Genomic DNA, 72,089 nt, shown 5'->3' with positions numbered 1-72,089 from the left:
TGAGGTGAAATCTGTTGCGACAATCCTCTCCTAAATCTCAGTATCTTCTTTTCCTCTGTGCAAATGTACTCCTCTCCATATCGCCCTAACTCCTCAAAACGGGCCTGATACTGTGTCACTGTCATGTCCGGAGACTGAATCAACTCAAGAAACTCTTTAGCTTTAGCAACACGCACTGTCTGTGGTACATACTGTGCCAGAAAGTAGTCTCAAACTCTGCCCAGGGCATACCCTCTCTGCCCCGACTAACTGTCATCACCTCTCACCATGTAAAAGCATCCCCCTCCAGAAACTCCGCAGCTAGTAAAGCCCTCCCCTCCTCAGGAATCCGTAAGGAAGTCATCTTTCTGCGTAACTGGCGAACCCACTCCTCTGCTGCCACTGGATCTATCACTCCCCTATATACCGGAGGATTCGTCTTCCGTAACTCGGCTAGCTCTTTGATCGACGTATCAATCGCCAAAGGAGCTACCTGTGCCTCCACAATCTGTCCTACACCCTCCTGTAACTCACCCAAAGCCAGAACCTGTGCTGGAACCTCAACAGGAGCTTGTAATGCAACTGGGACTGGCGCAGTCATCTGTGTCACAAGTCCTGTAACAGTCTCCCCAAGAGCTCGTACCAACTCAGTAACATCCCAAACCTCCTGTCGTAAAGTAGTAACTACAGCCCCTACCCCCTGTGGTGCTAGATATCCCTCATGATCCTCCCTAATATCGTCTACTGGATCTATATTCACTCGCCGACTGCCCCCACTTCTCCCACGTCTTCCACCCCTACCACGTCTCGCACCCCTACCTCTCCGTCCTCGCCCCCGCTCTAATGGAGCCACCTCAGGCATACCCACCTCATCTACCCCCCTGAGGCTCATCCGCCTCATGTTCTCCTCTACCCCGTCCATGCCCTCACACCCGAGTACTACATGTGTCAACCATATCTGGAAAATATAACACACGTATACATAAATCTAAAGCAGGAAACACCAAAATTTAAAAACTCACCAGGTCAGCCGGGCAGCGCATGATGTGTAGCCAACAAGATAACCTAGGTAACCTAACCACTGTAAGTTTCTAAACCTACAGCTCCGATACCAAACTGTCACGCCCCTCTCTCCTAAGATATACCGAAGTATACCTATACCACAGGAACGTGACCGGCAGGGGACACCCCATCCCCCGAACCAGATCCCAACCAGATCCCAAATCTACAACTAAACCCAACATACATGATAATAATAATAATAAGAACTACCATAATATCCACAAAGTACATCCACCTATGTACATATACAACAGCAGAACAATAAAATATATCTACCCGATACCAAACCGTATAGTATATACAAATACAATACAAAAAGTTCCCACACCCACTAAAGAGTCAGCCCAAGGCTACACACCAGCTCACGCATCCCGCTACTGACCGCCATCACCTACATCCAACTCACCTGAAAGAGGATAAAGAAGAGGGGTGAGCCACAAAGCTCAGTAGGGCGTAGAGAGGAAACGCCAATATCCATAATTAATAAATCCAGAAATATAATGCATAATATGCAATACAGTAAATATACATCCATCAGTAAGTCAACAAAATAGCACAATAGCCGATAAAGCTAAACAACACTGGAACCACCCACACTGGTCTCCAGAAATCCATACACCAATCCAATCAAGTGAAATGGTAGCCGATAAGGCTATCCACACTGTAACCACCACACCAACTCCCATAATCCAGCAACTATAAATCACCCCTGGACCCACCCTAATCCCAGTAGGGTGTCTCAATCCAGGTCCACACCGAAACTGGATGAGGATCGGGTATCCCGATAGCATAGCCTACACCAGAGGGCGTCCCCTGTGATGCACCCCATCTCAGACGGTCCACGGTATATATCCGGTCTGTATATGTACATATATCATCCATCAGAAATCCATATCTGATCATTTGGGCTCCTATATGGGCCCACAATCCACATCCACATCCACATCCATATCCACATCCACATCCAACACCTCCAATCACCTCACTCTCAGAAAACATACGAACAGTGATATATATAACAGGGAATATAAATCAACATGCAAACAGGTCGTATTTCCACCCCCGGAAACCGACAAAACCATAATATCACCAGAGTCCGTAAACCGGAACTCTAAAGTCACATGCAAGAGTAAGGAAACCCCTATCTGGAAATCAGAGTGCTAAAACCAAGCACGCGTCCTTGACAAACCCCTAACTCCAAAAGTTAACCCGCTCCGAATCTCAATCGTGACCACCGTCTACACCGAAAAACACGATATATGAAAATACTGTAAAAATACGGTCGATCAACTATGGTCAACAACCTACCCTCCTTAGCTGGTGACATAGGTTGCCTGGAGCGCCTATGTTAAAGGGTATGCGAGGTCGGGGGATCGATTCTTGGTACCAACAACCTACGCTGCTGAGTGCATTGGGGAGAGGGGTTGGGGGTAGCGGCCCATGGGCCCGGCTTGGGTGACCCTGCTGAGTGCATGGGGGTCTGGGCCGTTACAAGAAGGCAACTTCAAAATGAGGTAAGTTACTTGTGCTATGTGTCTCAATATGAGCTCAAAAATGTTAAGGATGCAATGCATGAAGAGTTAAATCAATTTGCACGCAATGATGTTTGGACTTTAGTTCCTAACCCTGAAAATGTCAATATCATTGGGAGAAAATGGATCTTCAAGAATAAAACTGATGAACATGGTTTGATTACTAGAAATAAAGTCATATTAGTTGCACAAGGATATACACAAGTTGAAGGGGTTGACTTTGATGAAACATGTGCACATGTTGCTCGTTTAGAATCCATTCACATTCTTTATCTATAGCAAGCTTACTTCATTTTAAGTTGTTTCAGATGGATGTGAAAAGTGCATTCTTGAATGGATTATTAAACGAAGAAATATATGTTAAGCAAACTCAAGGTTTTGAAGATTCAATCCATCCATCACATGTGTATAAACTTGACCGTGCCTTGTATGGTTTGAAACAAGCCCCTAGGGCTTGGTATGAAAGACTCATAAATTTTCTCTTGAGTACAAGATTTTCAAGAGGAACAGTTGACAAAACACTCTTTGTAAAGAAAGATCACAAACATATTTTGGTTGCTCAAATATATGTCGATGATATTGTGTTTGGATCCACTTCTATTTCTTTGTCACAAGAGTTTGGTGAATTAATGAAATCTAAATTTGAGGTGAGTATGATGGGTGAATTAACCTATTTTCTAGGATTTCAGGTGAAGCAATCCCAAGAAGGGATATTCATTTCTCAAACCAAGTATGCAACTAACTTGGTGAAGAAATCCAATGTAGCCTTGAGCAAGCCTGTTCCAACTCCTATGAGCCCGAGCGCTAAGCTAAGCAAGGATACAATTGGAAAGTCTATGGATTAGACTTTGTATAGAAGTATCATAGGAAGCTTACTTTACTTGGCTGTAAGTAGGCCTGACATTGCATTTAGTGTTTGTTTGTGTGCTAGGTACTAAGTCAATCCCAAGGAATCTCACCTTACGACAATGAAAAGGATCTTGAAGTACATCAATGGTACACTAGATTTCGAAATTTTCTATTTAAAGGACACTAATGCGACTTTGGCAGGTTACTCGGATGTTGACTGGGTAGGTCGTAACGATGATAGAAAGAGCACTTCAGGTGGATGTTTCTAGTTAGGTACAAACTTGGTAGCTTGGCATAGCAAAAAGCAGAATGCTATCTCCCTCTCCACAACTGAAGTAGAATATATAGCTACTGGAAGTTGCTGTACTCAATTGCTTTGGATGAAACAAATGCTCGTTGACTACGGATTAGAACAGGAAAGTATGATCATATTTTGTGATAATATGAGTGCTATTAACATTTCTGAAAATCCTGTTCAACATTCTAGGACTAAACATATTGACATTCGCCATCATTTCATTCGAGACCTTGTTGAAAGCAATACTATGAAACTTGAGTACATTGCTACTAAAAATCAATTGACCGACATTTTTACAAAACCTCTAGACATGCAAAGGTTTTCGTTCCTAAGAAAAGCACTAGGGGTGTTTAAAATAGAATAGTTTTTTTTTTTAGTAAGCTTGAGGTAACAAGTATGTGGGATATGTGATTTAATTCTTAATCGATGATTATAGCATTGATTGTTTGATGTTACCTTTGCATATGTTTATTGTTAAATGGCTAATCCATCCATGAAATTGAAAAGATCATGTTATTAGTCATATATTGTATTTCACAAATCTCTTCTAGTGAAGTTTGATTAACATAATACTTGAGAATTGACTTGATAGGTCTATTGGACAGTTTCTTGGGAAACTTGATACAAGCAACACAAATGGAAAGGGTTACATCGAAGGTAAAAAAAAAAAGAAAAAAAAGAAAGGTATGTATCTTTTGAAATAAAAAGAGCTACCTAAGTTTGATTTTGAAATAAAAAGAGCTACCTAAGTTTGATTGTGAAAGCTGCCATGTAACCTAAGGTTTCACCTCTTGAAATAAAGGGGGTAATCTTATAAGCTGCTTGCATGTACACAAAAGTACCAAAGGATCTAGACTTGACAACCTATGAAAAGTTTAATCAGTATTGTTGAGATTCACACATAGATGCACAAGAACGAATAGCATGCTTTAGGTTTCAAGGAAATGATGACGGAATAGTAAGTCAATTTCATGAACATATCTTATGGTAAGTCTTTCTAATTATTGTTTATTTCTTTTGATTGAGTATCAAAATCTAGAAGTTCCATCCTTGAAACCAATTTCTCTTGATAAACCAATTTCTCTTGATTATCTATTTTATTTGGATACTTTTATGTGTTTTTAATTCTCTGGGATGACCTAGTTGTGTTTTAGGTGGGAAAATTTTTCAAGTAGGTTGGCCAACTGAGAAGTAAGCTACAGTGTAACCTCAAATGCCTACACAACCCTGGCCCAGGGGCATTTCCAAGATATTGTTCATCATGACAAGTCATTAAATGAAACACGCTTTTAATAGAGCGTTTGTGTGGAAATTGAATTCATTAAAGGGTATGTCTCTTCAAGAAACCCTTTCACTTACACCGTTTCCTATTCTCAAGTTACATATCCTACACAGATTCCTACTCTCACTCTATCTCAAGACATTGGCTAAGTTTCTCTCTCCCACTCCTATTTCAACTCAATCTCTCTTGAGTTTAGATACAAAATCATATTTTTCTTCAAGTTCCATGGCCAAGAGAAAAAGGGAGACTCCACAATCTTCTTCAGCAGCAACACTGACGAAACCACTGAAGAAATCTAAGAAGCCTCAGGAGCCACCCATGGAGAGGTTTCTCACCACAGATATTGAAGCCCACTTCGAATCCCGTGCTCTAAGCACTAAAAGAAAATATCTTTTCTCTAAGTTAGATGACCCTGATTTGGTGCATATCTTCAAGTCACGATCATGGACTGTCATTGCCGAGTTAACAGGTATGGCTAGGCTGCTGTTAGTCAGAGAATTTTACGCCAACCTGTCAGATAGGGAACTTGATGATGAGGAATTAGGGGTAATTTCAAGTCTTGTTCGGGGTGTTTCTTTTGAATTTTTCAAAACCAAAATTTCCGAAATTTTGAACATTCATGTAGTCCCTAATGCTGAGTTTAATGTTTTAGATCCACCTACTGACCCACTTTTGGATGACATTCACCAGTATTTATGTGAAGGTGATTTTGTGATAATCAATGATAAGTTGCCTCATAGGTATCTTAGACCAAATCATAGGCTATTGAATATGTTTATCAGTTCAACTTTGCTGCCTACTGAACATCATGGTGAGTTGACTGAGAGATATTGTTGTTTGCTTTATGTCATTCTCACTGGAGAACCATCTGCTATAGAAGTTTTGAGTGCCTCTGTTTCATCCAAGCTAACTGAACTTTCAGAATCCAAACATGTTCTTGCTTGTAATATGGACTATGTCATGGAGCGAGTGGATTTTGGAATTGAGCGTGAATGGATTCACCATGTTGACACACGCCACAAGCTGAAATCCCTACAGAAGGAAATTGCAAGACGTTGACCCTTGTGTAAACAAAACAGGGGGAGAAAACTTTTGATTAATTTGAAACATGGGTTCTTGTTTGATACTCTTGTTTTATACATTGATGGTGGTTGATTGTGTTTGGAAAGTTTTTTTTTAAGTATGGCATATTGCATATGTTTGTATGCTTGTTGTAGGTTGCTCAGTTGACTGTATACTGCATGTTGTTTCATTAAGGGGGAGATTTATACTCTATGAGTACAAATGTTTTTAACTCTGTAGATAATCGTTATCATTCAAGTGATTCTTGTTTGGGATTACACTTGTTTGTTTTGTGCAGGTGTTTTCATCAAACAAGTGTCAAGGAGGAGATTGTTGGGATTAAAAATCCTACACTGTTATGACACTTGTATGATGAGTTGAACTGTTCAGCTGAAGTAGACTAGAGGTAAGCTTTTGGTAAGCTCCAGAGATTACCGCGACCAGATCTGAATCTGCAGTTTGTGTTTTTTTGAACTCTATATCTGTATTGATTTAGAACACACGTTTTTATTCAGATAAAATTGATCTGGATATTATCTAATAGGAGATGTGATATGAACAAAGTATTGAATATTGATATGGACTCCTTGTGGATTAGTTGTTGGAAAAGAACTAATGTCTATCAATTGGATTTATGTATGTTGGTTTTTATCTTAATGATGTGCAACAATTATCTTCAAGATAAACACTTGATCAACGTCTGCAATTATCAGAAGGAGTTCAAGATGTTTATATAAAACACATCGACATGGAGTCTCAAGGATCGAAGCTTTGAGAGAGAGAAATCTAGAGAGGAATATTTTGTGCTTCGAGTCTATTTTGTTTGTTTTGTTTTTCCACTCTCAGATGTTTGATGAGTGATTCATATCTGTATTCAATATGAGACAGTGTGAGTTTTGTGTTTGAGTGCTGCTCTATTGATTTCTCTGATACATAAGAGGAAGAAGAAGAGCAAGACTGTACTATTTCGAAGTAACCTACACAGGCTACCTCAGAAGTTACTTGGATCTTACTTGAGTACAAAGTCTCTTGGAGGAGCCAAGAGCAATTGTGAATTATCATTGGTGTGTTGATTTGGGGTCAAAGCATACGCTGAGTCAAGTCGTATGATCGAGTAGGTAACGATAGATTGTAAGCTTTGCTTCACATAGTGGATTGCTTTGACAGGATGGTCGCTCATAGAATAGAGGTTTTCTCCCAGTCAGGGTTTCCTCGTTAAATTTGTGGTGTTCTTATTTGTTTGTTTTCCCATTGATTTTTCCTATTACGTTGACTAATAAATTGCAATTGATTCTGGCATTGATATAGAAAGCGCCTTCATCATTGCAGACAACGGAACGATCGTCCAAAGCCTTTCCGGCAAGAGGGTACTAAAGAGTTAGTATATGTGAAAGAGATTGTTTCGACACTTGTGATGTTTCAGAAATGCATGCTTGGTTTGGTGGATAAAAGAGAATCATGGGAACGTATGTGGAGGGGACAAGTTGATCAAGGAGAGAGACTTTATGGGTTTTGAGATGATGAATTGTTGGAGAAGCTAGTTTGATGCATTCTCTGGATACTATCTTAACCTCCATTATTATCAATTGCAAAGCTATGTGCTACATCATCAATCTGAACCTAATTTAGTCTATTTACACATGTTGTCATGTAATGGGGAAAAATTGAGAGAGAAAGAGAAGGGGAGGGAACGATTGGTGTGAGCATTAGAATAATCTCCTTCATAGACAACAAATTATAGGGCAATCAAACCAGTACTAGATCTGAATCATTGGATTAATTCAACGGTTCAACTTTTTTCCCCAATTTACACTTCATTTCTCTCTCTTCAACCAAAGAAACACGTCTCCAAAATTATTCTCCCCCCTCCTCTTCTTCCCCTAAGATTCAGGTTCACCGATGATGTATTCCCTTGCTCCTTCTACCCATCACTTTACCACTTGCATGGGCCCAAGGTCCAAGACATTGTTTTTATCAAAAATAACATATCACTTGTTACAAGAACATCTATAAATAGTCCTTCCCCATTTTTGAGAAGGACATGCACAAAGAAGCCTTTTACACTTGGCCTAAGTTCTCTATCACTATTCTCTGCCTAAATACTTAGCTCAAACACCATCATTTGCCGGGCTCCATCCACGATCACTCTTCTTTGATCCTCATTAATGAGCGCTTGAGTGATGACACAATAACTCAAAAAGGGTCAATTCCATTATTTTCAAAAACAACGGAATTACTTCATGAATGGATAAAACACTCTGGTTCAGAGTTTAAACCTCAATTCCATTATTTTAACCAGTGACAAATATGTTCTAATATCTAATTTCAATGAAATTGGACCTCAAAAAGGTCAATTCCATAATCTATGTTATTCCATTGTTTTCAAAAATAATGGAATTACTTCATGAATGGATAAATCACACTTTTTCAGAGTTGAAACTTCAACCCCATTGTTTTAACCAATTATAAATATGTTATAATATCTTATTTTAATGAAATTAGACATCAAAAAGGTTAATTCTGTACTCTATACTGTTATTCCATTATTTTTCAAAAACAATGAAATTTATTCATGAATGCATAAAATACAATGATTTAGAATTGAAAAGCTCAATTTTTTTTGAAAGCACAATCCATAATTCATTGTTTTTCATCTGAAATTCATTGTTTTTGAAAATAAGGTCCATAATCCATTATTTTTAGTCCAGATTTCATTGTTTTTTTAAAAGGCAGTGCAGAATCCATTATGTTTTAAAAGCACCCCCATGATATATTGTTTTTAATCCATAATCAATTGTTTTTAGTACAAATTTCATTGTTTTTAGTCCATATTCCACTATTTTTTGAAGGTATAGGGCATAATCCATTGTTTTCTAAGAGTACAATTCAGAATCTATTGTTTTTCAAAAGGACAGTTTAGACTCCATTATTTTTAAAGTCCATCGTTTTCAAAAACAATGGCAGAAACAATAGAATTAAGAATGACCAGGTAAAAACTATCTATAACGAATATTATTGGAAAGAGTTTGATGCGCTAATTCCGAATATGTATTTTTTTTATAAATCTAATATGAATATTGAGAGTCGAAACCTTTTGAAATTTCATTTAACAAAAAGAAAAGTTAAAAAGACAACGATGTCCTCATCAAAATTAAACGTGTAGCTTTAAAGGAATGATGGTATTTTTGTTCCAAGAAATCATAACACTACTGCATAAATATTTACATGTAGCAGAATGTTTACCTACTCTATAAGACAGAGAATTGATCAATTTGTTAATTAGATAAGCTAAATCCCAGAATTGCGGCCCTAACATGCAAGATCTTATCATATCTATATCGCGTCTTATCTTGATTAATAAATCAAGATTTGACTCTACATATGCATATACATATAGACGATTTATGTATATTGTAGACCATTTGGGAGCTCCGCAATTCATTTAAAATTATAGAGTCAAATGATGTGTGAGATGTGTCTCATCACACCATTTTTTTTTTCATTTTTAAAAATTGTATAACTTTTTTTGAATTGTAGATTTTAAGGAATTGTGGAGCTCCAATTCCATGAAAATAACAAACAGTGTTATTGAGATCTTAGCCGTAGGATCAAGAAGGCGTACTTGATGAGCCAAGCTAAGGGCATGCTCGTAGTATGTTTTCTCCTTTAATTACCTTGAACTAATAATGATTTAGAAAGTGATATTGATTCACAGGACGTTTTGATCGGTGGAACGGGGGACACAGCAACCGTGGTTTAGCGGGCAATGGCAGAGATGATGATGTATCCACATATAATGAAAAAGGTACAGCAGGAATTGGATGAAGTCGTTGGTGTGAACAACTCTGTCGAAGAGTTCCGCTTACCCAAACAACTCTATTTGGATGCTGTAGTGAAGGAAACAAGTCGCTTGCACCCTGCAGTACCACCGCTAGTACCACGTTGTCCAAGCTCGTCCGCCACAGTTGGCGGATTCACCATTCCAAGGGGTACTCAAGTTTTCTTGAACGTATTGGCTATCCAGAGAGACCCCGAATTCATGGTTGCAATCTTTTGACTGGAAGTTACCGCCAGGCGAAGAGCTCGAATTATCAAAACAATCAAGGATTATTGTCAAGAAGGCGAGGCCTTTGATTGTTATTCCAACAGCGCGGCTTCAAAATCCAGAGCAATAAGTTTCCATGGCTTGTTGTCTCGAAATAAGATCAGCATTTGTTGTTTATTTTTTCGCTATTTTGTATGTTGCTACAAATAACTTTTTGGAAAAATTAAATATAAGTCCTTCATGGGAGAGCTTTGTTCCAATAGGAATATTCTTAAAAGTCTTATTCCATAAAGTCCATGTACTTTAAACTAATATTCCAAAAAGGACAAACTCTTATCCTAATTTTTTTAAATGACTAAAATAACCTCAGTTTAATTATTTAAATTTTAAAAATTAATCATAAAATTTACATAAATTCCTCTTTTACTTACGAAAGCTCCTCTTTCACGACTATAACTGCAGAGAATATTTTTCTTTCCGATTTTCTTCATGAAATTGATTTTCTAATATGAATCTTGTATAGTTTCATAATATAAAAGGAAGAAGAGGGAGTCTCATAGAGAGGAGCCACACAAAAGAGAGAGGGCCGCACACCATCAAGAAGGCAAAAAGGGGTAGCTGAGCAACTCAAACAAAAAGCAGTGAGAGAGGAGCAAAGACAACTGCACCAGATTCAAAGAAGTAGAGAAAAGGTGCTGGACGAAAGAGAAGATCAAGGTAATATCTGAATTTGTTTTCATATCTGTTTTTGATGTTTGGTTTCAACGTCTAGCCTTGATACCCTTGTTTGTCCATTGTGGTAGTATTTGGATTGGATTTCATTAGTTCCATATTTGAGAGAGCAATAATCAGCATATATATATATATATATATATATATATATATATATATTTTGACCATCTGTTATGGTTCTATTCTTTTGCTCCTGCTCTGCATCTCTCTAGGGTTATATTTCTGGTTGTATCTTTCTACTTCCATCTCTGCATCTCCATGGTTTCACTTTTGAGAAAGGAATAGCATACATCCTCCTAGTTGATGTTTTCGACTTGATATATTGTGCTGGTGTTGGGTCGTTCCTAATCGGGTCAATATAGTGTGCTAATATACCATGTTATTGCGATTTGTAATGTGCGCATATTTGACCCTCATGTTGTATAATTTATTCCATTCATATTGGCTTGTATAACTTGAACATTTATTATTTGGATTATTTGTTTGTATTGATCATGAATGTGTAAACTTAAAATTGGATGTAGGTCATTTCAATTAAGAAAATCATAAGTTGGTTTTCTTTATTTGGATATAGACGTTGTCTAATTTTGTTCATCATAAGTTGACAATTAGTCTAAATTGATAAGTGACACTTTCCCAATAGTCCATTTATGTCATAAGTTGGTATTTAAAATTAAAATTAGTTTATACCATAAGTTGGTATTTTCATTAAACCTATCAAAAGTTGGTAGTGTATTTTCATTAAACCTATCATAAGTTGATAGTGCTTTTCAAAATCTTCTCCAAAACTATCATAAGTTGATAGTAATAATTCAAACTTTTTTTCAAAAACTATCATAAGTTGATAGTAGTATTCCAAGCTTTCCTCCAAAAAACTATCATAAGTTGATAGTAATATTCCAAACTTTTTTTCAAAAAACTATCATAAGTTGATAGTATCCTTTTAAACTCTTTCCAAAAATAAAAAACTATCATAAATTGATAGCGTTATTCCAAACCTTTTTTTCAAAACTATCATAAGTTGATAGTATTTTTCATACAATCTTTTTTTCAAAACAATTATATCTTGCAAAGAACAAGTTTTCATGAGATAGCCATTAAATTAATTAGAGTAACCATTTTCAGACGAGAGTTGTGGGGTGCCTAACACCTTTCCCAAACTCAATAGATCCCCGTACCCCTTTTCTCTGATTCGTAGGTCTTTACAGTGTCCAATTGCACCTTAAATCAATTGATGGCGACTCTAAACGTTTTTCATCCTCCATCGCCGGTCCGCGTCGTGACGCCGGTTGCGACAAGAACCAATCCCAAATCCATGGCACTCGAACAACATCAAATTGAGAGACAAGAGGCATACGATGCTCGAGCAAGAAAGAACAAAGTACCTGCGGCGCTCGAACATCAAATTGAAGGACATGGCATTCAAAGTATGATATGACAATCAAAGCGAACGAACACGAGTAAGCTAACTCTTTAAACTGCAGCTTAGTTGTGTCGATCTAAATCAATGTTGTCTTTATCACTCAATATCTAGAACAATATCGTGTTCATGCATACATACAATTCATACCATATCTATTTTATGACCAAACCATACCGAGGCAACGGTTATCTCAGACTATTGTCAGACTAAGCCTCAGTAAGACAAATATGATCTCTGACCCAAGCACACCGAGTCAGTCGACATGCAACATTGAGCTGCCTGATCTTTGTAACATACTATGTGCCTCCCCTGTGTCAGAGAATTTACCATACTATGTGCCTCCACCACTTGATCAAATCTTGTTTAACTTTCACTTGAAATTATAGAAAATCTCCTCATAAGATTGGCGATGAATCTTATGCTACCTCTATTTGAAGATCAACGGTCCTGATTATGAATTTGATATTACTTTTTTTTGTTGTTGTGTATGTTCCTTCATGTAAGCAGATGAAAGAATTGTTAATTTGGCAGTAAATACTTTTGATGATAGAATTATTAAGTCTTCTAGGATTTAATGTTAATTTTATTTGTAATAAATTATGCTGCAGCAAATTAATTGAGGAGAAGATGTAATGATTTCGAAAGCTTTCTCCGATAGTTACTATGCTATTGGAGAAGGACCCCTTCGAGTTGAGGAGGTCGTTGGTGTACCAGATCTGGTGCGTGGTGGGTAGCATGAGTAAGGGCAGACGGTTGGAGGTGGTGAACCAAAAAATTTGAGAGGAGAGGGGATGAAGAAGGGGAAGAACAATTTCGGAGATTTTTGTTTGGGTGAAGAGAGAGAAACGAAGAACTGAAAATTGGGAGAAAAGCGTAGACCGTTCGATTGGCAAAAACCTTGTTGAGGTTGAGTTTGAGGGAGTGCTTGAAACCCATGGTTGTAAAGTTTGAAGATTGTCTTGAAATCTTCAGTTTTAAGGGTGACCTAAAAACCCTTGTGAGTTTTGTGTAGCTCTTGTGAAAATCGTATCCTTAGTGAATTGAAATGTCCTAGGTTGATGAACCTAGGTAATAGACGAAGGAGAATGGTCTATACATTATTGATCATTAATTATTATTTTAATGAAGGGTCTATACATTATACATCACGTGGTTGCATTATTGATCATTAATTATTATTTTAAAGAGAAGAAAGGACTACTCCTTTAATATCCGTTTCAATCAAATCTAGTAATTATTCACTTAATTTCAGTAACCAAGCAAGTCACAAACCAAAACTTTGTATTAATTTTCATCCAAAATTCATGTAAAGGATATAACCACATTGAAGAAGATTTGGTATGAGAATCATACAAAAAACCTCCAAGACGAAACATCCTGAAAATTTATAAATGAAATAAAAACAACTTTTTGTCCGCATCAAATTTCAACACCTTCAATCATGTTGATTGTGTTTTAGTGAAACCTGGTTTAGCCAAATAAAAAATATTTATACAATCAATCAATCACAGTTAATAAATGATGTCAAACCACAGAAATGGACCATTTTTGAATCAATCTCAAGAAAAACGTTGCATAATTGAAATAAAAAAAGGTAATAAAAAAAAGCTATGCCACGTGATACCTACCAACAAATTAAAGCTATCACTTACCAATACTTTCCAAGAAAAGATGTCACCTAATACTTATCAAAAAAAGCTATGTCACGTGAGACCTACTAACAAGTTATAGGTATCACGTACCACAAACCAAAAACAACAATGAAACCAAAATCTGTAGATGAAAGGGGTTTTTGTTTCGCGTGAAATGGAGGCTTTATTGTTCGACTGGTCGGTGAAGGGAAATGTAGAAAAAGGGAAGAAAGTGTTGTGGAGGAGGAGCTTGTTGAATTCCGTTTGCGGGTAGACACGACGTTTGCCATGTAATCAATGTAAATCCACTATTTAACAGTCAGCATGCCACATGGGCATGTTGACTGTCTAAAACTGACCAAATCTATTCGATTGTGTAATTTGACACAATTTGAAACTTTAGTGTATCATATTGGCACAAAAAATCTTTCAGTGTTCAAATTGAAACATGAAAAATCTTTCAATGACCAAAAGTGCTATTAACCCGATTTAATACATTGTTTTTAACTCAGGGAACTCTAAGTAAATTTCCCATAATTGTTTTATGATATTTCTAAATTTTTTATCTTCTCTAAATTTCCAAAAAAAAAAACTGATATTACAAAGAGTTTGATGCAACTTTTTCCAGCACAGAGATTCAAGGCAAGTAGCCCACAGAAAAACAAACTTATTCAAAACGCATAAACCTGATATGATATCCAGGCACATAAACACACACAACTTTCAAAATGAGAGATACAACAGTTAAAGAGCATCTCCTCTTATTTCACAAATTACAAATTAACTGCCTCTTAAGAGGTTGATGAACGGACTGGCCAGACCTGGTGTGTGCTCGGAAGTCAGGATCATGTTCTAATATTGCCAATTGATGGTCATCCAACATCATCGATGCTTCAATGCCATCACCAGATTTGGTTTCAATGAGAAGTATTTCATTTCTATAAGATGGTGCGGAAGTCATCCATGAAGGCTCTCCCCACCCAAAATCTGCATCATAAAACGCCATTCTATTTAAAGCTGAAACCTCAAGAGTGAGTCCTGACTTGGAATACAATTCTTTCGCATTTTCATGGAATTTACAAATTCGCTCAAGCCCTTGTTCACCTTGGAAATTCTTCAAATACTTGGAATCAATTCTCTTGATGGAGTTCCTCAGAAGATGGACAAAGTAAGGTAGTTCCTTCTTATTCTCATCACTTTTACCACTCTTAGTAATTTGGTCATCTACCGCGATCGCCAGCCAATAAATATTTCCCAGAGAGAGAGCGGGTAATGGAGGATCTAACCTTTTCCGTATATTAACAAAATTGATGAACACAGATGTGGAAGCAGTACTACTGGCCAGGCATTTCCAGAAAAGTGCACAGATTGCTTCGATACGAGTTGGGTGAGGGACATTTTCACTTCTTGCCTTGGACCTGAGAGAGGATATGGCACTTGCATCAAAGAAAAACCTTTTTATCCTGCTGTTTCTTTTGGCTTCATCAGCTCTCGGTGGCACTACTACTTGCAAGTCCGCTAGACGAGTCGACAAACGTTCATTTGGTGGGAACATGGAAGAACTACCACACACTTGTTCTTGACCACCAAAATCCTTAATGTTGGTACGAGCAATCTCCGCCCATGCTCTGATGAAAGCACCAAAAGTGGTTCCATCCACGATTCTGTACAGGAGACACATCCCTAAAGCAATACCACCGCATACGAATACGTTGGCTTGGATTGCTACTTGCGCCACCTTTTCCACGCCCTCCGGACAAGTAAGTTGGCATGGAAGCAACTTGTATAATAACTCAAATTCTGAAGAGACCTGACCAAGAAAATCATCCATATCACAACTTACTTTGGCTTGTCTAAATAGAGCTCCTTCATCGTTACAATCAATGGTGGTAGAATCACCATCGATCCTCCCCGCCAAAGGGTAAAAGCGAGTTAGGGATTTTGATAACGAATCTTTGAGGGTGACCAAGTGGCCCTCCACGGACATGGACATATGGTCTTTTGAGAAGGGGTAAAAGTACCATACTGGAGAATATACTGTGCCGTCCACTAGCTGGTCGAGAGCACAGAGTTTGTAGGATCTAAGGCGATCGGGTGTTGGTGAAGATGGTTTGATGATTTCTGGTGAAGTGGTGAGAACTTCAAATGCCACCATTGTTTATTCAGCAAGCAAACAAAAGTTTTCAAGCACTGATATTTCTTTAGAAAACAAAAGTTTTAATGTTTCTTTGCAGGCTAGTCTGGCTTGAATGAATGAATGAATCCACCTTCACTTCTAATTTATAGTCGAATTGGAGGCGAAGGGTAGAACTGGTAGTATCATTTAACCACTATCTAAGCACGGCAAATGGGATTCTTTTAGTATAAAATATGATTTAAGATGGTTTAAAAGAAATTTAATTAAGCAATTCATGGAATAATATAAATTCACAAAATAGTATTTAGTAAAAATATTATTAACTTAAATATCTCGAAATTGATCAATATCTATTAAAATGAATTCAACTGCTTTGTCTTTTGCTGTATTGGATTAATCTATAGGTTATAGCACAAAAATCTCCAATCATGGAGTGTCGGGGTTCTGTTAAAATAATTTATTTTTTATTTTTAAAATCATATCCAATATGAAAAATGCATAATAATTTTAAATCGTCGGATATAAACTCAAAACAGTAGAACCCCAGCACCCCATCACGCTTGTCAATCAAGCACATGAAATTTTTGTGTAAGGATTTTATAAAAACCAAACCCACAACATCTGGAGAGCTAGGGGAGGTCCTAACTGTTAAGGCAGAAGCTGATTCCTATATAACTTTAATAAATATCCCATTTTATACTAACAAGTAGTATTGCAATATTGTTGCCGTGTTAATGTTGCACATCAATCTCATCTCTGGACCGTGATAGCTTATTTGCGTTGCACGACGACGGTGAAGGTTTGTTTCACTGTCGAGCATGTTGTCCCATTTCGTTCCTCTACTCAGCTCTCACCTAAGGGTTCGTCTCTTCATTGCTTCTTTGTTGTCTCAGTCTCTTCCGATGATTTTCGAATCGTGGTAAGTCTCTGATTTATCTTTGTTTCCTGTTCTTTTTGCCTTGCCTTCATTTTTTTCCCGTTGATTCACTCCTCTTTCTTTGTTGTGTGCAGGTTCAGTTTTTTTGCTCTAACTGATGATACCTTCAGTTCTCTGTTTTTGTATTCCTCTTTCATATTTAATCGTCACTGACCGTCAGTCAGTGGGTCTTTGTCTTCAAAAAACAAGAAAGCATGAGAAGCCAACCAAAGTCAATGCTCTCACGTTTGGTCAGACAATATTAGACCATCAAAGTGACATTGTTGTGCCATCATTTTGATTTATGGCCGAACAAAAATTGTTTAAACCACACCCACGCTCCAACGGGATAGGGGGCTGGAATTATTCCAGCAATTTCACCCCATCTCCACCATCCAATGCAACAATACATTGATTTGACAACACTACACTTAATGCATTCAATGGTGGAGATGAGGTGGAATTGAGCAAATCCTTTTCCCGCTCCAACCTAAATACAGCATTGCAATTGAACTTGGTGGGTCCCAGGGAATTTTTTTTTGGCATTAGATTAAATAGACCCTTATTTTTGTGGGTCCCACGAAATCCTATATTAGATTTAAGCGAATATAGTAGTCATTTTTCTTATTATTTCAGTGGGTCCCAATTTCCCATGAAATCCCTCCTATTAGATTGAAACGGATATAAAAGTAATTCTATTTCATCCCTCTAGCAAAGTTGTTCATGCCTATATATCCACAATGGGGCTTGTTTCAAGTGTTTCAAAACTCACTCTCTCTATATATCTAGTACTATATGTCTATGGCAAGTTTTGGACACTTCAAAAATCAAGCAAAACTTAGAGCCACCCCAAATTTGAAGTAGCTATTAGTTGATGAATAGTGAAAAGAGAGAAGAGGGAGAGAAATGATGAAAATAAAGGGAAAGAAAAGAAAGATGATGGAAAGGAAGAGAAAGAAGAGAAAGAAAATGAGTATGGAGTGTTGGCTCAACTATGCCACTGTGGGTGAATTGAAACGTAACACTTGTTAAATTGATAATTGCACAAGAATTGAGGCATTTAGATTGTGGGCATAACTGTGGATTAAGTGACCAACCTTTTTTTTTTACCCTTTAGTCTTTACAATGATGATTTTTGATCAATAATGCAACGAGATGATGAGACAAATTATTTGATCAATTTTCTTACCAACAATTGACGGACGCACGCACGCACGCTCGCTCACACATACATACATATGGAGGCTTTCTCATATAAGAGTCTATTATAAGGGTGTAAAATAAGGATTACGTTTTAAATGTGTGGATGAATGAGATGACAAGTGTGGTATACTGTTTTAGTTCCCACATGTTTCAAATCAGTAGTGTGAACATAGACCCCTATTTTACACCCTTATATTAGACCCTTATACGAGAATTCCTATACATATATATATATAAAGAAACTCCATAGAATTATTGGGGTGCCTGGATCTACTGTAATTGTTATTAATTATATCACTTTCGCGGTAGCTTTTGTTACAGTAAACAAAAGGGAGAAAAGATGGCGTAAATATTAAATTAGATAGAGCTAATCAATACAGACAGTACTAGATTTGCTTTGAGATCTATGGATATAAAATAACAATTAAATATTCCTAATGAAATTAAATTAATTAATTTAGTTTGGTTTTTCTATTCCAATTTCACCCGCTCCTAAATTTATTATGTAATATAACAACTCGATCCCGATCTCTTATTAATTAATTTTTGATCAATAATGCAACGAGATGATGAGACAAATTATTTGATCAATTTTCTTACCAACAATTGACGCGCGCACACACATATATAGAGGTTTTTTCATATAAGGGTATATTATAAGAGTGTAAAATAAAGGTTACGTTTTAATGGTGTGGATGAATGAGATGACAAGTTGGATCCACTGCTTTAGGTTCTACATGTTTCAAATCAATGGTATGAACATAAACCCTTATTTTACATCATTATATTTGACTCTTATATAAGAATTCTTTTATATATATATATATATATATATATATATATATATATATATAAAGAAACTATATAGAATTATTGGGGTGCTGGATCTACTGTAATTGTTATTAATTATATCACTTTCGCCATAGCTTTTGTTATAATTGTTATTAATTATATCACTTTCGCTGTAGCTTTTGTTATAGTAAACAAAAGGCAGAAGAAAGATAGCGTAAATATTAAATTAGATAGAGCTAATCAATACATACAGTACTAGATTTGCTTTGAGATCTATGGATATAAAATAACAATTAAATATTCCTAATGAAATTAAATTAATTAATTTAGTTTGGTTTTTCTATTCCAATTTCATTCGCTCCTAAATTTATTATGTAATATACCGACTCGATCCGGATCTCTTATTAATTATTAATTTTTGATCAATAATGCAACGAGATGATGAGACAAATTATTTGATCAATTTTCTTACCAACAATTGACGCATACACGGGCGCGCACACACACGTAGAGGTTTTTTCATATAAGTATCTATTGTAAGTGTGTAAAATAAAGGATACGTTTGAATTGTATGGATGAATGAGATGACAAGTAGAGTCCACTGCTTTAGGTTCCATATGTTTCAAATCAATGGTGTGAACATATATCCTTATTTTACACCCTTACATTAGACCCTTATATAAAAATTCCTATATATATAAATATCAAGAAATTACAAAGAATTATTGGGGTGCCTGGATCTACCGTAATTGTTTTTAATTATATCACTTTCACCGTAGCTTTTGTTACAATAAACAGAAAGCAGAAGAAAGATAGTGTAAATATTAAATTAGATAGAGCTAATCAATACAGATAGTACTAGATTTGCTTTGAGATCTATGGATATAAAATAACAATTAAATATTGTTATCCTTAACAACATTAAAATATTAATTTTCAATTTCTTTTTACTTGTTTATATTATTTTAAAACTATAAAATTATATTAAAAATTGAAATCAATAACATTAAAACTTAGAAAATTAAATTGTTACATTAAAACATTTCAAACAATAATATTACTAAGCATTGCTATGGATGTTCCACAAATGCTTCACAAGATCAGCTTGAAGTTGAGTATGTTTTTCACTCATATCATACTCACCTCACACTCGCCTAAAGCTCGTCTCACACTCACACTCACTGGATTAGTAACCAAATGCCCCGTATGACTAGAAGAACAAATGCATGCAACTTTGCATGCATGGATCTGCGCTGAAGTTTCAGTTTCTTTTCCCGAGTGTTTTTGCTATATGTCAGATGATACTTACCAAAAAAAATATATGTAACGTGATACTTAGGCCATTCGCAGCAGATAGTTTTAACAGATTCTTTAAATTTACAGTAAAAATGTACACTTTTTACAGATTTACAATTTCTCTAAACACTACCACCTAATAGTCTAATACTTACCAAAAAAAAAGAAGCTATGTTGAAGTGATAATTAACTATTATTGATTTTGGTACACCTTTAGTGATGCTGGGTCGAAGCAAATAATTTTTGCATTAGATTAAATCGACCCCTCATTTTTGTGGGTCCAACGAAATCCCTTAGATTAGATTTAAACGGATATAAAAAAGTGAAAAAGTATTGTCATCCCCTAAATTGGTTATCCCACCCCGAATGTTTTTTTAAAATATTATTTTATATATGATTTAATATTTGATTCTTTCTAATTACGTGTGATTTGAAATTTGATTCTCGGTGATGCTACAAATCTTAATGGTATTATTAAAGACTGCAATGTGAACATAGCTATGATATCATTGATACGGGAATCACTAAAGGCTAGACTTGGGCTGCATGAATTGTGGAACCGTTATGAGTAGAGGCTTGAATCCATCAGCATTGATAGAGGCATGAGTGAAGGCCAAGAACGTGCAACAATCTTCTCCAACCTAGTCCTATTTAATCTAGTTTATTTTCCAATGAAGGGTAGCTTATTCTGCATTTGAAACAAGAAAGAATGGTGAGAGGAGTGATTGCTGATTTTAGTGTCAGAGAGTGATTCTCATTTGTCCTATTATCTTTTGTGTTAATTGACCGACACCAAAGTGTGTGTGTACTTACCCCAAGTGTAGGGTATCGTCAAGTAATAAACCGGTGAGTCCGGTATCGATCCACGAGGAAGCAATGCAAATTTGAAGTGAATGATATGCAAATGACTAGCTAACACTAATAAACACAATGAATATCAAATAAAAGCAAGTAAAAGAAATGGGCCGAATGACTCGGTAGCTTGAGCGATTTTGTAATCAAAGTAAGCACAAATTGGATTTAAAACAATTAATTAAAAACCTAGTCTCTAGTCCGTCCCGGTGGTTACTCGGTTCTCATACTCAAGGTATTATTGCAAACACACACAACCATACACAATGCATTGTGTGATACTATCAATCATGCATATGCAAAGAGAATTGGGATATAAGACTTCAATTCATACATGTAGGCCATCGGGTCTCTTAATCTACGATGAACGCAAAGGGATAAGCACCTAATATTATGGATTAATGTTCCCCCTTGGGGCTTGGCTTGGCTAACACCCTAGTTTCACACTCAAAGATCAATTAACCATAACTCTCTCATGCACATTCCTAAATTAACCCAAAACTCCATCATCAATACACATAATTAATAGCTATGCTATGGAAAACTCAATTAATTAAGAAAATCATGCAATGGGTTTAACAATTCTCAATCAAACACATTAGATGCAATCCCTAGACTAGACAATCCAAAGATACAATCAAATATGTCATCTCCATAGATCCAATCACACAACCACGAAATTAAAAGAGCAAAATCAAAACTACAATTCCATGAACATACCTTGAGTAATTGAAACCAAGCACCCACCGTTTGGGACTAGAAACTAGAAAGAGAACTTAGCCACTCATCATAATGGGTATAAACATCAATTTTATAGATGAAAATCAATGTTTACAAACAAAATCACGAAAAACCAAGAAAAACTTAGAGAGAGAAGTTGAGAGAAAACAATGGAGGCAAGAACTTGGAGGAGATGAATTTTGTGAAGGAAGAAGAAATCTTAGGGTTTTCTCCTCCTTTTACCATTGAAAATACCTAACTGCCCTTATACAAACGTTCCCCATTGGTTATATACATGATTTACCCCAAATGCCCTTGAAATGTTGTGCAGAAAAGTTGCAGTTCCGCGGTGGTGTCCGGACAGGTGTCCGGACGGGTGTCCGGACGGGTGTCCGGACACTTCATGCTTCCATCAACTTTGAAGCCTCTGTCTCAATTTGTGAAGAAAGTGTCCGGACGGCACTTGAGGCGTCCGGACACACTGTCCGGACAGGTGTCCGGACACCTGCTGAGTCCCAGCTTCTTCTTTCAGCTCTAAAGGTGCCCAATTCAGTCATTTAAGCCCGATTTCCTGCAAAACCAACGGGAAACATGTATAAGGGTAAAATTACTTTATTTAAACACAAATGAATTACTATAAACACTAGAACCTCCTAATTAGATAGTATTAGGACCTCAAAATAGAGGTCCGGTCACACCCCCCAACTTAGACGTTGTTAGTCCCTAGCAATGCAAACACTTCTAAAAATAAAATCCTAACTCACTGACGTAGGCATCACGGTTGCATTTAGCATATGCAACAAGCCTTTAAACCCCTAGGTCACCCTAGTGGACGAGTTGTAGTCTCGTGAGGGCTTATCAGAGCGATACCCACAAACACTTGCCAAGGGATCCACTATTACTTTGAAAGCACCATAAATGATTCTTAAGTTCTTACATGCAAGAAATAGAGCTAATCCCCCAATTTCCCCGCTAGTTGAAGGCATGCAAAATCTTTAGAAAATCAATCTCAAATCCCCTCAAAGATGACTAAGAACATTTTTATACTATGAAAAATATAAGTGCAATCAAGCAAGACAACTCAATACATTCACACAAGTAAAACCTTGTTACGGAACCTTTTGGTGTTCATAAATCCCCAATCCCAAATGTACACAAAAACATAAAAACATTGTGCTAAGTAAATGACTTACACAATTGAATTAAATATATGTGTTTATAAAAGATAATTTGGATGGGCATAGCTTTGAGAAAGAAATCACCTACAAGAGCAATTAATGCATCCGCCAACTCACTTGCTTACCTTGAATCAAATTCATCAAAAGGTTAAATGGTTTGTAATGTGGCTAAGGGACAAGGTAGGAAGAATTTGGAACTAGGTAACAAGTTGCAAGGTTAAGTTCAAACATGTGAGCTAAATTCTCATTTTGTCACCCCTTCCATTGCACCACAAATTCAAACACTTCTCATCCTTTACACACAAAGGATTAACTTTATTGCATACACCTCTTTTTGATTATTTTTTTCTATGCGGTTTTTTTTTTTTTTTTTTTTTTTTTTTTTTTTTTTTTTTTAATGGCTACAACCACCCTCAAAATTTTTTTTTTTTTTTTTCAGAATAAGGAGGGATAATATCACTGCCGACTTATTTTTGAAGCTCCTACCCAACCTTGCAACCAAAGGTGGGAAATATTTGGGAAAATGGTTCACACAAGGCTTGTAAGTGAAATAAAAGGCTTAAAGAAATATAGGCTTATGATCACTCACAAATAAATAGGCTAGGCTCAAATCTCTCAACCTAATGAATCCATCAATCCTAAGTTCATAAGCAAGTGGCACATACAAAAATCACACTTCTCAGTAATCAAATGTAATGAATGCAAAGCTATTGAAGAACACGCTTATAAGATGTCAAATGAATAATTGGTGAAAAGAATCACCCAAAAACCCCATATATATCACGAAGAATGGCTCAAAAGAATGAGAAGGGTAAAAAGGTAATTCTATTTTCAGACAAAAGGATCCAAAAACGCAGTCATACAATTGCTTCAATGCCAAGATGCCCACTTAATCACAGTTTTGATATCAAACTAGGTCCCAATCATCCCAAGAAAGATTGATCATAGTCATCCTACTCAATCACATGCTTCGACTTCACAAAAGAAATCAAGAAACCTACTCTACACTTGCACGTTCGAACAAGAATAAGAAATTAACATTGAAATTGGTAGTGAATCCCAAAAGCATCTACCCTTCCCTTCCTAAAGTCCATTTGGCATGTATGAACAACAAAGCACAACACAATAGGATAGAGGGTAGGAAATCATACCATACTCTTCAAAAGTGATCGGAATCGTGAGAAACGAAGCGTATCCTGAAAAAGTTAATACCAACCACACTATCCAAGCATGACACAACAAGATTTTTTATTTTTTATTTTTTATTTTTTTTTTATTTTTTTTTTTTTTAAATATTCACAAAAACACACCAAAATAAAGCAAGTTTCACAATGAATTCACAATTCTCTCACCCCCCAACTTAAATGAGACATTGTCCTCAATGTCAAGCATGATAAACAAGGCAAGAACAAATTGTAAAATGCATTGTGAACATACAAAAACACACCAAAAATGAATGAAAAATAATCTAACACTACATATTTACAAGAGAGCTCTTTTCACGCACACTAGGAAGGGGTGGGATCCACAAGGTCCCATTCTTCGGCCAATTCATTAAAATTTTCCAAGTATGGTTTCAATCGTTGGCCATTAACCTTAAAAGTTTTTCCACTCCTAGGATCATCAATGTCAATGCTTCCATATGGGGAAACCTTGCGGACAATAAAAGGTCCGGTCCATTTGGTACGTAACTTCCCGGGAAACAAGTGTAACCGGGAGTTGTATAAAAGAACCTTTTGTCCCTCATGAAAAACTTTCCTCACAATGTGCTTGTCATGGTATCTTTTCATTTTGAGCTTAGCAATTTTGGCATTTTCGAAAGCATCATTCCTCAACTCCTCAATCTCTTGGATTTGGAGTTTGCGATGCCCCCCAACTTGATCGGTGGAGTCATTCAAAGTGCGAATGGCCCAATAGGCCTTGTGCTCCAATTCCACCGGCAAGTGGCAAGCCTTGCCATAGACAAGTCTATAAGGGGACATTCCAAGGGCAGTCTTATATGCGGTACGGTAAGCCCACAAAGCATCAATCAATTTTGAAGACCAATCTTTTCTATTGGGACCAACCGTTTTTTCAAGAATACGTTTAATCTCCCTATTTGCCAATTCCGCTTGGCCACTTGTTTGTGGATGATATGGGGTACCAACTTTATGCAAAATGTCATATCGTTTCATCAAAGTTCTAACCGGGGCATTGCAAAAGTGAGACCCACCATCACTTATGATGGCTCGAGGCATCCCAAATCTTGAGAAGATGTTCTCTTTTAAGAATTTTATCACAACTTGGTGATCATTTGTTCGAGAAGGGATGGCTTCTACCCACTTGGACACATAATCCACACCAACCAAGATATACAAATAACCAAATGAATTAGGGAAGGGTCCCATGAAATCAATGGCCCAACAATCAAAAATTTCCAAGATATTAATAGGTTGGAGGGGCATCATCTCACGTTTTCCCAAATTACCTAACCTTTGGCAATTGTCACAAGATAGGCAATAAGCATGGACATCTTTGTGCAAAGAAGGCCAATATAAGCCACTTTGAAGAATTTTGGCCGCGGTCTTTTTGGAGGAAAAATGGCCTCCACAAGCATATTTATGGCAAAAGGCCATGACACTTTCAAATTCATTATTGGGGATGCACCTCCTAATCACTTGATCGGAACAATACTTGAACAAATATGGGTCATCCCAAAAGAAGTTTCGCACATTGCGAAGAAATTTGGATCTATCAATCTTGCTCCAATGAGATGGCATTTTTCCGGACACCAAAAAGTTGGCGATGTCCGCATACCATGGAGTCAATTTGAAAGAGATGGCATTGGTGAGGAAGAGTTGTTCATCCGGGAAATGTTCATTGATGGGTATGCCATGTGAAATCAAATTTTGTCCGGGAAGTCTAGATAAATGGTCGGCTACTACATTCTCCACTCCTTTCTTATCTTTAATTTCAAGGTCAAATTCTTGAAGTAAGAGAATCCATCTTAACAACCTAGGCTTGGCATTCACTTTTGAAAGTAAATACTTCAAAGCCGCATGGTCGGTAAAGATGATGACTTTCGAGCCAACCAAATAAGATCTAAACTTGTCCAAAGCAAAGACTATAGCTAGTAATTCCTTTTCAGTGGTGGTATAATTCACTTGAGCATCATTCAAAGTCTTACTAGCATAGTATATAACATGAGCATTTTTTTCTCTTCTTTGTCCTAGGACCGCCCCAACCGCCACATCACTTGCATCACACATGAGTTCAAAGGGCATACTCCAATCGGGAGTTTGCATAATGGGTGCGGTGGTTAGGGCACCTTTCAAATCATCAAAGGCTTTTTGACATTGTGGTGTCCATTCAAAAGAGACATCTTGAGCAAGCAAGTTACTTAAAGGTTTGGCAATGGCACTAAAAGAATTAATGAACCTTCTATAGAAACCCGCATGACCCAAAAAAGATCTCACATCTTTAACACATGTAGGGGGAGGTAATTTTTGAATTAATTCAATTTTTGCTTTGTCAACCTCTATCCCTTTGGATGACACAATGTGTCCCAATACAATTCCATGTGTCACCATGAAATGACACTTTTCCCAATTGAGAACCAATTGGCTCTCCTCACATCTTTTTAACACACTTGCCAAATTAGCAAGGCATTGATCATAGGTATCTCCATAAACCGAGAAATCATCCATAAAGACCTCCACAATTTTCTCAACCATGTCACTAAAGATACTCATCATGCACCTTTGAAAGGTAGCCGGAGCATTGCATAACCCAAAAGGCATGCGTCTATAAGCAAAAGTTCCAAATGGACATGTGAATGTGGTCTTGTCCTGGTCTTCTAAGGCAATCTCTATTTGATTATATCCAGAATACCCATCAAGGAAGCAATAATAGGCTCTACCCGCTACTCTCTCAAGGACTTGATCAAGGAAGGGTAAGGGGAAATGGTCTTTTCGAGTAACCATATTGAGTTTACGGTAGTCAATGCACATACGCCACCCGGTTTGAATTCGAGTGGGAACCAATTCGTTCTTGTCATTCTTAATTACCGTAACTCCGGACTTTTTGGGGACCACTTGGGTAGGAGATACCCATTTGGAATCCGCAATGGGATAAACTATCCCTGCGTCAAGCAATTTTAGCACCTCCCCCCTTACTACCTCCTTCATGTTCGGATTTAAACGTCTTTGCATTTGTCTAATAGGCTTAGCTTCCTCTTCCATGTAAATCCTATGAGTACAAACCAAAGGACTAATACCCTTCAAATCAGCAATTGTCCAACCTATTGCCCTTCTATACCTTTGCAACACTTGCATAAGTTTCTCTTCTTGGGAAGAAGTAAGTAGGGAAGATATCACAACGGGGTATGACTCATTCTCTCCCAAAAACACATATTTCAGCTCACTTGGTAAGGGTTTCCTTTCCGGTATTGGTGGATGCTCTAGAGATGATTCAAGCTTAGTCTTGGAAGGTTCTAATTCCTCAATGGGTGGGTTGAATCGTCCTATGCTATGGATAGCTAAAGACTCCAAAACCTCATTAATTTCTTCTTCCTCAACTAAAAATTGACTACCTTTTTCACTCAAAGCTAGCACACTTTCCACCGAATCCCTAGCAAGAGTTTTCTCTAAATTCTCCTCAACATATGAATGGATCCAATCTACTTCCCTAATGTCTTCAAACTCTCCCATTTGCTTAGACACATTAAAAATGTTCATCTCCGCGGTCATATTCCCAAAAGATAGCACCATGACACCATTCCTACAATTGATCAACGCATTTGAAGTTGCTAGGAAGGGTCTACCTAGAAGGACTGAGATTGGTTTGCTAAAACTAGGGAGGGGCTGAGTATCTAAAACCACAAAGTCAACCGGGAAGTAGAATTCATCCACTTGAACTAGCACATCTTCAACTATTCCTCTAGGAATCTTGACGGATCTATCGGCTAGTTGCAAGGTAATTCTTGTAGGCTTAAGCTCACCTAACCCCAATTGTTGATAGACCGAGTATGGAAGGAGATTAACACTAGCACCTAAATCCAACAACGCTTGCTCAATCCTATGATTCCCTATGACTATTGGAATGGTAGGGCAACCAGGATCCTTATATTTAGGTGGAGTGGTGGCTTGTAAGATGGAGCTTGCTTGCTCCGTAAGAAAAGCCTTTTCCTTCACATTCAATTTGCGTTTCACGGTACACAAATCCTTGAGGAACTTTGCGTACGAGGGAACTTGTTTGATGGCATCTAAAAGAGGTATGTTCACTTTCACTTGTTTGAAAAGTTCAAACATCTCTTTGTGTAGAGCCTCATTGGTTTTCTTCCCTAATCGGTGAGGAAATGGTGGCCTTGGGATACACTCTCTATCCTTAGACGTGTCTACCCTTGCCCTATGTGATTGCCCCTCACTCTCCTCCTCTTCTCTTGGTATTTTCTCACATTTTTCTGAATTTCTGGATGAAGTGTCCGGACAATCCAAAATAGGTGTCCGAACACTTGCACCTAGTGAATCATTTTCCTGCACAATTTTCTCCAAACTCTCTTCCTTTCCACTATTTCCTTCATCCTTTTTCCCCACTCTATCACCAAAATTCTGCACATCATCACTTTGATCAACATTCTCATTTGGTATGGGTCTATCCACAATGCGCCCATTCCTCAAAGTGAGGATGGATTGGGCTTGTTCATGTCCACTCACCCCCCCACTAGTAGATTCTAGCAAATTGGCTTGTTTGGATGGATTGGGGTATGGTTGAGCTGGGAATTTACCCTTCTCATATGTGGTGAGAGCTTGGGTGACCTTAGTGATTTGACTCTTAATATCCTCAATGGCCCTGTTGGTTTGTTCTTGGAATTTGGTGGCCTTTTGATTCTCCCCTATTTGAGCTTGCATGAAAATATTAAGAGTGTCTTCAAGAGACCTCTTAGGAGGTGGAATGTAAGGTTGTGGAGGTGGTTGTGCAACACTTGAAGGAGGCAATTGTTGTTGGGGTGGATTGGGGAGTGATTGAGATTGAACATTCCCATCATTCCTCCACCCAAAGTTTGGATGATTCCTCCAAGGGTAATTCTCATTGTACGAATTGTTGCCTTGGTGATTGGTAGGGTATGGCTTCCTAAAGTTCTGAGAATTGTTCCCATTGTAACCTTGCCCAAATAGGACTTCCTTACAAGCCGGTAAGGCATTACACTCATCCGTCCTATGATCCATACTTTCACACAAAGTACAAGCAACTTGGTCATCAACACCAACCACATTTATAGGGGCCTTTTTTGACTCTAAGGACTCCAATTTCTTGGACAACAAAGCAAGTTTAGCATGCACATCATCATTTTCATTCAACACAAACTTGCCACTAGAGCTTGGCATAACATCATGTCGGGTTAGTGGAGGAGCTTCCCAAGATCGGGATTCCTCCGCCAACCCATCAAAGAAAGTGAATGCCTCATTGGCATCCCTATTCAAAAAATCACCTTGAGTCATAGTGGAAACCAATTTCTTCAAAGATGGAGTCAAAGATTTGTGGAAGAAATTCACAATTTGAAATTTTTGAAATCCATGGTGAGGACACATAAACAACAAATCCTTAAACCTCTCCCAAGCTTGGAAGAAAGTTTCATGTTCTTTGCAATGAAAATTCATGATTTGTGTTTGATAAGAAATGGTACGGTGGGAAGGAAAATATTTGTTGAGAAATTCTTCTTGCATTGCCGCCCAAGTCGCAATGGATTGGGGGCGCAAGTTCTCAAACCATTGTTTTGCATGATCCTTCAAAGAGAATGGAAAAAGTTTGAGTCTCAAAATTTCTTGTGTGCATGTAACATCACCAAAAGTAGTACACACCGATTCAAAATCACGCACATGTGAATATGGTCGTTCCGATTCCATTCCATGGAATTTGGGAATCATTTGGAACATTGATGGTTTAAGGCTCACATTTTGTTGGTTCGGTGGCATGATGATGCAAGAAGGTTGAGTTTGCCTTGCGGGATGCGTGAGCTCCCTCAAAGTGCGATGCTCTTGGGCATGAATGTACTCCAAAGGAGGAGGTGCATGTAAATTTTGTCCGAAGGGAGCATATTGTGGCACTTGTGGCATTGGATAATACATGGGATGCACATAATTGTATGGGGGAGGTATATGATATGCGGGAGGCATATTGGGAGGTTGGTAGACATTTTGTGGGGCAGTTTGTGCCGCATTGTCTTGTTGAAGTGGTTGAGGTGCATTTTGCAAAGCATGCTCAACTTGAACATTTGGTAAATTTTGGGCATTTGGCACATTTTGGGCATCTTGCCCTTGCGCCGGATTCATCAATTCATCAATGTTCACACGTTGTAAAAGACGACGTAATGCATCAAGATTGATATCACCCCCACGTACACTCCCCGCATCACTCGCATTTATGTCACCACCTCTCCCATCTCTATTAGACCCATGCCCACTAACACTATCTCTAAGATGAGACATGATGGCAAACAAAACTATCAAATAACACGAAAGATGGCAACCAACCAAGTCAAGTAACACCAGATTTTTCAATCAACAAACAACCAAGAACAATGTCAAGCAAGAATAGGAGCAAAGATAGGAATAGAATGACAATCAACCTCAGGAACAATTACACACCAAGATGTAGCAAGTAGTGATAGAAAGAAAAATGCGCAAAGCTCTCTCAAACAACGTATCACTACCAAGCAGCAAACAAGGTGGCATCCATCGCCCACAGGAATCTAAGTTAGCCCCATCCGCCAAGTTCTCCTCACAAATTTTTTTTTTTTTTTTTCTTTGCAGCAACTACACTAAATCAACTACACTAGAAAGCAAGTAAAAGGGAGGAACGAAGTTACCCTTGAAGCGTGACCGTGCTCCTTCCTTATTTGATGGCGTTTAATAGCATAAAGCTAGCATCTACAAGCCACCCAACTCCGTCTTTGACACTCGCTTCCCCGGCAACGGCGCCAAAAACTTGACCGACACCAAAGTGTGTGTGTACTTACCCCAAGTGTAGGGTATCGTCAAGTAATAAACCGGTGAGTCCGGTATCGATCCACGAGGAAGCAATGCAAATTTGAAGTGAATGATATGCAAATGACTAGCTAACACTAATAAACACAATGAATATCAAATAAAAGCAAGTAAAAGAAATGGGCCGAATGACTCGGTAGCTTGAGCGATTTTGTAATCAAAGTAAGCACAAATTGGATTTAAAACAATTAATTAAAAACCTAGTCTCTAGTCCGTCCCGGTGGTTACTCGGTTCTCATACTCAAGGTATTATTGCAAACACACACAACCATACACAATGCATTGTGTGATACTATCAATCATGCATATGCAAAGAGAATTGGGATATAAGACTTCAATTCATACATGTAGGCCATCGGGTCTCTTAATCTACGATGAACGCAAAGGGATAAGCACCTAATATTATGGATTAATGTTCCCCCTTGGGGCTTGGCTTGGCTAACACCCTAGTTTCACACTCAAAGATCAATTAACCATAACTCTCTCATGCACATTCCTAAATTAACCCAAAACTCCATCATCAATACACATAATTAATAGCTATGCTATGGAAAACTCAATTAATTAAGAAAATCATGCAATGGGTTTAACAATTCTCAATCAAACACATTAGATGCAATCCCTAGACTAGACAATCCAAAGATACAATCAAATATGTCATCTCCATAGATCCAATCACACAACCACGAAATTAAAAGAGCAAAATCAAAACTACAATTCCATGAACATACCTTGAGTAATTGAAACCAAGCACCCACCGTTTGGGACTAGAAACTAGAAAGAGAACTTAGCCACTCATCATAATGGGTATAAACATCAATTTTATAGATGAAAATCAATGTTTACAAACAAAATCACGAAAAACCAAGAAAAACTTAGAGAGAGAAGTTGAGAGAAAACAATGGAGGCAAGAACTTGGAGGAGATGAATTTTGTGAAGGAAGAAGAAATCTTAGGGTTTTCTCCTCCTTTTACCATTGAAAATACCTAACTGCCCTTATACAAACGTTCCCCATTGGTTATATACATGATTTACCCCAAATGCCCTTGAAATGTTGTGCAGAAAAGTTGCAGTTCCGCGGTGGTGTCCGGACAGGTGTCCGGACGGGTGTCCGGACGGGTGTCCGGACACTTCATGCTTCCATCAACTTTGAAGCCTCTGTCTCAATTTGTGAAGAAAGTGTCCGGACGGCACTTGAGGCGTCCGGACACACTGTCCGGACAGGTGTCCGGACACCTGCTGAGTCCCAGCTTCTTCTTTCAGCTCTAAAGGTGCCCAATTCAGTCATTTAAGCCCGATTTCCTGCAAAACCAACGGGAAACATGTATAAGGGTAAAATTACTTTATTTAAACACAAATGAATTACTATAAACACTAGAACCTCCTAATTAGATAGTATTAGGACCTCAAAATAGAGGTCCGGTCATTAATCAATTCAATTGTGATTATTGGGTTGATTTGCATCACCCCAGCTTACATGCTGGCTCCATCCTTGCGGATTTCTAATCTTGGGAATAAGTATCACCTGCTATTTTATGTACCGAATTGATAAAAATCATACCAATCTACTAGACACCACATGGAGACCAGCTGTGATGCTCTGTGTCGTGCTCATTGAGGGACGAGTAGTGGGGGTTACTGTTCTGGATGAAATACCACATCGGCCAGGGAAGGTCACTGGGTGCAGAATATAACACGCTGCAGACCTTAAACCATTGCCCAATCTTTTCTAGTATGGGCTGGAAAGGGTTGGGAACTGCCAGGCTGGGCTTGGTATGGGCCAAGTCTAGTGGTTGGTGGGGAGATTGGGTCGTGGTGGGTCGGGCTGTTACAGTTGGTATCGAAGCCAACTTTGGTGTGTATGTGGGTTTCACCCCTACGTCTATCCGGGGCGAGGTGCCCGTGTCTGGCTCGACCCACGGGGACGTGGGCTCCTAAGGGGGGTGGACTGTGATGCTCTGTGCCGCGCTCATTGAGGGGCGAGTAGTGGGGGTTACTGTTCTGGATGAAATACCACATCGGCCAGGGAAGGTCACTGGGTGCAGAATATAACACGAGGGGGGTGGACTGTGATGCTCTGATGAAATACCACATCGGCCAGGGAAGGTCACTGGGTGCAGAATATAACACGAGGGGGGTGGACTGTGATGCTCTGTGCCGCGCTTATTGAGGGGCGAGTAGTGGGGGTTACTGTTCTGGATGAAATACCACATCGGCCAGGGAAGGTCACTGGGTGCAGAATATAACACGCTGCAGACCTTAAACCATTGCCCAATCTTTTCTAGTATGGGCTGGAAAGGGTTGGGAACTGCCAGGTTGGGCTTGGTATGGGCCAAGTCCAGTGGTTGGTGGGGAGATTGGGTCGTGGTGGGTCGGGCTGTTACACCAGCAGAGTGAGAGAGCCAAGGTCGAGGCTATGTTTCGAAATCCTGAAGAGTTCGTGTAATTCAACGATTAGGCAATCAAAGAAGTAAAAGAGACAAAAAGGGAATATCAGCGATTAAACACAAAACGAAAACAATTTATAGAGCACTTGGATCAACCGAGGCTAAAGAGAGTAATTCCTCATCATGTTCTAACAGAGACATCAATTGTTCATCCAGTGTCACCCATGCTTCCACTCCTTTGTTATCTCTTGCATCCATAAAACTGATCGCACGGTCAGCCACCGCTTCCGCCACACCGGCAAACGGAACCCATAAAGGCTTTCCCCACCCGTAATCGACTTCATAAACCCCAAGGTTGCACCAGCTATTAATCAGGACAAGAGCCATTCCTTCGGATACAGACTTCAAAGATAATTCACGAATCACTTTCATGGCCCCACAAAGATTTCCCAATCCTTCATCTCCTTCAAAGTTCTGCACAATGTCACCGTTGATTGCCTTAACAGCTTCCCTCATCTGGCGGACGAAATCGCACAACTCTATTCCCTCACCCTCTGGTTCTGACATCATGAGCGCTATCATCAAAAAGTTCCCCAGAGAATTTTCAGGGAATTGTGGGACAGCCCTTCGTCGCATATTCACTAAATTTGCCACCAAAACTGATTTTTGGATACATGGTTTTACCTTCTTCCATGCAGACATCATGCATTTAACAATGAATGCAGAGGCAACCTCTACGCGAGTCGGGTTGGGCACAATTGAGCTTGCTGCTTTGGCTTTGAGATTGCTCAAGATTGATCCATCAAACACAAACCTCTTTGTAACAGACATGTTATTTTTATACAAGACACTTGCCAAAGCTGAAGTGGTTAGATCTTCTGGGAATGAATGGTTTTGGGGGAATATTGATGAGGCACTAAAATCTGGAGCCAGAGCTCCTTCAATTGAATCTCGAGCAATAGTAGCCCAAGTTTTCATGAACGCACAAAGAGCAGTTCCATCAAAAATCTTGTGCGAAGCCACAACACCAACTACAATGCCACCACAAGAAAACAGAGTTTCTTGAATCATTAGAACATGATCTCCGCTAGTTATTTCTCCGTAAATAATCTAATCTAGCAAAAATTTGGGGAATGCTGAGATAGTGGGGGTGTTTGAGATAGTCACATAAATTGCAATTGATTCTGGCATTGATATAGAAAGCGCCTTCATCATTGCAGTCAAAGGAACGATCGTCCAAAGCCTTTCCGGCGAGAGGGTAGTAAAGATTCAGTATCTGTGAAAGAGATTGTTTCAACACTTGCGATGTTTCAGAGATGCATGCTTGGTTTGGTGGATAAAAGAGAATCATGGGAACGTATGTGGAGGGGACAAGTTGATCAAGGAGAGAGACTTTATGGGTTTTGAGATGATGAGTTGTTGGAGAAGGTTTGATGCATTCTCTGGATACTATCTCAACCTCCATTATTATCAATTGCAAAGCTATGTGCTACATCATCAATCTGAACCTAATTTAGTCTATATACACATGTTGTCATGTAATGGGGAAAAATTGAGAGAGAGAGAGGAGGGGAGGAAATGATAGGTGTGAGCATTAGAATAATTCGATGATAGAATAAAGAGAAAAAAAAGCTTAAGGATACAATAAAAAAAAAGTGATAGTCTAATGACATATATAATATTTTAGCCGACAACAAATTATAGAGCAATCAAACCAGTACCAGATCTGAACCATTGGATTAATTCAACGGTTCAACTTTTTTCCCCAATTTGCACTTCGTTTCTCTCTCTTCAACCAACTAAACATGTCTCCAAAATTATTCTCCCCCTCCTCTTCTTCCCTTAAGATTTAGGTTCACCGATGATGTCTTCCCTTGCTCCTTCTACCCATCACCCACCGGATCCGGGACAAATACCACCAAAACGCCGCTGACTCCTTCAGGGTCTTCACCCTCCCCCTGTGTCAGAGAATTTACCATATTATGTGCCTCCACCACTTGATCAAATCTTGCTTAACTTTCACTTCAAATTATAGAAAATCTCCTCATAAGACTGGTGATGAATCTTATACTACCTCTATTGATCAACGGTCCTGATTATGAGTTTGGTATTTTTTTATTTTTTTTGTTGTTGTGTATGTTCCTTCATGTAAGCAGATGAAAGAATTGTTAATTTGGCAATAAATACTTTTGATGATAGAATGTTATGTGCACGTGTGATGTTTATTGTTTAAATCTCTTAATGATGTTTTATTTAGTGGTAGTTTCTGTTAATAGTGGGATGGGTCAGCCTATAGTGCAGCGTGTCTTGGACGTTCAGTTGTACGTGGCTTTTCTTTTGGGAATTCAGTTGTTGCTTTCATGTATATATACTATGCAGTTATGGAATGAAAGGAGGCATCTTTTATCAGCAAATTATTGAGAGCTTTGGAGGCATTGGCTCCTCGAATTGCCAAATCTTCATTTATTTTCTATTTCCAATTGCGGGCTCATACCAAGTGGTATCGAAGCCGCGTTCCTGAGACATGGCTGAAGGCACTCGTTATGCTCAATTAGCTGAAGCTGTGGCTACCTTGCGTGGGGAGTCAAATTCCTTGAAGGAGGAGCAAGATAAACAGAGAACTTTGATGGAGAATGTGTTGCAGCAGATAAGCAATTTGGTAGTTAGTTATGACAACTTGGCTCAACAATCTTCAAAGTTTCAATCTGGAGAAGGATCTGCAGGAGGCGATAATATGAAGATAAATGCAAATCCACTGTTTGAAGGACAAGGAGGAATTCAAGCTCGCACTATTCGCTTGGAGTTTCCACACTATAATGGCTCTGACCCCACTTAATGGATCCTCAAGGCACAACAATTCTTCTCATATTGGCAAACACCAGAGAACCAGAAGTTGCAAATTGCTTCATTTCACATGGAGGAAAAAGCTTTATCATGGTATAACTGGTTGATGGAATCTAGTCCAGTGCATACTTGGGATGAATTTCTGGTGGCACTTAAGATTCGATTTGGGCCTTCGGCCTATGAAGACCCCGTGGGAGCTTTTACTAAACTAAGGCAAACTGGCAGCGTGAAGGAATATCAAACACAATTTGAGATTTTGTCCAATAAGATCTCAGGTCTCAGCGAGGAGTTTCGCATTAGTACTTTTGTGAGCGGGCTAAAGGATGATCTGTTACTATGTTCCAACCTACTACACTCTCAGCTGCCTTTGGTCTGGCTAGATTACAAGAAGAGGAGATTCGGAGAAGGGATAAAGGCTACCGAACCACAACTTCCCACCTTACAACCTATAATCCACCACCCAAACCACCCGCAACGCCGCTCCCTACCCCTAATCCTGTTTTGAGATTACCTACACCACCGCTACCACACAAAAACAACAACTTCCCACCTCGAAAACCAGCAGTTCCTATCAAAAGAATTACACCAAATCAGATGCAAGAAAGGAGAGAGAAGGGATTATGTTATTGCGATGAGAAGTACCAACCGGGACATAGGTGCAATCGTCCTAAGATTTATTTGCTGGAAGGAATGGAGGTTAATCAAGAGGAGCAAGCAGAAGAAGATGTTGCAGCCACCATACAGCCTGAAGAACCTGTTATTGTTGATGAACAAGGAGAATTATTAGGCATTTCATTACATGCCATAGCTGGAGCTCCATCCCCTAAAACCATGAGGTTGATGGGGAAATTGAATCGACATGTAGTTATTATCCTAGTGGATACAGGGAGTACACATAGCTTTATCGATCCAGATGCAGCAAGGAAGGCCAGCCTGCCAGTGGAAGGAAACAACATGACTGTCCAAGTTGCTAATGGAGATACACTTCCTTGCCAAGGTATTTGTCAGACAGTTCCTCTTAAGTTGGATAATTGTCAATTTCTAGCAAGTCTCCATATTTTGACTTTGGGGGGATGTGACATTGTATTGGGAGTGGATTGGTTGCGTAGCTTGGGGACCATTCAATGGAATTTTTCAGATCTCATTATGAAATTTACACTCAATGGATAGCAAGTTAAGTTGCAGGGAATGAAGCCATCAGAAGTTATTCTCGAGGAAGATTATAAAATCAAAAAGTTGACCAGAAGGGAAGGAAAAGGGGTGTGGTTGCAGTTGATGGAGGTAAAAAAATTCCACAGATCAGATTCCAACTGCTCAAGCCATACAAGCAATCTTAAAGGAATTTCAAGAAGTGTTTGTGGAACCAACGGGTTTACCCCCACCCCGGAGTCATGATCATGGAATTAAGCTGCAAGGAGAAGCTAAACCTATTTGTGTAAGGCCTTATCGGTACCCGTACTACCAGAAGGAGGAGATTGAGAAGCTGGTTCGAGAAATGCTGCAAACTGGGTTCATTCAACCCAGTCAAAGCCCATATTCGTCTCCAGTACTGTTGGTGAGGAAGGCAGGTGGAAGCTGGCGGCTTTGTGTGGATTACCGTGCTTTGAACAAAGAAACAATCAAAGATAAGTATCCCATACCTAACATTGATGAGTTACTTGATGAGTTACATGGTGCTGAAGTGTTTTCCAAACTAGACTTAAGGTCGGGGTACCATCAAATAAGGATGAGACCTGAAGATGTGCCTAAAACTGCCTTTCGTACTCACAATAGGCACTATGAATTCTTGGTAATGCCTTTTGGGCTTACCAATGCACCATCGACCTTTCAAGGGCTGATGAATGAAATTTTTCGACCATATCTTAGAAAGTTTTGTGCTTGTATTTTTTGATGACATTCTTGTGTATAGCAAGACCTTGGGAGACCATTTGCAGCATTTGAGGAATGTTCTGGAGACTCTAAAACACCACCAATTTTATGCCAAGCTTACTAAATGCACGTTTGGCAGCCAACAGGTTGAGTACCTTTGTCACTTGATCTCAAGAGAAGGGGTTAGAGCAGATCCTAAGAAAATCTCAGCCATGTTATATTGGCCTATTCTTAAGAATCCTAAAGCTTTGAGGGGATTCTTGGGCCTCACTGGCTATTACAGAAAATTTGTGAAGGGATATGGAGTGATTGCAGCACCTTTAACTTCTCTACTAAAAAAGAATACCTTTTGTTGGACCGAAGAAGCTACTAAGGCCTTCAATGCACTCAAGGCAGCAATGGTGGAACCTCCAGTTTTGGTCTTACCTGATTTTTCTAAGGAGTTCATAATTGAGTGTGATGCTTCTGGTGGAGGATTAGGAGCAGTACTCATGCAAGAAGGGAGACCATTGGCCTTTCTTAGCCAAGCACTGAAGGGAAAAAGCTTATTCTTATCAACTTATGAGAAAGAATTGTTAGCTTTGGTCGTGGCTGTACGGAAGTGGAGGCACTATTTACTGGGACACCAATATAAAGTGAAGACAGACCAACAGGCTCTCAAATATCTACTAGAACAAAGGGTGGGCACTCCGGCTCAACAGAGGTGGATTTCTAAGCTTTTGGGTTTTGATTTCACAGTGGAGTACAAGTGTGGAAGGGAGAATAAGGTAGCCGATGCACTATCAAGATTACCTTCTAAAGATGGAGATTCTAGTTTACCAGTAGCACCGGACAACGAAGTTGTTAGAAGCATGGAAGTAAAGGCTATCAGTGCAGTTCAAGCTAATTGGGTGAATGAGCTTCGTCAAGCATATCCACAAGATCCTAAGTTGCAAGAGCTAATTGGCAACTACCATCAGGGGGCCCTTGACCAAAACAAGTACCGCTTTTGTGATGGTTTGCTATTTTATAAAGGTTGATTGCACTTGGGAACCTTGGTACCATTTCAACAGCAAGTCCTGCAACAGTTCCACAACAACCCGTTAGGTGGTCATATGGGATCACAGAAAACACATTCAAGGGTCAAGAGAGAGTTTTACTGGTCTGGGATGCACAGAGATATCAGAACCTTCATCAGGGAATGCAGTGTATGCCAACGCAATAAGGCTGAGAACTTACACCCAGTAGGGCTTCTCCAACCTCTGCCAATTCCACATAGAGCTTGGATAGACATTAGCATGGACTTCATTGAGGGACTCCCACCTTCTAGAGGCCACAATGTTATCATGGTCATAGTGGACAGATTCAGCAAGTATGCCCATTTTCTTTCCCTGGCTCACCCTTACACTGCTACTAGTATAGCCAGATTATTCATAGATAACATCTTTAAGCTGCACAGTATGCCGCAATCAATAGTCAGTGATCGAGACCCAGTGTTCACAAGTCACTTTTGGAAAGAAATATTTCGGATTAGTGGAACTGAATTACTCATAAGCTCAGCCTATCACCCTCAAACGGATGGCCAGACAGAAGTTATGAACAAGGGATTGGAATGTTACCTTAGATGCTTTTCAGGGGATCATCCAAAGGATTGGGCAAGATGGCTTCCCTTAGCAAAGTGGTCTTACAATACTTCCACACACACATCTACCAAACTCAGCCCATTCGAAGTAGTCTACGGCTACCCACCACCTCGTCTCATGCCTTATGAGCCAGGCTCCACTATGGTACAAGCTGTCGAAGAAGAAATGAAAAGCCGTGACTTTATCTTGACTCTGGTACGAGAGAATCTTCAAGAAGCCCAAGCTAAAATGAAATGGTATGCAGACAAGCGAAGAACAGAGAGAGAATTCAAAATTGGGGATTGGGTGTACCTGAGATTGAGACCCTATCGACAAATGACCGTGGCACTCAGAAGAAATTTGAAGTTATCCCCAAAATTTTATGGCCCCTTCCAAGTGGTTAAAAGTGTCGGTAAAGTCGCATACAAGCTAAATCTTCCGATCGAGTCATAGATTTACCCTATCTTTCATGTTTCTTGTCTCAAGAAAACACTGGGAACTCATATTGAACCAATCCCTAACTTTCCACCCATCATGGCTGAAGGGTTCCTTTCCCTAGAACCAGAACAGGTTTTGTCAAGGCGGCTTAAAAAGAAGGGAAACCGAGCTGGAGCAGAATTGTTGATCCGCTGGAAGGGAGCTGCAGCTGAGGATGCCACTTGGGAAGACTTGGATGAACTTCGTCGGAAATTTCCCGACCTTGAGGGCAAGGTCTTTTAAAGGGAGGGGCTTTGTTATGTGCACGTGTGATGTTTATTGTTTAAATCTCTTAATGATGTTTTATTTAGTGGTAGTTTCTGTTAATAGTGGGATGGGTCAGCCTATAGTGCAGCGTGTCTTGGACGTTCAGTTGTACGTGGCTTTTCTTTTGGGAATTCAGTTGTTGCTTTCATGTATATATACTATGCAGTTATGGAATGAAAGGGAGGCATCTTTTATCAGCAAATTATTGAGAGCTTTGGAGGCATTGGCTCCTCGAATTGCCAAATCTTCATTTATTTTCTATTTCCAATTGCGGGCTCATACCATAGAATTATTAAGTCTTCTAGGATTTAATGTTAATTTTATTTGTAATAAATTATGCTGCAGCAAATTGATTGAGGAGAAGATGTAATGATTTCGAAAGCTTTCTCCGATAGTCACTGTGGTGTTGGAGAAGGACCCCTTCGAGGTGAGGAGGTCATCGGTGTATCGGATCTGGTGCGTGGTAGGTAGCATGGGAAGGGCAGACGGTTGGAGTTGGTGAACCAGAAAATTTGAGAGGAGGGGACGAAGAAGGGGGAGAACAATTTCTGAGATTTTTGTTTGGGTGAAGAGAGAGAAACTAAGAACTGAAAATTGGGGCAAAAACTTCTTTGGGTGAAGGTGAAACAAAGAAATGAAACTTGGGACAAAAGAGTGACGTGGACGTCGTTTGGAGCGTTAAAAGGTCAAGAAACGAAGTTTGATTTAGTGGTTTAACGGTAAATCTAAAAGTGACCGTAACTTTTGATCCGTTTGGAGTTAAGAGGCTCATAACGAAATTTCATAAGTCTACTTTATCACTTGTTGAAAACTACTTTTATCTATCAAAACAATTGGCTTGCAAGGGCCCAAGGTCCAAGACATTATTTTTATCAAAAATAACGTATCACTTGTTACAAGAACATCTATAAATAGTCCTTCCCCATTTTGGAGAAGGACATGCACAAAGAAGGCTTTTACACTTGGCCTAAATTCTCTATCACTATTCTCTGCCTAAAGACTCTGCTCAAACACCATCATGTGCCGGTCTCCATCCACGATCACTATTCTTTGATCCTCATTAATGAGCGCTTGAGTGATGACACAAACTCAAAATGGTCAATTCCATTATTTTCAAAAACAACGGAGTTACTTCATGAATGGATTAAACACTCTGGTTCAGAGTTTAAACCTCAATTCCATTGTTTTAACCAGTCACAAATATGTTTTAATATCTAATTTCAATGAAATTGGACCTCAAAAAGGTCAATTCCATAATCTATACTATTATTCCAATGTTTTCAAAAACAATGGAATTACTTCATGAATGGATAAATCACACTTTTTCAGAGTTGAAACTTCAACCCCATTGTTTTAAACAATTGTAAATATGTTATAATATCTTATTTTAATGAAATTAGACATCAAAAAGGTTAATTTTGTAATCTATACTGTTATTCCATTATTTTCAAAAACAATGAAATTTATTCATGAATACATAAAACACAATGGTTTAGAATTGAAAAGCTCAATTCCATTGTTTTATTCCATAATTAATTATTTTTTTGAAAGCACAATCCATAATTCATTGTTTTTGAAAATAAGGTCCATAATCCATTATTTTTCGTTCAGATTTCATTGTTTTTCTAAAACACAGTCCAGAATCCATTATGTTTTAAAAGTAACTCCATGATATATTGTTTTTAATCAAGAATCAAATTTTTTTAGTACAGACTCCATTGTTTTTAGTCCATATTCCACTGTTTTTTGAAGGTATAGGGTAGATTAATCCATTGTTTTTTAAGAGTACAATTCAGAATCCATTGTTTTTCAAAAGGACAGTTTAGACTCCATTATTTTTAAAGTCCATTGTTTTCAAAAGCAATAGAATTAAGAATAACCAGGTAAAAACTATCTATAACGAATCTTATTGGAAAGAGCTTGATGCATTAATTCCGAATATATATATTTTTTATAAATCTAATATGTATTTTAAGAGTCGAAACCTTTTGAAATTTCATTTAACAAAAAGAAAAGTTAAAAAAACAACGATGTCGTCATCAAAATTAAACGTGTAGCTTTAAAGGAATGATGGTATTTTTGTTCCAAGAAATCAGAACACTACTACATAAATATTTACATGGGGCAGAATGTTTATCTAATTTATAAGACAGAGAGTTGATTGATAACACATATTTATGCACATTTTACATCCCTTATTCCTATACTTTGCACTAGTTTCCTTTGTGAAATTGGTTGTTTTGATGTGTTTTGTGTAAGTTTTGAAGGAATACGTCCCTAATGGTGATTGAGAGCTAAAGAAGCAAAAATATGGTGAAATAAGAAAAGATGAATATGTTCACAATTTTGAAGCCAAGTCAGGTTCCTAAACAGATTCATCAATTTCACGGAATAAACTGGACGTTCTCAGGAGGAATTGGACAACGAGTGATATACCGTTGGAAAGATCTAGAAGTCTAGTTTCCATAGAATTTTACGGTTCGTGATTTGGAGTTCCCTAGAGCAAGTTGCATCAGTGGTTCAGTGCAGAAATTATATACGAAATTAGAAGATTTGATATCTCAAGTTACTATTCTTGGTACTCAAGACACGGAACAAATCTTGGGAGATTACGGGGCACTCGAATCATGTGTTAGAAGTCAATGACAACTCTCTCAGTCAATTAAGTTCAGTTTCCATAAGGAGAAGTGTATCGAAAGTCGAGTTCTGTATCAATTAGGAGAATCACTTCCCTATGGTAATTGGACTTAATTCCTATTTTGTCTCAAAAGTCTCAGTCGTGCCCTATTGTGAAACTATAAAAGGGATGTAAAAGTCATCGAAGAACACACGGACGGAGGAAAGAACGAACGGAGGACGCAAAGAGAAGGTGAAATCGGCAGCAAGCAAGCGGAGAACTACTACTTGGTTGTCTCTTTCTCTTATGTGTTTTAGTGTTCAAAACAGATGATGAGTGGCTAGTTTTCCTTCAGTTAAGGGGCTGGTTGAAGCCCGAACATGATTGTATTGATGATTCGTTAATCTTTAATCTTATTTCTTGATATCGAATGAAAATCTTTTCACTATATTACTTGTTGATGAAATCTGAGATATGTTTCTTTGAGTGCACGCTTAGATGCATGTCTTAGAATTCTATTGCTAGGACAATATGATTGATCGCCCATATCTTCATAAAGTCTCAAGTAGCCAATGAATAAGATAGCTCATATTCATGTGAATTGATTTCTAGGTTATGTAAGATGCATGCCACATCTTGTGAATTTAGTGATGTTTGCTTTCTTTGTGCTTAATGATTCTTGAGTGTTGAATCTATGAACATGTCATTCTAGATTGCATCTTAAGAACTAAGTTAAGGAGTACATGCCATGCACTTGACATACTAATTAAGAGAGAGCAATTTGGTAAAATCGACACGCCATTGTTTTATCTTAAACATCATCATTCGTGAATCAAGAATTACAGTTGAAGATTGCAGCAGTACATGATTGTTAGTGGTGGATAGCTTTCCCTTGACTCTTTCTCGTATAAGAATCAAAAACGTTTCCTACTTCTTATTGATTATTCTAAGTTAGTCGTGTAGCTCGAGTCACAATACTGTTTAGCTCGAATCACAATTAGATTTGACTTGCAATTACATTCCAATCCTCTGCGGGAGATATCCTTGCTTCTCACTATACTCAACAACCTTTTTTTTAGTTGCAATGATTAAATTGAGTTATTTTTCAGCACCTATTTTGTTGTTCGAAAATAGCTGAACAATTTTTGGCGCCGTGTCGCCGGGGATTGTTTTATTTAATTGCAAATTGATTTTCTTTTTGTTTCTCTTTTCAGTGTATGCACACTCGAAGTACTCAAGGAAAGGACATTGTTTACAATCCAGAGATTGAACGCACTGCTCGTCTACACCGTAAAGAAGCAGCCCAACGCCGAATTACGGAATCCACATCCTCTCAGTCACTACCACCATTGCCACGATCTAGTTCGGACGAAGAGGAAGAGCAGCATATTTTTGAGGATAACGCAATGGCTGAATAGGAGAAACCACTCAAGGCTTCTTTTGTCCCTACAAATCTAGCTCAGCCTTCTTGCATTGCCTTTACTCCCACTGCGGCATCTACATATAGCATATCTCCTCAATTGATCAATTCTGTACCACACTTTTATGGAAAGTCGATGGAGGATCCGAACATGCACCTTCGGGAATTCTATGATCTGTGTAGGACACAGAACATCCAACACCTAAATGCCGAGGGACTCATGTTAATTCTTTTTCCCTTTTCTCTAAAGGATGATGCTAAGTGGTGGTTAAATTCCTTGCCAGCAGGATCTATTACCACATGGAATCAGCTGGCTACCAAGTTCATCACAAAGTATTTCCCTGCTCAGAAAACAAGGCAATTGAGAAAGGAGATAAATGCCTTCCAGCAGAAAGATGGAGATTCTTTTCATGAAGCATGGGTGCATTTCAATGAGTTGCTTCGCAAGTGTCCTCATCATGGTTTTTCCAAAGATGACCAAGCTCAATCCTTTTATGAAGGCTTGAACGATGCCAACAAAGTCTTAGTGGACTCAGCATGTGGGGGAGCTTTCATGAATAAAACAAGTAAAGAGGCTTTTCAAATATTCGAGACTTTAAGTGAAAATTCTCAGCAATTCTCTACTGGAGGAAGGCAAGGATCAAGGAGTAGGAGTGTTTATGAAGTAAATGTTCGAGATGGATCTTCCTCACAAATAACAGCTATTGAAAATAAATTAGACATGCTAATGAAGACCATACTCCCAATAAGACAAGCTACTCAAAGTGAGGTATGTGCTAAATGTTTCAATATTGATCATACAACTGAAACTTGTCACATGTATTCTACAGAGCTGGAGCAAGCTAACTATGCGGCACAAAGGTCAAGGTATAACCCTTACTCAAATACTTATAATCCGGGTTGGCATGACCATCCAAACTTAAGATGGAGTAACAATGACAATGTCCAACAAGCAATTACTGCACCTCAAGGCTCGAGCCAAGGACAGATAGCTCGAGCTATGAATCCTCCAGCACTTTTGCAACGTGCACCTGGTAAGTCACTTGAAGATTTGGTTATGACTATGGTTGATAGCACTAATTCCTTTATACAGAAAGCGGATAGTCGTTTCCAAAAGCAAGATAAGGCTATAGAGAACCTTGAGAGACAAATGAGTCAAGTTGTGACTGTTCTTTCTCAAAGGGAACCGGGTAAACTCCCTAGCCAAACCGAAATTAATCCTAAAGGAGTAAACCCTGAACAAGCAGCAGCTGTGACTTTGAGGAGTGGAAAGCACGTTATGGACAAACCAATGTTGAATAACAAAGGAAAGAATGATGTGGTAGAGGAGGAGGACAAAAGGGACACAATTCTTGGGCAAAAGGAGATGGAAAAAAATATTGAGGAGAAGCAAACAACCGACCATCAGGTAACCAATGCTTCAAATTCGTATACTGTGCCCATTCCTTTCCCTCGCAGGTTCATGAAAACCAAGAAGGAGCAACACGAAAAAGATATCTTGGATACCTTTCGTAAGGTCCAAGTAAACATTCCTCTCTTGGATGCTATAAAACAGATTCCCAAGTATGCGAAATTTCTTAAGGAGCTTTGCACTAACAAGAGGAGATTTGAAGAACATGAAACAGTAGCTCTAAGTGAGGAGGTGTCAGCTGTGCTCCAACGTAAACTACCTCCCAAATTGAAAGACCATGAAAGCTTTACCATACCGTGTACCATCGGTGAAAAAAGGTTTGAAAAAGCCTTACTTGATTTAGGTGCTTCTATAAATTTAATGCATTTTTCTGTTTATGAAGCACTTGATCTAGGTGAGCTTCAAGAGACTAGTGTGGCTATTCAACTCGCGGATAGATCACTTAGACGACCAAGAGGTTTGTTGGAAGATGTTTTGGTACGTGTGAATGAATTGATCTTTCCGGCCGACTTCTTTGTGTTGGAGATGGAAGAAGCTGTTATGCCGGTCTCCTTACCCCTCATACTTGGCCGGCCCTTCATGAGAACTGCGTGTACCAAGATTGATGTCTATGAAGGAACCTTGTCCATGGAAATTCAAGGAGAAAAAATTGGCTTTAGAATTTTCGAAGCAATGAGGTATCCTTGTGATGATCAATCTTGTTTTTCCATTGATACTTTTGATTATTTGGTGCAGGATACATTCAATACAAGCATGGGTGATGACTCTTTAAAAACTGTGCTGGAGTTGGGTTTGTTACCATGCCAACAATCAGCCATCACAATGACCAACCAAGAAGCTATTGGGTGTGAAGAATTGGAGAGTTCGGTGGCTGCCCTTGAAGCTTTGCCACGGATACAAGGTAAGTATTATTCTCCTTTTATTTCTCTTCCAATTTCTAATGAAAAACTTGTACCTTCTGTGATTGAGGCACCAAAATTGGAGCTTAAACAGCTACCAGACCATCTACAATATGCATACTTGGGAGACAATGAGACACTACCAGTTATTATCGCAGCTAACCTTTCGGTAGAGGATAAAGATAAGTTGATTCGAGTTCTCAGAGAGCATAGAACAGCAATTGGCTGGAGTATAGCAGATATCAAGGGCATAAGCCCAACCACATGCATGCGTAGAATACTTCTTGAGGAAGGATCAAAACCTACAAGAGAATCCCAACGTCGATTGAACCCTCCTATGATGGAAGTGGTAAAGAAAGAAGTTCTCAAACTTCTTGATGCCGGTATGATATACCCTATCTCTGACAGTAAATGGGCGAGTCCTGTACAAGTTGTGCCCAAACGATCTGGAATAACAGTTGTCAAGAACAAGGACAATGAACTAGTGCCTCAACGTTTGCAAACGGGCTGGAGAGTGTGCATCGACTATCGCAAGCTCAACAATACTACGCGTAAGGATCACTTTCCTTTACCTTTTATTGATCAGATGCTTGAGCGTCTTGCAAGTCATGCATATTATTGTTTCTTGGATGGCTACTCGGGCTACAACCAAATTGCCATAGCTCCAGAAGATCAAGAGAAGACGACATTCACTTGTCCCTTCGGAACATTTGCGTATAGGAGGATGCCTTTCGGTTTATGCAACGCGCCTGCCACATTTCAACGTTGTATGATGAGCATATTTTCTGACATGGTCGAAAAAATTATTGAGGTATTCATGGATGATTTTTTAGTTTTCGGTAATTCTTTTGACCATTATCTTCATAATTTGTCGCTTGTTTTAAAACGTTGTCAAGAAACCCACCTTGTACTTAATTGGGAGAAGTGTCACTTCATGGTAACACGAGGCATAGTTTTAGGCCATATTATATCTCTTAAGGGTATTGAAGTTGATAAAGCAAAGATAGATCTTGTTCGTTCTTTACCACCCCCTACATGTGTGAGGGAGGTTCGTTCTTTTCTTGGTCATGCAGGTTTCTATCGGCGCTTCATCAAGGATTTCTCAAAGATTACAAGGCCTCTTTGCCACCTACTTCAAAAAGAAGTGGAATTTGAGTTCAATGAAGAATGCAAAGTGGCTTTTGACAAGCTTAAGGGAATGTTAACGACAATCCCTATCATTGTGCCACCAGATTGGAGCCTTCCATTTGAATTAATGTGCGATGCAAGTGACTACGCGGTGGGCGCTGTTTTGGGACAACGAGTAAACAAGCTGCCTCACGTTATCTACTATGCATCTCGGACTCTCAATGAGGCTCAAGTCAACTATACCACCACAGAGAAGGAGCTACTTGCTGTTGTTTTCGCTTTAGATAAATTTCGATCATATCTTATAGGCACTAAAGTGACTGTTTTTTCTGACCATGCAGCATTAAAATATCTTCTCACAAAAAAGGATGCTAAGCCTAGACTAATTCGATGGATGCTCTTGCTTCAAGAGTTTGATATTGAAATCAAAGACAAGAAGGGGTGTGAGAATGTTGTGGCGGATCATCTCAGCCGCATGACACATACTCGAACTTGGGAAGGTGAGGTTTTACCCTTACAAGAACAATTTCCTGATGAACAAATTTTTGCTCTGCAGGTTGCGGATCCTTGGTATGCGGATATCATCAATTATGTTGTTACCAAGAAGATTCCGGCAGACTTCACTAGAGCACAAAAGGATAGACTTGTCACGATGGCAAAGTACTATGTGTGGGATGATCCATATTTATGGAAGCAATGCCCGGATCAAGTGATAAGAAGGTGTGTACCCGAAAGTGAGTTTGATTCTATTCTAACTTTCTGTCACTCTTATGCATGTGGAGGCCACTATGGAGCTAAGAGGACAGCTCTTAAAGTACTTGAGAGTGGTTTTTATTGGCCATCATTGTTCATGGATTCCTTTATATACTTCTCGCTGTAGATTATGTTTCTAAGTGGGTGGAGGCACAGGCCACTCGGACTAATGATTCTAAAGTTGTTCTCAGTTTTCTTCGAGCTAAAATCTTTTCAAGGTTTGGTACGCCTCGAGCTATTGTCAGCGATGGAGGAACTCATTTTTGTAACAGATCTTTTGAAGCTTTGTTGAAGAAGTATAATATCACTCACAAAGTGTCTACACCATACCACCCTCAAACGAATGGTCAAGCAGAAGTTTCGAATAGAGAGATTAAACACATTCTAGAAAGAACCGTCAATACGAACCGAAAAGATTGGAGTGATAGGTTGGACGATGCTTTATGGGCATATAGAACTGCCTATAAGACCCCCATTGGCATGAGTCCTTTTCGGTTACTATATGGGAAGTCATGCCATCTTCCAGTGGAGCTTGAACACCGTGCTTATTGGGCCATCAAGAAGTTCAATTTTGATATGAGGTTGGCGGGTGATCATAGACGTCTTCAATTGAACGAACTTGACGAGTTAAGGACTGAAGCCTATGAGAATTCTCGAATTTACAAGGAGAAGACGAAGGCGTTTCATGATAAGCTAATTGCCAAGAAGACCTTTGAAGTTGGCCAGAAAGTCCTTCTCTTTGATTCTCGACTTAAGTTGTTTCCGGGTAAACTTCGCTCTCGTTGGTGTGGACCATTTTTTGTTACTAATGTTTTCTCTCATGGTGCTGTTGAAATTCAGAATCCAAAAACAGGGAGCACTTTTAAGGTGAATGGGCATCGGCTTAAGCCATACCTTGAGTTGGTCACAGAGCGGTTGGTGGAGAATGTACCTCTCCGTGACCCTGATGTTAGTGCATGATTTGTGGTGCCGTCTGGCTGAAGACGTTAACTCAAGCGCTACTTGGGAGGCAACCCAACAAGGGAGAAGAAGGCTACACTCTCGTAACTTTTCTTTTCTTTTCAGTTTTAATTTCTAATAGTTAGTTGTGTTTCCCTCTTTCCATGCTTGCTTAGCTTGTTTTGTGTTTTAATTTAACATTGGGACAATGTTTAGTTTAGGTTTGGGGGTGCGAGAAATGTTTAGAGTCAATAAAAAAAAAACAAAAAACAAAAAACAAAAACTGTTTTGAAACCTTGAATTGAAGTGCTACTTTTGCTTACTAATGGAGATGTATATGGTGTGCATTGATCAATAATCTTTGACTGAGAGAGTGTCACGTAGGGATTGCATCATAGATGATTCATTTAATTGTGTTGTGCTCTTAATATCTTGGTGGACAAGGATGCCATAGCAGAATGAACTGTGGAAAAATAGTGGAGACTACCTTGTGAGATTTTTGAGCCTATACTGATTTTTTCTGAGAGATGCATTGTTATTTCTATTCTTAAACACTCTCAACCTCATCGTTTAGATTGATCTCACTAGGCCTTGCATTGGATACTAAAGAACTAATCTCTATACAGATATCATGATGCTTGCCTTTGCTTTTGAGTTGAATGAACCCTGAAAGATGAAGTTAGGCTATGTGTGTCATACCCTTGTTAAACCTTTTGAATTCATTACCATTTGTGTGCGCCGTTTACCCTATTGAAACCAAACACTTAAGCCTTTTCTTTCATTACCCTCAACTTATCCAGCTTGCCCTGTTCTGAACCTACCCTGTAGCTTGAGCTATGTTAAGGTAATCTTGTAGAAATTCGAGGTTGAGCTGGAAATAAAAGAAAAAAAATATGGTGTGTACCGAGGCAGATTGTGCTTTGATTGGAAGAAAGAAATATGTTGTAATGAAAAAAAAAAAAGAAACGAAATTGGAGTTGAGAAGAATATGAGCTCACAAATTAAGGAAAAATCATTTGAGCTCCCAAGTGAAAAAAAAAAGAAAAAGAAAAAAAAGAAAAAGAGGGCACTGAAGGCCTGGACACCAATTACAAAGTTTATAAGCGGGCCAACCTATTGTACTTCATAAATGCAAGACTTTAGTATAGCTCAAGCTCTGATCCCTTTGTATTTCTTTCTTTCCTACCCATAAGCCTTACCTTACGTTACAACCATAACAAAAGACCTAACTGATTTTTGGGTGAATTTCTCTTGGAAGTGAAGATAAGTGTTATGGTTTATCTGTGTTCTTAGTATCTGATTTCTTTCGTGAGATCTTCTTTCTATAAATGTGCTTCATTGTCATCTATTCATACGTGGAATATCCTTACCTGTTTCACATAACTTCCGCCACGTATGCTTGTGAGAGATTTCAAGCCCTAGGTTCTGAGTGAACTAAAAGAAAAGGAGAGAAAGTTATCATGTGAGGTATAGAGTCGAGGCGAATTTATTCCATGGCATTCGGGTATGGTGTTTCTTTAAGCTTGGATTTTATGAGTATCTGCATTAGTCTATACATTGTGATGTATTTCCTTATAGTGGCATGATCTTAGTTCATTGAGTACAATTGACACACATTGGTTTCTATTAGTTTGTTTAAAGGATGCCCTTTTACAATTTTGGTTTCATAAATGTTTGTGGGTATCGTTCTAGTAAACCCTCAGGAGACACAACTCCTCCTACTAGGGACACCTAGAGGTTTAAAGGCTTGTGACACACGCTAAGTGTCATCGTGTTTCCCTACGAAAGTGGCCTAGGTTATTATTTATCTTTTGTTTACCATTTTGCTCGGGGACTAGCAAAAGTTCAGGTTTGGGGGTATTTGATAACACATATTTATGCACATTTTACATCCCTTATTCCTATACTTTGCACTAGTTTCCTTTGTGAAATTGGTTGTTTTGATGTGTTTTGTGTAACTTTTTGAAGGAATACGTCCCTAATGGTGATTGAGAGCTAAAGAAGCAAAAATATGGTGAAATAAGAAAAGATGAATATGTTCACAATTTTGAAGCCAAGTCAGGTTCCTAAACAGATTCATCCATTTCACGGAATAAACTGGATGTGCTCAGGAGGAATTGGACAACGAGTGATATACCGTTGGAAAGATATCTAGAAGTCTAGTTTCCATAGAATTTTACGGTTCGTGATTTGGAGTTCCCTAGAGGAAGTTGCATCAGTTTTAGCATCAGTGGTTCAGTGCAGAAATTATATACGAAATTAGAAGATTTGATATCTCAAGTTACTATTCTTGGTACTCAAGACACGGAACAAATCTTGGGAGATTACGGGGCACTCGAATCATGTGTTAGAAGTCAATGACAACTCTCTCAGTCAATTAAGTTCAGTTTCCATAAGGAGAAGTGTATCGAAAGTCGAGTTCTGTATCAATTAGGAGAATCACTTCCCTATGGTAATTGGACTTAATTCCTATTTTGTCTCAAAAGTCTCAGTCGTGCCCTATTGTGAAACTATAAAAGGGATGTAAAAGTCATCGAAGAACACACGGACGGAGGAAAGAACGAACGGAGGACGCAAAGAGAAGGTGAAATCGGCAGCAAGCAAGCGGAGATCTACTACTTGGTTGTCTTTTTCTCTTATGTGTTTTAGTGTTCAAAACAGATGATGAGTGGCTAGTTTTCCTTCAGTTAAGGGGCTGGTTGAAGCCCGAACATGATTGTATTGATGCTTCGTTAATCTTTAATCTTATTTCTTGATATCGAATGAAAATCTTTTCACTATATTACTTGTTGATGAAATCTGAGATATGTTTCTTTGAGTGCACGCTTAGATGCATGTCTTAGAATTCTATTGCTAGGACAATATGATTGATCACCCATATCTTCATAAAGTCTCAAGTAGCCAATGAATAAGATAGCTCATATTCATGTGAATTGATTTCTAGGTTATGTAAGATGCATGCCACATCTTGTGAATTTAGTGATGTTTGCTTTCTTTGTGCTTAATGATTCTTGAGTGTTGAATCTATGAACATGTCATTCTAGATTGCATCTTAAGAACTAAGTTAAGGAGTACATGCCATGCACTTGACATACTAATTAAGAGAGAGCAATATGGTAAAATCGACACGCCATTGTTTTATCTTAAACATCATCATTCGTGAATCAAGAATTACAGTTGAAGATTGCAGCAGTACATGATTGTTAGTGGTGGATAGCTTTCCCTTGACTCTTTCTCTTATAAGAATCAAAAACGTTTCCTACTTCTTATTGATTATTCTAAGTTAGTCGTGTAGCTCGAGTCACAATACTGTTTAGCTCGAATCACAATTAGATTTGACTTGCAATTACATTCCAATCCTATGCGGGAGATACCCTTGCTTCTCACTATACTCAACAACCTTTTTTTTAGTTGCAAGGATTAAATTGAGTTATTTTTCAGCACCTATTTTGTTGTTCGAAAATAGCTGAACATTGATAAATTTGTTAATTAGATATGCTAATTCCCAGAATTGCGGTCCTAACATGCAAGATCTTATCATATCTATATTGCGTGACGATTTATGTATATTGTAGACAATTTGGGGGCTCCGCAATTCATTTAAAATTGTGGAGTCTATAATTTGAATCCATGTACAAGGTATGCCTCATCACATCATGTTTTTTTTTTTTTCATTTTTAAAAATTGTATAACTTTTTTTGAATGGTAGATCATCAATCATCAATCTATATATATATAACTGAGGATCCACAAGGCTTCTACTTAATTCATGGTGCCACGTGGATGTCTTTACAAAAAAGCCTACATAGACAAAAGAAAATTTTCAAATATATTAAAAAACTTTAAGACCCACAATCACACACATAAATATATTGCAAAACGTTAATACCCACAACCACATTCATACACTTTAAGACCCACAACCACACTCATACAGTTAATAGTATTCAAATAATTTTAAAATTATATTGAATTGTATGGGAATTTAATGTTTCATAGGAGTGGTTTGATGTTGTTTTGGTTTCTCAAAGGTTATGTATTGCCAATTATGAGAGTCTTTTGATATTACTCAATTAATGAAATTCATATGTAGTATTTAGTTTGAAAACATTTTGTGTGTTTCTGGCATTAATTACCATCATTTTGTGGGAATTTTTGTGTGTTTTTATCATTTAGTGTGTTTTTGATGTATTTTGTGTGTTTTTATAGTATTTAGTTGATGTATTGTGCATGTTTAGAGTTTGGTCAGGTTTAGTAATCTGTTTGGATTGCAACATACACAACATGAGAGGCTTTTCTCATGCTATATTGTTCTAATGTGTAAGTAAATTCAGCCCATTTGGTATTGTAACATGTAAGTGGTGACAGGAAAGCACGATAGAATTCAATGAGTTGTTGAAGGTCAAAGTGATTATAGGCATAAATCTACCAGTCATACATAACATTTCAAAATATAAATTCAAAAATCTTATTCTAAAAATATTAAGAATTTTATTCCAAAAATATCATTTCAAAAATACTACTTATGCTACATTGTACTTCTCGATATTAATTATATGTCACTTTGTAGAGATTGTTGTACTAACCATACAATATTGTCTCATAAACATGTCTTTGGTGACCTATAACACTTTGTAGATACTAGCGACGCAAATAAAAATTGATAAACTCTTAGCATACTTATTCCTTATGCATCAAATTTCTTATACCCTATTAGAAAAAAAATTTCTTAGCAAATTAAAAAATAAGTATTGTACATATCTTATCTTCATCTCACAACCATCTCTATTTTCTACAATTAAAGCTCTACTGCTCTTCATATTAACAAAGTATCGAAAAACTTTCACACATCTCTATTTTTCAATCAAAATATGTACCGCGCGGGCGTACAACTAGTTTATATATATAAAATGGAAGCCTCAAGGATGTTTCCCCTTGAATTGTGGAGAATAGTAAAGAGAGGGGTAAAAAGTTTCCCCAAAATTATAGGAAAATCATTAATGCTAATAATAAAGACCCACCAAAAATTAAATAAATATAATATTAAAGATGTTAATTATGGGAAAATCAATGTTAATAATTGTGGAAAAGTATTACAAAATACTAATGTGCTTTAGAAGCTGCCACATTTGATTCTGTATGGCTCAAACTTTTGCCACATGTAATAAAATAAATTGAAGTTGTGTTAAGAAACGCTTTCAATCATCACGCATTTTCTGTCTCATGTGATCAATCATATGTTACAATTCAATAATGTCATGTTATATATAGCAGTGCTATTATCATCTTTGTGAAGTGTATCGCACTTCAAACTTGACCACTTTTAAAAACCTTTTAGTTTTATCTTTTAGTCCTGTGAATAAATGGGGACACATATTTTCACTCTGTTGACGCTACTGAGTACTTAGGTTTAAAATGAGATTCATGATTTGTCCATTTACTACTATGCATGGAATGTTGTCCATACACATGTTTTTGATAACCTTTGCCACTTCGGAGAAAAAAGGAACACAAACAATAATTGTTAAACTCTGAACATATTTTTTTCTTTATGCATCAAATTTCTTGCTCACTCTTAGAAAATTATTTCTTAGCATATTAAGAAAAAATGTATTGTAGTTATTTGTTCATCTCACAATTATCTCCATTTTCTACAATTCAAGCTCTGTTGTTCATCATGCTAACAAAGTATCAAAAAATTGTCAAAAATCTTTATTTTCCAAACTAATTACGTGTCGCGCGAAGCGCGGGCATGCAACTAGATTTAGGAAATTGTAGAGCTCCAATTATGTGAAAATAACAAACAGTGTTATTGAGATCTTAGCCGTAGGATTAAGAAGGCGTACTTGATGATGCAAGTGAGAATGGGTTACTATATTTTCTAATACAATCCCTTCCCCATCACCTCACACATGCAACAACCCCAAACATGTTGGGCCATCTAAACTTTGAGAACGATCAAATTTCCGGTGCAATTTTGGCCATTACTGTCCTGATTATTTCGGTATTGTTATGGATCTTCTTGATCAAGAAATCAAGAACCAAAATCGCTCCTCTACCACCAGGTCCTCGAGGATTACCAATAATCGGGTGCCTCCCCTTTCTTGGTACCCATCTCCACCACACATTCGCAAAATTGGCACAAATCTACGGCCCCATCTACAAGCTCAAGCTCGGGAAAAAACTCTGCGTTGTGATTAGCTCGCCATCACTAGCAAAACAGGTGGTTCGTGACCAAGACTCGATCTTTGCAAACCGAGATCCACCAGTCTCAGTAAAAGTTGCAGCCTTTGTTGGAAACGACATTACCTGGCTACCGTTAGGTCCTGATTGGAGAAAGATGCGCCAGGTGTTTGTGGGAGAGCTGTTGAGCAGTACAAGTCTTGACGCTTGTTACAGTTTGAGAAAACAAGAGGTGGAGAAGAGTATGAAGAATGTTCATGGCAAATCAGGGGAGTGTCTGGATTTTGGTGAACTGGCTTTTGGGACTTTGTTTAATATTATCATGAACATACTGTGGGGAGGAACATTACAAGGAGAGGAGGGGACGAAAGTCACAGCGGAGTTTCGAAAGGCTGTGGCGGAACTCATGGTGATAATGGGGGAGGCAAATGTTTCGGATTTTTTCCCGTTTCTTGCAAGATTTGATCTACAGGGTGTGGAGAGGAGAACGAGAAAAGTAGGTGTCTGGATAGAAGATATTGTTAATTTTATAATCGAGAAACACATGAGCTCCAATATTGCTGTGAAAGAAGATGGAGTAGGAAAAAAGAAAGGAAGGGATTTCTTGCAACTTGTGCTAGAGCTTCAAGAACGTAACGATCTTGCTACATCAATTACCATGAACCAAGCTAAGGGCATGCTCGTAGTATGTTTTCTTCTTTAGTTACCTTGAACCAATAATGATTTAGAAAGGGATATACTGATGTTTGCTCCTCTATTGTGTGGTTCACAGGACGTTTTGATCGGTGGAACGGGGGACACGGCAACCGTGGTTGAGTGGGCAATGGCAGAGATGATGATGTATCCACATATAATGAAAAAGGTACAGCAGTAATTGGATGAAGTCATTGGTGTGAACAACTCTGTCGAAGAGTTCCACTTGCCCAAACTACTCTATTTGGATGCTGTAGTGAAGGAAACAAGTCGCTTGCACCCTGCAGTACCAACGCTAGTACCACGTTGTCCAAGCTCATCCGCCACAGTTGGCGGATTCACCATTCCAAGGGGTACTCAAGTTTTCTTGAACGTATGGGCTATCCAGAGAGACCCCGAACTTTGGGACAACCCCTTAGAATTTAGGCCTGAGAGGTTTTTGAATGGTGAAGATTGCAAATTGGATTTCTCTGGTAATAATTGTAAGTATCTTCCGTTTGGTTCTGGGAGGAGGATTTGTGCTGGGGTTCCCTTAGCAGAGAAGATGGTAATGTATTTGCTGGCTTCATGGTTGCAATCTTTTGACTGGAAGTTACCGCCAGGTGAAGAGCTCGAATTATCAGAAAAATCAGGGATTATTGTCAAGAAGGCGAGGCCTTTGATTGTTATTCCAACACCGCGGCTTCAAAATCCAGAGCATTAAGTTTCCATGGCTTGTTGTGTCGAAATAAGATTAGTATTTGTTGGTTATTTTTTCGCTATTTTGTATGCTGCTACAAATAACTTTTTTGGGTTGTTCTCAACTTGCTGGTTTCTTCTGGCTTAGTATTGTTGGTATAAAGTCAGATAATCCCCTGTTATGTAATTAATTATGCTCTTCTTTGTGCTAATATAAATTCAGCTTATAAAAACAAAAAATGGTAGAAGAATTACACATGCATTTCTCTGTTTTAATGTCTTCAACATGTTTCCATTAGATATTATAATTACTAGTCTGGGCCTTTGCTTTTTAGATGTCAATATCCTTGAATCTCAAGACGAATTGAGGCGATGCTTGGGCCACTTTATATGCAATACCTGCTTGTTTTCAAGGATTTGGACACAGGAAAATCAATTTCTAATACTCAAACAAAGGCATTGATCATTGTAATGTCTAGCTTCTCTAATCTATAAAATGGAAGGCAAGTCAGTATAATTGTTGGCAAGTTAGCTCCCGTATTTTGAGTGAAAATGATAAGTATCCATAATATTTTTGTCCATAATGGTCCATAATTGATGTGGCAAGCCACATCAGCGGTCCACCATGGAGTATGTCATGAGATAATGGACGCTGTAGTGATATATGTAGTAGTTGGCTGTAGTTTTCTTAATCTCAGCCATCCATCTAATTTGATGGCTGAGATAATGACAGCTCATCAGTATTAAAATACCTTGCGAAAAGTTAAACCCCAAACCAAGATAAATATCTCATCAGCTGATATATGTGGTCAGTTGTCGGGAATGTTGCTGGAGGTGGTTGGATTGACGCGATTTGTGTCATGGTGACATCGTCCTTTTGTTGCCTTTTCTAACTATACGAGCGGCGGTGAGTGGCATGAAGGGTCGAAAAATGATTATGGTGGTCGGGTGCATCCATTGGTGGGTTGACAACTCCGATCGATGGTCGGACGGAACAGCTACAGTGGTGGTGAAGATTGTTTCATGAGAGTGGGAGGGAGAAAAGGAGAGAGGAGAGAGAAATGGGGGAAAGAGATGAGGGAGAGAATGTGAGTGTTTATATAGTGACAAAATATTGATGTGGAGTGCCATGTAGGATTGGGAAGAATTGGGATAATTTTTGTTGGGACATTTAGCACTACCGTTTCATTATATTAGATAGAGCCCTTCAAGGATGATGGGTCCTACGTACACTCTTAGACAAGTTTTGTCCCCTTTTCTTTTGCGAAACATGAGAAATGTGGCTCCTTTCCGTTTAAGGCAATTACAGGATAAATATTACTTTTCACAACTATTAGATAGTCCATGTTACGACTTAATCATTGAAATATCAAACACGTTACCAAATGATATGAACACCATACAAGTTTGTCCATTGGGGATTGAGGGTATAAAAATTATTTTGTTGAAGATTAGATAGCCACTAACACGACATAAAATACCAAATTCATTATGTAATAACTGCAGATACCAATCTATTGGCCACCCCAGGGAGAACCAGCAGATTGAGAGCCAAATCCTTAAGAGTTGGTACAATTCAAAGCTTAAAAACATCGACTAGACAGTCAAAGAGGTAAAAGCAATACAAAGGAAATATCAACGCCTAAACACAGACAGACAGATAGATGTGAAAACAGTTTATAGACCACTCGGATTAACCGTGGCTAAAGAAAGTAGTTCATGTAGTTCCTCGTCATGTTCTAACAGATTGATGAATACCCAGGTTGACAATAGAAGGTTTGTCCTCCCTTATAAGCTAGACTCCAAACCCACCATCTTCCGATGTGGGATTCTCATCAATCCTCCCCCCTTGGGAGCATGCACGTCCTCGTGCATGGCCTTGGCTGTACCATTTCGGTATACGGCCCACTTACCCCCCCAAGCCTTGCGAACCAGGGTCACGTAGCCTTGCCAAGTCCAGTGGATCTAGGACTTTCCCAGTTACTTATAACGGCCTTTTTTCTTTCTTTCTTTTTTAACGGCATTTTTCTCTTTTCCAACCCATCCACAATGGACACGGCCCACTGTCTGCTAATCCAACACCACAAAGGAATGGGCTCTGGGGCAAGCCCGCCTACGATAGTGCCAGCCCACGGGCCTACACGCAGGCGCGTGCACTCTCAATGAAAGCACCAATGATGAATAACCGCCACACGTGATGGGGGCCCAAGTCTAGCATTATAAGTTTGGGCCTAACTCTCTATTGAAAACCCAGGTTGACAATAGGAGGTTTGTTCTCCCTTATAAGTTATACTCCAAACCCACCATCTTCCGATGTGGATTCTCATCACAGATGCATCACTTGTTCATCCAGTGTCACCCATGCTTCCACTCCCTTGTTATCTCTTGCGTCCATAAAACTTGTCCAATGCTCAGGCACCGCTTTCTTCACACCCACAAATGGAACCATAAAGATTTTCCCCACCCATAATCGACTTCATAAACCCCAAAGTTGCACCAACTATTAATCAGGATAAGTGGCATTCCCTCAGGTACCGACTTCAATGATAATTCACGAATATCTTTCATGGCCTCACAAAGATTCCCCAGTCCTTCATCTCCTTCAAAGCTCTTCACTACGTCACCCTTGATTGCCTTAACAGCTTCCCTCATCTGACGGACAAAATTGCACAACTCTATTCCCTCTCCCTCTAATAATTCTAACATCGAGGGCACTATCATCACAAAGTTCCCCTGGGAATTTTCTGGGAATTGTGGGATAGCCCTTCGTCGCATATTCACTAAATTTGACACCAAAACTGATTTATGATACCTGGTTTTATTTTCTTTAGTGCAGACGTCATGCATTTAACAATGGACACAGAGGCAACCTCTACGCGACTCGGGTTGGGCACAAACAAGCTTGCTGCTTTGGCTTTGAGATTGTTCAAGACTGATCCATCAAACACAAACCTCTTTGTAATATACATGTTATTTTTAAACAAGACACTTGCCAAAGCTGAAGTGGTTAGATCTGTTAGGGTGAATAAGGTCTTTCTTTAGTTCCAAGACTCTTGAATTATGCATAAGTATTTAAGTTGGTTTGACCAGAATTAGTGTCTTTTTGTGTTCCAGAGAAGAAAACTTATTGTACCAGAAAACTAGAGCTCTAGAGAGTTCTAAGATCTCTATATAAGTCTTGTTCTTATATTCAAGATTTAAGATCAGAAATTAAGCAATAAAAATCCAGAAATAAGACTTTCAGATTCTAGTTGATCTTTTTGCTGTAAGATCACCTAAGAAAGGAGTTAATTAGCTAAGTTAACTCCTAGATTCATATCAGAACAGTGGTATGGGAGCAGAAATCTTAAGGGATCTGTGGAGAATTTTCCAGCAAAACAAGGAGAACAAGTAGTGTTACAGAAGATAGCATGTCTGCAACCTCCATTCTTGTCCCTCCTGCCTTTAATGGAGAAGGCTATGATTTCTGGTCAGTAAAAATGAAGGCTTTTCTCAAAGCTCACAACTTGTGGGATATAGTTGAAAAGGGTTGCAGCTCTCTTCCAGATGATCCAACTATTCAACAACTTAAGGATCATACAGAAGCTGAGCAAAAGAACTTTAAAGCATTAACTTTCCTTCATTCTGCAATAATAGAAGAAATTTTTTCTAGAATTGTTGATGTTGAATCTGCTAAAGAGGCTTGGGACAAGCTTAGAGATGAATATCAAGGAAATGAAAGGGTTACGTTGTTGGACTCTCAAAAGGGAGTTTGAATTACAAAGAATGAAAGATGGTGATTCAGTGAAAGCCTATTCTGATAGGCTAATAGATCTGGTAAATAAGATGAGATTATATGGAGAAAAGATCAGTGATCAAAAGGTGGTGGAGAAAATGCTAGTAAGCTTGCCTGAAAGGTTTGAAGCAAAAATTTCAGCAATAGAGGAGTCTAGTTGTCTCACAAAGCTTATTGTCTCTGAATTGTGCAGTAAGTTGCAAGCTCAAGAGCAGAGAGTTTCCTTAAGGCACATTGAAGCATCTGAAGGGGCCTTTCAAGCAAAGAATAAAACCTGGAAGCAAGGATCATCAAATGTTGGAAAAGGAAGGTTCTTCAATAAGGCTGGAAAAGGTAAAACTGGTGAAGGTTCAAGTGAATCAGTTAAGAAGGGAAAGTTTCCTGCTTGTGGAGTTTGCAAAAAGACCAATCACTTGGAAAAGGACTGCAGATTCAAAGGCCAAAAGCAGTTTCAATGCTGGTATTGCAACAAGATGGGACATAGAGAGACAGACTGTTGGCTGAAACAGAAGCAATCTGGAGAACAACAAAGTAGACAGCAAGCAAACTTTATTGATGAGCAGAAGCAGGAGCATGACGATAATTTATTCATGGCTCAGGATTGTACCAAAAATTCTAGGAAAAATGTATGGTTCATAGACAGCGGCTGCGCATCTCACATGGCCAAAGATCTTGAGTTATTCATCTATTTGGACAAATCTGTGAAGACTAAGGTAAAGCTTGGAAATGGAGAAACAATAGAAGCTCAAGGGAGAGGGACTGTCGCTTTAGCAACATAGAAAGCTACCAACTCATGCCTAATGTTCTCTATCTTCCATGCCAATATATAATAATCTTCCATGCCAAATATGATGGGGTGGTATGATGCAATTGAGACTTCGTGGGTGACTACCGCACCAATATGTATAAATGAAATGTTTTTCATTGGAACCAAATCTCGTGACGGCATTGAAGCATTGGTGATGTTGGATGACAATCAAGTGGCAATATTAGAACATGATCCTGAATTCCTTGCAGACACCAGGCCAGGTCCGTTGAACCTCTTTAGAGGCAATTAATTTCTAATTTGTGAAACAAGTGGAGAAGCTTTCTGTCTGTTGTATTTCTATTCAGCTTATTTTGAAGTTGTGTTTGTGTATGTGCCGGATATGCATTTTGAATTTCAGTTTGTTTGGGGTAGGGTTTTTGGCCATTTAAATTTCCGTTTGTAATAGCTTGCCTATTTATGTAAGCAAATATTTTCAATTAGCTGGAATTAGTAGTAATTTCTCCTCAAAATCAAGTTAAATCATTATTTTTCCTTCAAAAATGACTATGAATGAAGATCGAACATGTTGTATTAACAACATATGGTTGATAAAAACTTGTTGTATTAACAACATATGACCAAGGAGAAGTGATTCGGTTGAAAATCGACTGGGTTAAGGATATTTGTGCCCAAAGTTTGATTACAATGAGAAACAGATTTTTCAACGATATTTCACAAAAAAAAAAAAAAAAAAAAAGCAACGTATGGGTTGATAGAAATTTGTTGTATTAACAATTACTAAGGTTATCCTTACATAAAACCATAAATTAAAGTTAAGCAATTTATGTATAATCTGGCATATTGTAGAGAGAATAGAGAGAGAAAAAATATCACACCACCACCCCCACCTCCGGCAAATGAGAAACCCTGGCGGAATCTCCACTGACACCCATCAAAATTAACCAATCAATCATGATACATGTATTCATTAGAAAATTTCATGCATTCATAACGATTCAATCTTTATTTAGAAAATATATTTAATTTTCTAAAATATTATGTAAGGCTCTACGAAGAACCTAATCAAATTCAAATTATTATTATGTGATTTACACATAATCTTATTGTCACGACCCAAATACGGCACGTGACCGGCCCATGACCCCCAATAGGTCCGGGGGCACACTGAGATCACGCAAGCCTCAGAACAGAGATAAACAAAATATACCAAATGGACAAAAATATCAAAATATAAAAAAATCTGAATATAGTCAGGACACATGGCATTACAGAGCAAAATAGTTTATCTATAGTTAACGGAGCTTCTAGATCATATGTAGATACACAGTAGAAATATACAAAATATCATAGAAACCTCCCTTACAGCGATGTCAAAATCACCAGAAATGGAAAGAATTCTAAGAGACTGAACACGAATCGAGATCTGCTGAATCTACTTAATCTGAAACAAAAATGTCAATAAGGAAGCGTGAGTCATAAGACTTAGTGAATGAATAGTAACTTAAACAATACAAAGGGGACAAGTCATGCAGCTGGAAGTCAGGAAAAACTAAACAATCAACAAATCGGAAAGGAGTACTATCTTACAGAATCAATCAGAATATCAAACAACACCTATAGTGCCCATAGTGGGCTTCGACATTTCCCCAGTGTTCTGCTATTCTCCAATATTTTTTCCGGCACTTATTAACTTCACATCTTTGACCATTCTAAGGTCATTCTCCTCTTCTGACGAAGAAAATGTATTAATTGTGCTTAATATCCAAATTCAGATATAGCTTAAGTCACTAAATAAACTAAAAAAAATTCAAAAAAGAGAGATTTGAAGGATTTGCATCAAGCAATAACAACGATAAATTAGTTTATGAAATTACGAAACATATAATAATTTTTTAAATTGGATGAATATATTCAATTAAATGGGATGAATATATAAATTTTCTTTCTCATCGTAATCTCCATTTTTTTTCTTGAAAAAAGATTGAAGCGAAATAGTTATTAAAAGGGACTTTGGTTTATGAAAGACATCGATTTTTTTTAAGTATTTATTACTAAAAACATCAATCTTTTGAATGCAATAAGAGAGAAAGCTTGACATAGATATAATGGGTTCAAGTTAAAGAAATTAAATTTTCTTTGGTATTTTCTCTTAAATTGTTATTAATAACAATTTAATTATATCTTATTATATTTTTGGTTACGTCCTATATCCGAAAAATTCTCAATACTCCCATAAAGGAGCCAAATGAAACGTATGTCTCGAACCGACAAAATAACACGCACCAAGTTTATTATAAGTAAAACTGGACTGAAAATTTGTCAGTATTCCCATAAAGGAGCCAAATGAAACGTTTGACTTTTGATTTTTCATCATCCAGCTCGAGCAAGAATCAAAACATTCAAAAAGATTCATATTTTATATAAAAAAAATGTAGATAGTATCCATTATATAAATGATTCTATATAAGAAAAAATTGACCAAATCTTATTTTCCTGAGTCGCCACTATCCATTAGGGATTCATTTGGGAGGAATCTAAATTTTCTTGCAATTATTGATTCTAATGATTCGACCAACTAAACATAGGAATCATTGGCAAAAAAATTTCTTATTCTTGAAAGGTTGGATTCCGCGATCAAGTGCTTCTTGGGTGGTCTTAGACCTTGTATTTGGCCTTTATCTAAAAGAATGTCGGTACTTTTCAAATAAAAAGGATTTACTTATTACTAAAAGAGTTTAGCCGCTGTCATTCTTTCGATCTCCTGATTCGTAATTCTGATCTTTGGGAGCTGCTAGAAGTAGCCATTTTGGCAAACAAATGAAGGATTTAAACCCGAATCTTAAACCTTCAGTTGCCTCTTTTTCTAAGTGCGGATTCGAGAACAGCCGATTGAGAAGGGTTGGATCTTATGGAGCCCTGCTCATGCACGACATGAGTGGGTCTATAATAGAAAAGCGCTGAATTTATTGTAAATTAATTTAAAACGATCCTTCTGATAATGGCGACCCTCTGTAAAGAAACGTTATTGTGGAAAAAAAAAATGTGTTTCATTAAGTTGTAAACTGACATTATATACAAGAATAGAATCAATCTAATTCCTAGATATCAGTCCCATGACATATGTTTCGTATTCTGGTCGTATTGTATAGTTACAATCAATGTACATGAATACAATCAATCAAGGCCTAGAGTCACTCCCTTCAATCAGGCGATTCTTCCTTAACTGGCAAATCTTCCTTAATACTCCCTTTCAAGTTGGAATAGATATTGATCATTCCTAACTTGCATAATAAATTTGAAAATTGCGGGAGACCCAACGACTTGGTGAATATATCTGCTGGCTGCTTCGATGTGGATATGTGGAAGGTCTTGATTGTTCCAGCTTGTATCTTCTCTCTCACAAGATGACAGTCTATCTCTATGTGCTTAGTACGCTCATGGAACACATGATTTGAGGCGATGTGAAGGGCTGCTTGGTTGTCACAATACAATCTGACTGCCTACGAATTTTTAACTCCAAGATCATGTAGAATGTATTTAAGCCAAGTTATCTCACAAGGAACCGATGCCATGGACCGATATTCTGCTTCTGCACTGGAGCGTGAAACTGTGCTTTGCTTCTTAGTTTTCCATGAGATGAGTGACCAAGGAAGATACAAAAACCTGTTGTAGATCTCCGTGTGTCTCTGCATTTGGCCTAGTCTGCATCACAATATGCATTCAACTATAATGGATTGTTCACAAAAAAGAAAATTCCTTGCCCTGGTGTGTGCTTAACGTATCGCAAGACTCGGTGGGCTGCTTCTAGATGTGGCACCCGAGGCTTGCTCATGAACTGACTAAGAATGTGCACGGCATACACCAAGTCTGGCCGTGTAATGGTCAAGTATATTAGCCTCCCAACAAGTCTTCGATAAAAAGAAGGATCTTTATTGTACTCACCTCCATCCTTACTGAGTGACAAATTTTGTTCCATTGGTGAATTTTCGGGCTTAACTCCCAAGTAGCTTAAATCATCTAATATTTCAAGAGCATATTTCTGTCGAGAAAGAGCAATTCCTTTTGTGGACCGTGCTATTTCTAATCCCAAAAATACTTCAGGTCACCCAAATCCTTCAATTTGAAATGTTGCATGAGATGAGCTTTTGCGTCTTCAATATCTTGTAAACTATCTCCAGTTAAAATGATGTCATCCACGCAGACGAGTAAGGCAATGAGAGAATTGCCACGATTTCGGACAAATAATGAGTGATCTGATTGTGAGTGATGAAAACCAGCACATTTGAGGGCCAAAGATTGTTTGATGAACCACTCGCGAGAAGCTTGCTTGAGACCATACAAAGACTTGTGTAGTTTGCATACTCGTGCCTCCCCTTTTTGTCCGAAACTAGGAGGAAGAGAAATATAAACATCTTCTTCGAGATCACCATGAAGGAATGCATTGCTAACATCGAGTTGATGAAGATGCCAATTTTTACTGGCTGCAATGGCAAGTAAAAGCCGAAGTGTGACTAGTTTAACAACTGGTGCAAAAGTTTTCCGATAATCGAATCCCTCAACTTGACTGTAACCCTTGGCAACCAAACGAGTCTTGTGGGGGTCAATAGTACCATCGGGAAGAAATTTGATTTTGTAAACCCATTTTCATCCAACAGCTTTCTTGTGTGGAGGGAGAGGTTGGAGGGACCAAGTACCATTTGCTGTGAAGGCATGAAGCTCTTGATCCATGGCAGCACGCCATTTTGGATCCTAGATTGCTTGAGCAAAGGAAGTGGGTTCCCTGACAGCTGAAATGGAAGTAGCAAAGGCACGATGGGTAGCAGAAAGTCTATCATATGTAAGGCACTGAGATAAGGGATAAGGTGTACCTTTGTTGTCAGCCAACACTGAGTTGGACGAAGGGAGAGATCGAGACGGTAAGGAAGCCACAACGTGGTAATGCTGAAGATAGCTGGGTGCATTAGTGGTGCGGCGTAGCTGTGGCTCTGGGAGTAAAGGAACAGAAGGAGAATATGGGAGAGGTGAATCGAGAGGAATGGGTGAGGAATCAGAAATAGGAATGGATTCAGGAGCAACAGGTGAGGGTGGTATTGGTACAGGAGAAAAGGAGTGTTTGGGTTGAGAAAGAGTCAGGGGTGGGTCAGGTGTGAGAGTAGGTGGCAATGGGGAATGGGTTTCGATTGGGGTCCAATCTTCATAAGGTGGATTGGAGAGAAGTCTAGATGAGTTGGGCGAGGTTTGGTCAATGAATTGATGATGAGGAAAAATATGTTCATGAAAAATAACATCTCTGGAGATGAAAATTTTCCCAATGTCTAATGCATAAACCCGGTAACCTTTGGTCCCATATGGATAACCAAGGAATAAACAGCAAACAGATCGAGGCTCAAATTTAGTTGGACGATGGTGATGAGTAGTTACAAAACATAGACAACCAAAAACACGAAGGTGAGAGTAGTTTGGTGGTTTGTGAAAAAGAACCTTGAATGGAGTTTTGCCATCGAGAATTGGCGTTGGTGTTCGGTAAATGAGATACGTGGCAGTGAGAATGGCATCAGAATTGTTTTGGAAGCTGGGCCTGAAAGAGGAGAGCCCGAGCAACATTGAGGAGGTGACGGTGTTTGTGTTCAACAACTCCATTTTGTTGGGGAGTAGAGACACAACTTGTTTGGTGTAATATTCCCTTGTTAGAAAAAAATTTGGGTATAGAAAACTCAGGGCCATTGTCACTGATAACAATTTTGACACAAGATACAAATTGTGTGGCAACAAAATTAATGAAGGTAATGAGATAATCACGAGCATCTGATTTGTATGTAATAAATAGACCCATGTGCATCGTGAAAAATCATCAACAATGGTGAGAAAATACTTTGACCCAGTGATTGTTGGTGTATGATAACCCCCCAAATATCAACATGAATTAATTCAAAAGCTACTTTTGTATTAATAGAGCTCAAACTAAAAGGCTTGCGAGTCTGTTTAGCAAGAGGACAAACTGAACAACTATCAATAAAACAAAATGGGACAGTTTTTGTAAGCAAAGATAAAGCTTGCAAACTTTTATTGGAAGTGATGCCAAAGGGTAGGACTGGTAGAAACGACTACTGAAATAGAGTAGCACCCAGGTGTCTTCATCATATCCAAGTAGTAGAGTCCTTCTCGCTCAGTGCCCGTCCCAATCGTCTTCCCCGAGTTTTGGCAACTGATATTAAATTTAAACGGAATGAGGGAACACAAAGCACATTATATAAAATGAATTTGTCGGAGAACCGTATAGTGCCTATATGGGTCACACGAGCAAGGGCTTGGTTTGGCAAATGTACATGACGGTTGGTAATGGGAGTGTTGGAATGCATAAATTGGGTTGAGCATACCATGTGATCGGTTGTTCCTGTATCAAAAATCCAAGTAGTTTCAGAACTAAAAACATTTGCACATCTCACAGTACCTGAAAGGTTACTTATTATCGAGGCAGAGCTCACTTGGTTTGCCATGGAAGTTGTCTTGGGCTGATCAATAAGAGCAAGTAAATTGTGATATTGGTCCGCAGTAAGATGATAGGACTGTGATTCGGTTCCAGAAGTGTCAGCTTTGTACTCAGCATAGTGAGCTCTAGAGGAAAAACATTAGTTCCCTTTTTTATCCCCATACAAGTTGGCTCGCTTCAGTTTACGACATGCATTAACACTATGCCCCTTAAAACCACAATAGTCACATTTTAGATGTGCCCGACAATTATCGGTGGTGTGGCCCGTGATATTGCAGCGATCACACTTGAGATGGGTGTTCCTTGAGACATGAGACTTGTTGGGATTATTGGGATGGTGTGGGCCGCTCTTGACTGCGAAGGCCACAGTTTCCGGTGCCTTGCCCATAACTTGAGAAGAAACAGCCCGTTGTTTTTCATCTTGGGTAATCAGAAAGAATACCTTGGTGACCGCTGGTAGGGGATCCATAAGTAGGATTTGTCCACGAGCTGAGGTATAAACTTCATTAAGACCCATAAGGAACTTTATGGTGCGCTGCGTTTGTTGATATTGGAGAAGCGCCTTTGCTGTGTCACCGGTGCAAGGTGGAAGAGCACTAAATGCGTCTCGTTTGTCCCAATGAGTCTTGAGTTTGGTGTAGTATTCACCGATGTCTGTGCCTCCCTGAATGCAGTAATGAATCTCTTGTTCGATGTGAAAAAGATTCACGCTGTTGTTTTGAGAGAATCGCTCTTGTAGTTCGTTCCAAAGTGCTGAAGCATTGTCATTGTACATGACACTTTCTGCAATTGCTGGGGAAATCGTGTTGAGAATCCATCCTTTGACAAGTAGATTGCAACGAGTCCACTGTCGGACTGCTTCTGCTGAATCAGAAAGAGGCTTATTGATAGAGCCATTGACAAAACCGTCTTTGTTCTTGGCAGTGAGGGCCATTAGCATAGCATGGCTCCAAATGGAATAATTGTTCTGGCTTAAGAGCTGTGTAACAAGGACCAATCCTGGTTGATCCGAGTGATTAAGATATAGAGGATTGTTTAGATCATCGAACTTGTTGGCAGCAGAATTATGGAGAGTTTTGGATTTCTCTGGTGTCTTCTCACCATCATTGGCCATCAGAATGGAGTGGCTGAATAGAATCAATCTAATACCTAGACATCAGTCCCATGATATATGTTTCCTATTCTGATCGTATTGTATAGTTACAATCAATGTACATGAATACAATCAATCAAGGCCTAGAGTCACTCCCTTCAATCAGGCGATTCTTCCTTAACTGGCAAGTCTTCCTTAATACCCTCAAAAATAAGATTTGATCACTTTTTTTATATAGTGTAGTATATGAATGTTTTTGAATATTTTGATTCTTGCTCGAGCTAACTTGATGATGAATAATCATAACCAAACATGAAAATTTTGTTTCATTCAGCTTCTTTATGCACTATTGAGAAATTCTCAGATATAAGACGTGAACCCGAAAAATAAAAATAATCAAAATATTATTAATATTTGTAGATGCTCGAATCTACAATCGTTGAAAAGTCAATGTGGGTCACCAATAATCTATAAAAACTAGAGAAGGTAACATCTTGATAATTCTAGACACCAGGGGGTGCCAGCCAAAGAAGTTTTGATAGTCGAGTCAGTGATGGCAGTACGCTTATAGCGAAGGAGATAATATTAGGGAGAAGGAATACTACCCTTAACCACCCTGAGAAGTGTGGCGATAAGGTGTTTGAAGATGGTCCAAAGGCAAACTTTAGGGTGAGAAAGTAATGACAGAGTTCTATGTGGATGTATTTGGCTGCTTAAGTGTTGGTGATCAACTTCTCTACGAGACTACTAATAAGAAGTGGCTTGGTTGACAATCGATTGGATTAAGTATGTATTTGCTCGAGGTTCGATTTAAATGAGAAATATATTTCTCAACAGTGTTAAAAAAAATCATTGCGGGATTCAAGATACTAGAAAGATCCCTTCCAAAGGTGGCAGGTTGGTTTTTTTTATAGTATGTTGGATTCTAAATTGAATCACTTTCGTATTGTTTTACCAAAACATGTTCATACAAATCCCATAATAATATCTACTTTGCTGTCAAAATCTCATGAAACTCCTTTCAAGAAAACCAATACTCAACTGCGTGCTAGAAGAATTTCACTAGGGGAAGTTCAAGAAAAGAAATTAGAGGGGGATTATACTTTTATTGTGATATGAAAAGAACGTGAGAGGTCACAAATGTGCTAAGAAACAATTACTGCTGCTTGATGTTAAATTTAAAGAGGAAATTGAGGATACATCTGAGACAACCATTGAGGACATTCAGACCAATGCTTTATAACAAATAGAATTTAGTGTCTGTGCCTACTATGGTGTGTAGGCTGTGGAGCATTGGAGGCTTCATTCAGCACATTTTCGAAGAGAATTCGAGTGCTTTAGCGCCTCCGGCACTCTAGCGTCAGAAGACATGAAATGTGGATCAAAACTGGGTTGAAGCTCCGCTCCAATACCCGGTACCACTCCCGGGCACGTTAATGACAGACAAATCTAGAGTAGAAGTTGGTTGTGCTGGTGTTCCAGCGTCCCCCGACGCGACAGATACTATTGTTGAAGAATTAGAAATCCTAATTTTAGAAACTTTACGATATAAAGGGGGCACACGAAAATTAGAAAGGCAGTACTCTTTTTCTGGGTTTTTGCAGCAGCTTTCTCCCTCTCTAGGCTTGGGATAGTGATCAAGGGATCAAGAGCTTTTCTAAGAGAACTCAATTCCATCTCTTCAAAGGGTTCCTCTTTTTGATCCCTCTCTTATGTATTCTCTATTTCTATTTTTATTTCTTCACGCTTTGAGAATGGTTTGTAACTAAACTCTTTGCTAGAGTGTGATGTAGCCTAGTATAAGGATTGCAAGTTAATCAAATTTTCAAGTATATAATTTTGATTCATGGATTCTCGTTTGTAATTTTTATGCTTAAAATTTATTGTTTGTTTGTTTGATTGATCACTATTCAAATATGCAAATAGACTAATCTAGCTAAGGCTAAAGAACACGCCATATTCACATGTCTTAGTTGACTTGAGATCAGAAAGTTTAATTGTCGACGGCTGAGAACACGGTATAGAGGATTCATTTGTTGCTATAGTTCTTTTGATCTGAATGAGTCATTAGTTTAGGGTTACCAACTATGAACTAACAGGATTAACTCGTATAGTGATATTTGTTGGCACCGCGAATAAACGAACCAACATATTTGAGAAAAAATCAATCCTTGAATTGGAACTAATAATTGCATGCTTATTAATTGTGACTTGTGATTGGATTTTTTTGCTAGGTGAAATTATCACCCTAGTCTTTTCTCATATTGATTACAAATTTGTCAACAGAAATTTGAGTTTTACTTCTTTGTTTGTTAGATTCTCTTTACATTCTGTCTTACCACTATTTTATCTTTTTCACATTGTTGGCTAACTTGGGTATCACAATTAACCTGAACTTGTCACTGTGGGATTCGACCTCATACTTGCATTATCTATACTATTTCAGTCAATCTACACTTGCGAGAATTATTACATCAGTGTTAGGAGTTTAGTTAGTTTAGTGGTTGTAGACTGTGAGTCCAGTACTCCAGTTCTTTGGGGATTTTCAGAAATTGACTATGTAGTTTAGAGTTGGTGCTTAGTCCTATCAGTTAATGATTATCAAGCAAAATAAACCTTTAAATCTCATCACAACAGAATGAGAAGGTTATGCAAGATTCCAGTTTAGGAATATTGCTATATTCACAGAAGATAGTAGCTTCTTCAACTTCTAGTTCAAATTTGACTTCATAGCAATTTGAGGAATTGCAGAAGTTATTGCTCTCCTATGATTCCAATCACCG

General features: G+C 38.4%; 2 protein-coding genes, 1 long non-coding RNA gene, 1 other non-coding gene and 3 pseudogenes across 4 annotated transcripts; 4 read left to right on the top strand and 3 right to left on the bottom strand.

Annotated features, from left to right (window-relative positions):
• The first annotated feature begins 9,689 nt into the window (after positions 1-9,689).
• Positions 9,690-10,239, top strand: LOC119986813 (annotated as a pseudogene).
• Positions 10,240-14,582: 4,343 nt separating this feature from the next.
• Positions 14,583-16,140, bottom strand: LOC119986688 ((13S,14R)-1,13-dihydroxy-N-methylcanadine 13-O-acetyltransferase AT1-like). The gene has a single exon (XM_038831351.1). The coding sequence runs from the start codon at positions 16,048-16,050 to the stop codon at positions 14,662-14,664; it is 1,389 nt and encodes a 462-aa protein (XP_038687279.1). The 5' UTR covers positions 16,051-16,140; the 3' UTR covers positions 14,583-14,661.
• Positions 16,141-20,706: 4,566 nt separating this feature from the next.
• On the top strand, positions 20,707-34,946 carry LOC119986689. Its single transcript, XM_038831353.1, has 2 exons — positions 20,707-20,912; positions 33,601-34,946. Exon 2 carries the CDS (start codon positions 33,831-33,833, stop codon positions 34,464-34,466), a length of 636 nt encoding a protein of 211 aa, XP_038687281.1. The 5' UTR covers positions 20,707-20,912; positions 33,601-33,830; the 3' UTR covers positions 34,467-34,946.
• On the top strand, positions 29,539-29,638 carry LOC119987581 (annotated as a pseudogene).
• Positions 34,947-39,186: 4,240 nt separating the features above from the next.
• LOC119986632 lies at positions 39,187-40,473 on the bottom strand. Its single transcript, XR_005465302.1, has 3 exons — positions 40,027-40,473; positions 39,712-39,886; positions 39,187-39,543 (listed from the first exon to the last, which is right to left on the bottom strand). It is a non-coding gene; the product is annotated as an uncharacterized LOC119986632 (long non-coding RNA).
• Positions 40,474-44,853: 4,380 nt separating this feature from the next.
• Positions 44,854-44,960, bottom strand: LOC119987587. Its single transcript, XR_005465477.1, has one exon. It is a non-coding gene; the product is annotated as a small nucleolar RNA R71 (small nucleolar RNA).
• A 10,576-nt stretch (positions 44,961-55,536) lies between these two features.
• LOC119987556 lies at positions 55,537-57,303 on the top strand (annotated as a pseudogene).
• The last annotated feature ends 14,786 nt before the right edge of the window (positions 57,304-72,089 follow it).

This window comes from Tripterygium wilfordii, chromosome 20 (genome assembly GCF_013401445.1).
Source record: "Tripterygium wilfordii isolate XIE 37 chromosome 20, ASM1340144v1, whole genome shotgun sequence".
Taxonomy (NCBI): Eukaryota; Viridiplantae; Streptophyta; class Magnoliopsida; order Celastrales; family Celastraceae; genus Tripterygium; species Tripterygium wilfordii.
The sequence above is the reverse complement of the archived record's forward strand: the minus strand, read 5'-3'. Positions and strand labels throughout refer to the sequence as shown.

Coding starts and splice junctions, on each gene's coding strand:
- LOC119986688 (XM_038831351.1), bottom strand. CDS start 16,050: ATGGTGGCATTTGAAGTTCTCACCACTTCACCAGAAATCATCAAACCA.
- LOC119986689 (XM_038831353.1), top strand. CDS start 33,831: ATGGCCCCACAAAGATTTCCCAATCCTTCATCTCCTTCAAAGTTCTGC.